Raw genomic sequence first — 69,556 nt, 5'->3', positions numbered from 1 at the left:
ATTAAGAAGATACGTAGTTCTAGATGAGCCATCTTTCTTCAATATTCATTGAAGAACACTATATGACTCCTATTGTCAGCAAGGCCAGGATATGGTTATATCTTCATATAATGTCCTGTTGAAATTCCATGAGCGAACAACAGCTGAGTTTGCTGTTGCTAAATAGTGTGATGTACCTATTGGCTGAGCTATTGTTTATAAAAATACCTGCAGCAACACTTGGAAAATAACAGGGACAGAAAATCTATGTTTTAAATGGTATATGGACTCTTTATTACAGCTGGTATCAGATCAGTTTTTTTGTGAAAACAAATTTACAGTTTTCACTTGGAAACTGTCATGGTATCCTACTGCAGCAGAGACTTTTGTTCCTTCCCACACAGCAAAACATATTTGTTTTTAAGCATGGCCCCAATTAAAGTTAAAGCAGAGTACAAGTTCCTGCAGTCTCTCAGGCTTTACTTTGATTCAGTACATCCATTCTATGGTAGTATCTTTTCACAAAGGCAACTGCAAATGAAGGATTAAAATAGTGGACCACTGCATCTAAAAGCATGTTTATTCAGTACAAAGTATCCCAAAACTTCCCATAAAATTGGACTACACCTTGCCTAAAAATCCTTGCGCATATACATAGGTGACTGCTTCCCTGCCTCTTGGACAGCCGAACTTACACAGGCACACCTGCCCATTATAGTATGAGATTAACTGAAAAACACAAAGTATTTTTTAACAAGTAAATATTTTTATTGCATTGGATTTCATTATGTTATCATTACATAAATCCACCTTTTAAAATAAATATATTTAAAGCAGAATAAGGAAAATTACTTATTCCACGTGAATTATGACAGTATGTCATACAGGTAAGACATAAAATATCTAAGCCTCTTCAGAACATTACTGCTCTTTTACATCTCATGTATAAATACCAAATAATTAATAACTCATTTAACTAAAAAAAAATCCTGTTAGAAACAAAAAATTGAAGCATACTAACCAACTATGCAACCCCACAATTTCATGCAAATTCCTAAAACTGTAAGTAGAGAATAGATGGAGACTTTGGGAGCAAGCTTTCTGTGATTTCATTGTACATTATCGTGTACAACAAGATCCTAGATATTATATGGTAAAGGTTAGTAAGTTATGGGGAGGGGAAAAAAAAGACTTAGCAAAGCATTCTGAGCCTAAGGCTTATTTGTGCACCTGAGGCAACAGATTTAGCATGATAGCACAGTACTATGCTTGCTTTAATCAGTTATTATTTTGTTGTAATCTTGAATACGGACTAAAATGCAAGTGCCAAACAGCACTCAGAATAACAACACTACCCATTCAAATCTCTATCAGACTATCTGAACAGAGATGTCGTTTACACAGTGGTCCTCAAAATGGACACATCTTTTTTTATATTAATGCTATTTATAAGAACTTGTTTGAAAAAAATATTAGGAGAGAAGGAGCTTGCACAAAGGTGAGAAGACTTCTCAAACAGTGAAAACTGCATCAAAATCCCAGAGAGGTGCCTAGCAAAGCATGTGCTTTCTTATCAAACTGATTCAATCATTTTAGCTGAGTCGATAAATACATACATAAAAATAGGCAATAATAAATACAAGAGGAGTGGAGAGAATTAAAGGGATTGAATGTAGAACTGCTGTCTACAAGTTCATCAAAGGCAGAGACTTCGCCTGTTATCTCCTTCCAGCATCCATTTCTCAGTATCTTCTTCCAAATACAGGTAGCTTCATTTAGAGTTGTTTCTTCTTTCCTCAGAGCTGCTTATGTGGACTGCAACAGACAGAATTCATATCACATTTAAGGCAAAATTAGAAAACCTTTCACTAAGGCTTTTTACATGCCCCAGATACCTGAGACCTTTTGCAAGCCCCACGGGAGATAGGTCATCTGCAAAAGATGATGATGATGATGATGGTAAAACTATGGCATTGGCTTTGTCTACTAGGCAGAGGCTGCATTGGCCCTTATGATGGCAGGTGGATTCACATTTGATCAGGCATTTGATGTGGATACCCTGCCTGGCCTTCTAGGGTTTCTCTTTCCAAAGAAGTCAGTTCTGGGGCCAATTTGTGGTGTAACTGAACAGAATTCTCCATAGGAATCACTAGCAGAACACGGCTTGTTAGTCTAGCACTGTTGATGCTGGTTTCAAATCCAGGCTACAGCTAAGCTTAACCTTCCAAAGTACTTGTGTTAGAGCTGGCTGCTGCATGGCATGAGTCCCCATCCCAGAGAGCAGTCGCGGCCGCGGCCCGCGGCACGTACCTGTTGAGGATCTTGGTGATGATGAGCTGGACCCAAGGCGCGGAGGGGTTCAGGCAGATCATCTGCCCCTGCTTCGTCGTGGCTCTGGGGGCGAGTGGAGAGGGTGAGTGAGGGGGCCGCAGAGGCGGGAGCAGGGCCGGGGTCGGGGCCGGGGTCAGGCACTTACATGACTTCTGGCACGGCGCAGTGCGGCCCCTCGGGGACGAGCTCCACGCGGGCCAGGCGCCGCGGCGGGATCACCTCGGTCACGGCATGCACGCAGCGGCAGCGCAGCTCCCCGGCCAGCGGCGCCCCTGCGGGGAGGCTCGGCCTGAGCGGGGGTCCCGGCGGCGGCCCCGCACCGCCCCCGCTGCCAGCGCGGGCCCCGGCCCGCCTCCCGCAGCCCCCCGGGTCCCGGCCCTCAGCACCCCCCGCCGCACCGCCCGGGCGCTGGGGGCGCCGCCGCCCCGCGGCCCCGGCCGGGACCAGCCCCGGACGCGTCGGCTCGGCTCGGGTGCCCGCGCTGTTACCCCGGCAGAGCGCAGCGCAGGCGGCCAGGAGGAGGAGGAGGGAGAGGTGCGGGCTCATGGCTGGCGCTGGCAGTGGAGGCGCTGCGGGAGCTGTGTGTGCAGCCTCGCTGTCTGCCGGGGCTTTTATCCCTCGGCCGGGAGCTGTCGGGCAGGAGAAATGTGATTCACACGTGTCACGTATCTTTCACTCCTCCCCGCACATCCTCGGGCGGCCACTGCTCGCCCTCTCTCTTTCCTATGCCCTAACAGGTAGGCACGGTGCGGCACTGCCCGACACGAGGCAGCCTCCAGTGGCCCACCTGGTGGTTCTTGCGGCAATGAACCCGCTCCCAGGGCAGCAACAGAATGAATGTCCCCACAATGTGTTGAGTGGGGATGTATGTGGGCACAGACATTCGGGGTGAGACAGCAAGATCAGGCTATGGGGTCAGTTTCTGTTCCCCAGCCACTGTCCCTACTCCAGTGCTTCTGGCTGGAGGTGTCTGGAGAGCCTATTCCACTTGCTAGGGAGCCCATCAATGTCAGTGACCCAGGGACAGAAACTTATACAGGAATGGACTGGTTTTTAGACACCAGATTTTGGGGATTAAAGGTTCTCTAGGTTCTCTTGAAGTTCTTAAGCTTGCAAGAGGCTAGTGGAGACTGGGATATAAAGTCACTTGTCTTGTGCATCTGAGGATATGTTCACATTTAATATTTGTGTTTGGAGTTTTCTGCCAAATGCACAATAATTTGATTATTGATTTAGTTCTTAGCTGAAAAATGAAGAGCCCTGAATGCTATGCAAAGGGATGAATGGTTGTAGGTGCTCCCAGTCATGCTCAAATGAAAGATGCCAAGGCTCAAATTTTGCTGGACGTTCCTGGCACAAGTATGAGGAGCAGGTGCTGTCCAAAGATGACACAGCAATCCCACCCCTTCTTCCTAGTCTTTAGAGTCTGGATGTCGCTTCATTTCCTCCAGCTCTTTGAATTGCTTCTGTCCTTTCTTGGGCTGTGTAGAGTGATTTAAAATTTTTCCTCTAAAATCTTATTGAAGACTTAATAGTTTAACATTTTTCTTTAATCTGAGCAGCAATAGACTCCTCATTTCCTTTAACTGGGGTGGGGGGAGATGACTCCATGGACTATTTTATTACTGGGGTATCTGGAAACTCACAAAACAATTCCCTATTTGCAAAATATTCCCAAGAAGAGAGAAGATGAGAATAGAGAACATTATAACTTTATACTCACGATTAGGCTGGCAGGTATTTTTGTGCATACTGACCAGTTTGTCTGCCTTGCAGTTAGTGAGCTGACTCTTTTCCTCTTGGAGCTTGATGTGAACTCACTGTTCTCCTGTGCCCAGCTTCACATTCCCGTTGGGGCAGAGCTGAACATCTAGCGTATTGCAAATGACCAGATTCAAGTACTGTGAGGATGCAGTTTTTCAGCTCAGCCTTCTGGTACAGCTCCTTTCCTTACATTATGGCCTGGCAATCTTGGTGGCTCTAGATCCATCAGATATGTAAGAAGAATAGTCTCTGTGTGAATTGTTTTCTGGCATTCTTTTTTTCTTCCTGTACTTGAGGTATTTGGCAGAGAAAAAATTAAACAAACATTTCCTGTCTTGTGACTGTTTATAAAATATGACATTATATACTGACTTTTGTTTATTTGGGGAAATCTTTCCTGTAGTGTCATTTTGTTTTTCTTTTTCAGCAATGTTCTATGCAAACAGGCTTTCTGGTTTGGAAAGCACCAGCTCAATAGCAGCCTAGTTCTAAACTCAATCCTTCTTCCGCTGAAATTCAAGGCAAAGCCCTCTTGGACTTCAGCAGCAGTAAGCCCATTGCATGAAGTCCTCATCACATTGACGTCAACGACAAGACTTAGATCAAGTCAACTTTACATCACTGACTTTGGATGCCATTTTAAGTAGACAAGAGCTGTAAGAACAATAGGAGCTCACCTACTTTTTACCCCTTTTTGGGGTGATTCATGGTGGTCAGCAGTAGCAGAGCTGCTAAGAAATCACTACAGATGGTACAGTGAGGGCCCATTTTTCTGTTAGAGAGTGGTCAAAGACTTGTGTCACATAGAAATCTGCATGGACAGAGCATATTCCATTAGGATAACTATGTCACTCTTAAGCAAATCTTTCAACAGGAATTTATATCCAGGAACAGGCCGAGCAAAGTAAAATATGTTGCAATATCAATTACTAGATTAGTTTGGCCACTAAATATGCAAATCGTAAAAGAGCAGTGACAAACTCCATCTACAGCAAGAATCTCCTCAGTGTGACTTCTGTCCTGTTAGTTTGAGATCATCAACTCCAGTAGTATGTTCTTAAATAACTTTTTCTTGCCTTCTCAAACGTCTGGAAAGCTAATTGCTAGTCTTTCTTGTTTCCAGTGGGAGATTTCATAAAAAAGAAACCAAACTGAGAGGGCCCTAAAAAAAATCAAGCTATCTTCAAGGAAAGTTACACTTCATGTGAACAGGGAATTTTTCCATCCCTTTATTAAAAATAACCATGTTCAAATTCTGGAGGACAGCTGTTAGTGGGATGTGGTTCTCAATCTGTTCAGGTCTCACAGAATTGAGTAGAAAATGTGCCCATGTTTTCCTCGGCCTGGTACCACCTGTCTGTGCCAGTTCAGATTTTCAAAGCAATTATTTTTTTTATTCTTCAGCTAGGAAAAGTTTCATTCACATACATTCGTCAGTGACTTTTCTTAATGTGAATTACAATCTGATTCAGTATCAATTCAGCACATAAGCTGTTCAAGGTACACTTTTTTAAGGGATATTTGAGCATTGAGTAGCTTGTAACAATGAAATAATTTCAGTGATGCATTGGGGAAGCAGCAGCTCACTGCAGAAAGAAGCCCTGGGATTGCTTCACCATGCCAAAAAGGAAATGTTCTTCAGTGACCAACCGTGGCTTGTTGACAAATATGTAACATCTGCAGTACTTACGAGGCTGAAGAAGCCTGTTTGCTCAGTCATTTTCCTGTGGTGTAATTAACCATTTCATTTGACGTTCACAAGAACATTTGTGATGGTCTAGAATGTCTTAATCCTCTGACATATCGAAGTCCTCAAAGCTGGCCTGAACTTTAGTCCAAGCTAGAGCTTTGGGAAAGTCTTGTGCAAATAGTTGCTATACGAACTGAATGCAAAGAAATGTGAGCTGTATTAAGGCTTGAAAAAATGGCTCATCTGCCCAGGAATATTGCTCAGGTGCTTCTCTTTCAGCTGTATTAGGCCAGCCCTCCCTGTCTGGCCCCACCAGGATATGCTCAAAGAAATATTACCATTAATGTGTTTTAGAAAAAAAAGGAGATGATGAAAAATCATTAGATGAGCATCATTCACTCTGTCTTCGTGCAGTTTGCAGTGGTGCTCAGAATATCATGAAATCATTCCTTTTTTTCCAGAACTAATAAAACAATCTTTAAAATAATCTTTCATGAAGGCTATGGCTGGGAGGCGGAAGAAATTATTAATATGTAATCCATACTGCCACTCTTACATAGACACTCTCAAAAAATTAAGAGGAAAATAAATACATAATCTGGGATCATCCTGAAGGAATGAACTTCTCAGAGCATTATGTCTGCGTCATTCTGGGCACTTAGCTGAATTTTTCTGCTGGGATTAGCCCAACCTCCTGGCCAGACTTTTCTGGATATGAGGAGATCCCACTCCCTTTTCTGATTGACCCAACTAGTTAGTAATACTTGGTCATTAGTTGCTGGTGAGGGATAGGGTAGACTGACAGGTCCATTGCCTGTTAGCACGATGAGAAGGTGTAGGTATGTTCCTCTCTTGCACTGGTGGCTCCTGGAAGTAGGGAAAAGAAAGGGAAGCAGATCAGATACTTTACTCATACCAGTAAGTATGAATCAGGGAAGCCCAAGGAGAAGGAGTAACTTTAAAAGCATTTATCTGTGAGGAGGTTAGTGTGTCAAGAGTTCTATCTGATGACACAAAGAGAACAAAAATGCGTGTTGTGACATAAGGAAAATGTGCAATCAGCACAGCTCATCCTGTCACTCTGCACAGATGACAGGATGTTTTCCTTCTAGGATATTGAAAGAAGACCTAGTAGTGCTAAGCTCTTCCTAGGCATTGTGGAAGTGTATACCTTCCCCTGCTCCCACTGGTGAATATTATTGCAACAAGCAATTAAGATGCTTTGAACAAACAAGTACCAGAACTAATGAAACATGGTTTTCTATGGACTTACGGTTTGTGATTGGATTCTCTGATATCTACCTAGATACGTATACCAACCAAAGAATGCGTTGGAAATTCATACAGTTAAAGCATCCATAACATCTCTGTCTCCCTGTGCTGTAGGTCCTCTAGTGTGTTGAGAGTTCAGTTTACGCTGCAGTCTTTTCCTTAGTGTGAGCACGATGGGAATCTCTACTGCTACTCATAGACTTTCAGAAAACTTCCAGAAAATCAGTATCTTTGATCCTAATACCTTGAAAATGCCCAACATGTTCAAAAGTTGTTGGGGGAACAGAGGAATGCAGAACCATCCAGGCAGTTCCATCACATAGTAAGCCTTATTTTCTAAGAAAACCAGACTGGAGGCTGCCAAACAGATGTCAAACTGGATTTCTGTAATGTTCCATTCCCAGGCAGTCATCCAAATACATTAGTCAGATTTGCAAAATAGATGTGCAGACAAAAAATCACTCTGTTGTCCAAAGCAGCTACAGACCTGTAGCAAGGATAGTGTGAAAAGGACATCTAGCCATCGAGGGGCTATTTATATGTATATGTGTACTGGAGAGATGGGAGTGGCGTGGAAATCCTGCTGACACCCCTAAAATGAGCTTCTTTCCTATGAACTTTCAGCTCTCCAGTCTTTCTTGGCCCATATAATTATGAGGAAAGGAGGAACGTGCCCTCCTTTCCTACAGCAGCACAAGAATTTGCTTGGCATGATGGCCTTGCAGCCAGATTTGTGCTAAGACAGTGCCTTGGTGTCCTGAACAGGGACAGGAGCCTCTGTCCTAAGCACTCTGCAAACATACAGCAAAGGGATCATTCTTGTCCAAAAAAGGTTTGCAAAGCTGAGTCACATCAAGCAGCTGCACGCAGTGCTGCATCTGTGTGAACTAGGAATGGCAATGTCAGGTGTTGCCCACAACAGGTACTGTAATACATGCGCACAGGTCAGATTGCACGTCTGCAGGGTAGGTTTGTTACTGGAACAATCAGGTGATTTGCGAAGCACATCCCGTAAGCACTTTAAATACCATGCTCCAACAGTTTCACTAATGACAACTTCCAGCCCTGGTCACATTTGTCATAGAGGCTGGGGATTTACTTTATGAAATAATCATACACATTAGCAGGACCAGTATCTGTCTGAGTCTGACTGAAAAATGAATTAGTGGCAAGCTAATCAGGGCTGAAATAGTATCTCCTCTGCTTTACCCACAGCCAACCCCCTCTTGCCTCTGGCTGTGCCTTCATGGAAGATGTGTTAAAAATATAGTGAAAATAGCATGTTGCTCATCTGCAGTAGGCAAAATACAGAAGTATGTTGGTAGACAGAAAGAAGAGACTCTTAGGTTTGAGATATCACAGATATCACAGATATCACAGATCTGAGATACCAGAGATATCACAGCTTCACACAAAAACAAATCTAACTCCATTATCAGTGATGAAGCTATGTTATCTGATCTGCATGCAATCCAGACTGCAATGTCCTGGCTTTCATCCCGAAACATCTCACAGACGCTGTTCTTGGCCTTGGTCTACAAGCAGTCTGCAAGAGACTTTGTAGCAGGGGGCTACAAAGCTAGTGTTGCTTCTCCAAGTAGCAGCATTAGCTTGCTTTAAATACAGCAAGGGGCTGTCAGGTGAAAATGTTTCCTAATAGCCTTGCCAAAGAAAAGATTTATGCTGTTTTGCCTTATGAAATGCTGCTTTTTCCTCATTTCAAGAGGATTCAGAAATTGACACAAAAATTTAAGTTCGTGTGCAGGAAAGAAATGCTCCATTGCTCCAAACAGTAGGGTCTCAAACTGTATTTTCCACTTCGAGATCACTGCAGTGAAATGTAAAGAGAGGAAAATGGAGCTCTGGTGCTTTTCACATCAACTTCTCAAATCATTTCATTTTACTGCAAATAGGACCAAACAAAACAGTTTCAGTCCTAGTGTTCAAATTCAGAACTCCCATCGGGGCGAATCAATAATCACAGTTGCAGTTTTAGAGTGGTGAAAGTATCTTGATGGGCACAGTTTATGCAAACCATTAACTAAGTTGACAAGATTTGCTGTTGCAAGATGTGTTAGTAAATGGAAACAGACACTAGGCATATTTTACTAAATATTTATTTACCTCCCCCCAAACTAAATATAATTAACAAAAAAGGAAACTCCGTTAATTAGAATATACATAGTAATAAACCATTACAGAAATCTTGCTTTTAATTTATTTACTTGCTTTAGTTATTCTGAATTTTGAATGTTACAGTAATATACCTAATATATAATTATACATACTGTATAACCCAGAGGGTTTCTTTGGCAGCTTGGAAAGATTACTGTGAGAAGTTTAATAAAAATTACGTGATCTAACCATGATAACATTTAATTACTAGCACTTAAAGTGGTTTAGATTTCCCCTTCTCATTAAATTTTGACTGGACAGAAATATGAAGAGCAGGGGAAGTTGTAAGCATACAATTCCAAAAATGAATATGGACTATTATAAATAAACATTCTTCAGCATAGCCTCATTTTCACTTACATATAAATCATGACATTATGCCATACAAAAAAAAGACATAAGATGTCTAAGGCTGCAAAGAGCAAAAAACACCAGCTCTCTCAAAATTCAAAACCTAGAGATAAACAGTGTTGCCTATACCAGGACGTCTTGCAGGAGAAGGGAATTTGATGTTGATGGTGAACTTGCACTGCTGGGTTAAACTTTGGCTTTGGCACAGCACACTGACTGCAGAGCTTTCCCGTGATAGCTGGGAAAGCTTTTTCCAGTCACATGTCTGTAAGATGTGCAGAACAAAACTAAGATATGTTTTGAGAGGCAGCAGTTTCCTCCTCTGTTCATAGCTGCTATGTAAAATAAATATTTACATGTGAATTAGACATTACCCCCTATATAAGGGGGTAGCATGGAAATGAATTTCCATGCTAATATTGAAGCTCCATCAGTGGTTCACTGATGCTGGAACCAAGGCAAAGATTTTCTACTGAGAGAATTAAGAATAATCCCAGTATCTTCCCTCCTGCACTTCTCTGTAAAAGCAAGTTAATACTTGCTAATTTAATATGACACATTAAATTGTGCTTTTAAGACAATCTCCAAACTAAAGATAGACCTTATATTGTACTTAAAACATTTAAATAAATACAATCTAATATTATTACATTAAATTAAGCTACTCAATAAATAGAGTGATCTCCAATACAGTGTCCTTCTGAGAAAAAATTCAGTGGTCCCTTAAGTCCCAGGGTCAGAAAGTCATTTTCCTTCCAGCAAGTTTCTGTTCCTCACCATTTGTTCTGCGTTCAGCTGAAAGCAAAAATCCAAAAGCACAGATATCACCATTTACTATCCCCAACTGCAGGCCTCCAACTTGCTTATAAGCAGAGGAGAAGGGGCCTTCGAGCAGGCTCCCCCGCCGCTGCCGAGAGCTGCTGCCGTGCGCGGGCTGCAGCGCGGGCCGGGCTGGCCGCGGCGGCGTCGGGCGCCCGCTCCCTCCCGGCGCGTCTCCCGGGGCAGCGCCCGCAGCGGAGTGCGGCCGCGGCCCGCGGCACGTACCTGTTGAGGATCTTGGTGATGATGAGCTGGACCCAAGGCGCGGAGGGGTTCAGGCAGATCATCTGCCCCTGCTTCGTCGTGGCTCTGGGGGCGAGTGGAGAGGGTGAGTGAGGGGGTCGCAGAGGCGGGAGCAGGGCCGGGGTCGGGGCCGGGGTCAGGCACTTACATGACTTCTGGCACGGCGCAGTGCGGCCCCTCGGGGACGAGCTCCACGCGGGCCAGGCGCCGCGGCGGGATCACCTCGGTCACGGCATGCACGCAGCGGCAGCGCAGCTCCCCGGCCAGCGGCGCCCCTGCGGGGAGGCTCGGCCTGAGCGGGGGTCCCGGCGGCGGCCCCGCACCGCCCCCGCTGCCAGCGCGGGCCCCGGCCCGCCTCCCGCAGCCCCCCGGGTCCCGGCCCTCAGCACCCCCCGCCGCACCGCCCGGGCGCTGGGGGCGCCGCCGCCCCGCGGCCCCGGCCGGGACCAGCCCCGGACGCGTCGGCTCGGCTCGGGTGCCCGCGCTGTTACCCCGGCAGAGCGCAGCGCAGGCGGCCAGGAGGAGGAGGAGGGAGAGGTGCGGGCTCATGGCTGGCGCTGGCAGTGGAGGCGCTGCGGGAGCTGTGTGTGCAGCCTCGCTGTCTGCCGGGGCTTTTATCCCTCGGCCGGGAGCTGTCGGGGGATTTCCCGTGCGCGGAGTGGGGCAGGGCGGGCACGGGGGGGGGGGCCTGGACTGCTGCCCTCCTTTGACTGCTGTTGGGCCAGATGGGTCTATGGGCGGCCGGGCTGGGCCAGAGGTCCCGTGGTACCGCTGGCCTCTTTCCACCTCTTGGGGCTCTACCCTTTACGAGCAGGGCAGGGAGCAGCTCCCTGTCCTTCTTGCTGCCCCGAGAGGCTCCTGGAAAAGCTGCCCTTTCTGGTGCAAGGGAGGGCAGTGGGGTACTACATGGCCCGAGGGTCCCTGGTATCTGCGTGGGACCTCCGGGATGCTCGCTCCATCTTCTGGAAGGGGGCGAGCCTGGATTGAACCTGCATTTCTTTCGTAGCTGTAATCACAGAGGCCTCTTGTTTAGTTTGGTTTCAGTTAGTCCTGGTGCAGGGTGCTAAGCAGAAAGATTATTTGAGCTCTGGAGCCTGCCTTGCTGGGTAACCCCATGATGCAACTGCTCACTCTCACCCAGTGGAGGTGGTTTCCTTTAGCATACCTCTCTGCATCTGTCTTTTGGAAAGTTGGAGTATGTTTTACCTGCAACTCAGAGTCTCGCAGATTTCCTTACCTAAACTCCATTCTTACAAGCCACACTGTACAGATAGGTCACTCTGTCTTCACGACAGTCAAACAATTTTGCTAGTTAAACGTTGCCAAAAAAACCACCAAAAATGTAGTTCTGTAGGAGCTTTTCAGTTAGACAGAAAGTTTCAGAGATACTTATTTACTCTTAGGTTTAATTCAGATAAGGTCAAAACATTTTGTTATGTTTAGCTTTGATACGAAATAAAATTTTGTAATTCTTTTTTTTTTTTCCAGTTGATCTTATCTCTCCTCCCTGAGTACCCGTTAAAATGAATGGAGTTCACCAAAATAAGTTGTTCCTAGGTCAATCTGCTGTGGTCTTTGTCCAAGTAGCTTGCACACTTTGTGTATCCCTAGAGCTTCTGAATCAGTACTGTTGTCCCAAATGTCACTTTAATTTATGAAATATTGATAGCTATTCAGGAATTGAGGGCAGGTTTAGCTCAGTTGGTTAGAGCATGGTGCTGCTTATGCCAAGGTCGTGGGTTCAATTCCTATACGGGGCTATGCTTAGGGTTGGGCTAGATGGTCTCCAGAGGTCCCTTTCAACCTTACCATTCTATGATTCTATGTAGAAGCCCTATTCTTAATTTGGATTTGCAAGTGCTTTCCTGGATTTTCATGCTCCCCAACTTTCTCATCCTATTTACTTAATAAATATTTGTTTGATATGGAATTTATATCTCAAACTGTAAGAGCTAATGAAAAATCAGATAAAGACAGATTTTGGGGAAGCTTTTGTGGTTTGTGAAGGAGAGATGAATTCATGAATTAAAATGACTTCAGCCCAAGTGCTACAGTTACTACTTTGAACTGGCTTGACTTGATCTTCAGGGGAAAATGAATATAGTTTCCTTACTAGAAGACTGTTGACACAGAGGTAGCTTCTTGTAACTAAGGCATTACTTTTTTAAGAGAAAACCAAGTAATCATTGTATTGTAAGGACAGCCACAGGGCAGAACAAGAGTTAACTGTAGGTAAAACTGTATTGGCAGGGATACCAACATGGAAAGCAAAGTAAAGTGATTTCTAAAACTACAGAGGATCACAGTACAGAAATCCCATTAGAAGATTTATTGTCTGAAAACAAAACAAAGCTTAGAACTCAAAGCAGATAAGAGGTAGTGGATGAATCAGTCCAAGTGAGAGCTTAATTAGGTGACAACCTGATGGTGCACAGAGGGTCTCATTCCTGAGCTTTATCCTCTTTACAGATCATATAGTACGTATGGCTTCTGGCCCAGACAGCCCCTCGGGAGATTATCAGTGCAGGAAGATTGTATGTCATAAGCGAATGGTGATTGCTCCATGTAATCAGGAAATGTGGAATGACTAACTTGCACTCCTCAACTGCAGTTTGCTAGTGTCATCCTTTCAAGCTGTTGGTGTTTAGCTTGGTTTTAAAATGAAATTAGGCGATCAGACTGTCTTTCTGCCTGCTCTGTCACTCCCCTCCCCACCAGTTCCCCTCCTCCAGTACAGTTTGTATCTTTTGGCCATCTTTAGAAAGGGCTGTGGGTCTGAAGGGTATGAAGTTCCCACAAGTTTGTGGAGAGTCAGTAGTGGACAGGGAGAGAGAACCAAACTAGCATTGCCACCAAGGGAAAGACTGCAGCACAAGCCGTATTTTCTGTCTACCTTGCCAGCTACCAATCCATGTTCCTGCCTGAAGGCCACTGCACAGCTTAGAGCTGGCCACCTCCTGTGCTGCCTCTTGTCCAGCTTACGATTCAAACATGAAAGAAATTGGGGAAATGTGAGGTGGCTTATATGACCATTGGGAGAAATGGAAATGTTACAAGAACAGAAGTTGTCAACATAAAGAAGACCTGTAGGTCTCTTGGAGAACATAAAGGTTTTGTGGGGGTCCAGAGGGTATTACAGTGGGGATATTAGGGGAAGCATTTATTTTTAAATCAGGGCCTCTTTCCTTCTGGTGAGTCATATAATGCCAGCTATATTTTTTGTTTGTTAAGAATGAATTAATTAGCTCAATTAATCTAGTTATTAATTTTAATTAAAATGAATATTCCACTGATGTAGTAGAGGTGCTGTTTCAGACTATTTTTGCATCTGAGTGACCCTTCTAAATGGTAATATGAGTAGTAGACCCTAGGAGGTAGAGTTGCATGTATTTTTTTTGAAACCAGTAGAGTGATGTTGGAAGAGGTTGGAGCCAGGGAATAGCAGGTGGCATGGTCTCTTTGAGCATGCTAAGGAAATTGCTAAGGAAAACAATAGGAAATACAGCCGTTAAGAGTGGGCAGTAGCCTACAGGTGCTCAGTCGTGATCACTGAGCAGAAAAGCTAGGAATCTTTCTTGGGATTCCTGGAGACCATAAGGATGGAGCTGCCATTCCCTTCAGGCTATAATACCACAAAGATGGTGCTGCGCTCCTAATGTGGCTGTCTCAAGGAAGTGCCACATTCTGTGCAGGAGAACACTAATGAACACAGATTTTAGTTGCTTAGGTGCATTGCTATGTTGATACACACACACAAACTTAACCTATGGGAATCAAATACCGTAGTCCACCCTCGTATACTTCTGTGTGCCTATTACTAGTTTTCTCCTAAATACAGCCCTTGCAAGCTCAACAGCAAAACTGAGCTTTGCACTGTAGTATTACCAGGAAGAGGGATCTGCTCAGGTGTAGCAAACTGAGGCAATAGGCAGTAAGGATGGTGCACAGAGAAGCCAGTGCAGGTCATTGAAGATAACATTGGAAGATAACAACTCAGAATAAATACAGAGAACTGATCTGTGGATTAAGCAACTGTCATTTGTATACAGTCATATTACATATTGTTCTTGGACAGTACACATGAGTAAGGACAGTTTACGTGATGGTGCTTGGTTTTATGCTCAGATGACTGTTCACAATGCTTGGACTGGCAGAGTAACTCCATAGTGGTTACTGCTGGGGAAATTCTAGAAATCCCTTGGGTCTGAAGTGTGAGGCTGTTTTGAACACAGAACAGCAATGCGTGAAACTCAGCAGTTGGCTATGCAGTAGAGGCATGTGCTGAAATTAGTAGTAATCAGGTCACAAACATGCTGAGATGAAGTAGGCAGTACAGAGCTTGATTCTATGAGTCGATACTCATGCAAGCGGGCCTGGCACACATGAAATGGAGACCTCTTGGACTCTCTCAGAAGCTGAGACCACTTGAATGAGCAAGGCTTTGTAACTGTGGACTTCCAGATCACCTCTGGCTGCCTTTCGTGAGAATGTGGGTGAGCACTCTTCAATCCAAATTGACCACAACAAACATACTGAGCTTTGGATGAGGGATGAGCTCTCTTTGATTCTTTTTCCATCCTGCTCCACTCACCACCTTTGACAGTCTTGCTTTTGAAAGTAAGGAAAAGACAAGGGAGCCGGAATTGTGTCAGTCAGAATTCAGAAGGCTGAATTCTTCCACATATGTTGCTGTATCTTTTTCATTAGGGATGTGTCTGTAATTTGTTGGCTGCAGGTGGCAGAGATGTGCCTGAGTTAAGTTAAGATTGGCTGTCTTTATTGCTATCTGTAACATAGCTGTGACAGAACTCACCAAAGAGTGTGTATTTGTCTAGTGTTAGGGAAAGATGAGCTGGTTTTGCTACCTAGGTTGTATAGCTGTAGCTCTGGTCCTACCACTCAAGTTACTGGCCTTAGCTCAGGTATTTTTGTAGGAGCTGCTGTCTGAAGATACTCTGAAATCCATCAGCATCCTTAGCATGGGCCTAACTGGAACATGGAAAGCTTTCCGAACTTACACAGGCCCTAAGAAAATGCATACAGAGTATTACTAGCCACATGACTTAATTGTCTTCCAGTTATCCAGTTGTTAATTCTTTAAGCACAGGAAGCGATTGCATTGCTTCATTGCACGCATTGGCTAGTCGCCTTTCCACAGCAGGTATTTGGTTTGGCATCTGTAGTGAGAGCATGCGTTCACTGGCAGCAGGCCAGAAAAGTTAAAAGACAATTAAACAAGACACAATGTTTTTTTCATTTCAACAAGTGAGGCCTTTTCCTGATTTTCCCAAGAAGAGTTTTAGGGGACATTTCACAGATACATATCTTAGGTCAGCTTTTTAATATTACCTAGAAACCCCTTGACATGGGCAATCTCCAAAGAAGCAGGGGTGTTTCCTAACAAGTCAGATGTTGCCTCCTCTACTGAACACTGTCTGTTCTAATTTTTAAGAGAGGGTAACAAAAATATCAAACCACCACTGCCTGCAAGTCTCTACAGTCAGAGAGCTTATGCTGACGATATCATCATTATTGAATTATAGTTATTTTCTGTACTAGTACTATGATGATATCCTCTATGAGTCCTCCTGCGGATCAGGCTCTGTGATGAGGTACAAACAAATAATAATCTTTGCTCACAGAGAGCCAATACTGTGGCTTCTCAGTCTTCCGGGGAGATTTCCTGGAGTTTGTAACCAAGCTTCAACACCATCCTACAATTTTCTATCTGTTTTGAATTTTTCAGATGTTTTATTTCCTTGAATTTGCTAATTTGAACTCATATTCCTTTGTAAATAATACCTGAACGTGTAAGAAACACAAATGTCCCATCATTCAACTTATGTAACAAAGGATCTTAGCTTCTGACATCTGCATTGACACAACTGTTGTATGCTCATGTTTCTGTAATACCTTTTGAGATATTAATGTTTGCATTCAAAAAGGAGGAGCTGTAGCAAACAATGGTCAGCTTTTTCTTACCTGTCTTCATGGATCTTCATTTATTTTCAAAAATCTGAAGTCCTTAGTTCTTTTCTTCTCAGCAGAGTTTGAGATTTTCCTTAACCTGTGCTCCATGGTGGAAATGAGAGCATGAACAAACACACTGTTAATAGCTGCAAAGGAATGTATTTGCATTACTCAAGCATTAACTTAACAAATATTAAGGGCTGGTTTTGTCATCAATTCTTTTGGCAATCATATCTCCATGTATTTCATTTTCTAGGGCCAATCTTACTTTTTTTAAGGTAGCTAATGGATGTTGGTGTTGGGATGACTGATTCTGTGAATTTATACCTTATGTATAAGGGCAAGAGGGGCTTCATTCTGAGGTTGGGAGCTGTTTGTTCAAGCTTATCCTACGCCCCACTGAGGTGGGAAGAACACTCAAACTTTTGGTCGTAGACTTGATCCTGAATAAAGGTTAGAATTTGATGACCTCACTTTGCTGTTCAACTGATAAGCCCCTGAGGTCATCACAACTCCTGAAAGGTGTTAAGAGCTCCTGTTGACTTTACCAGGCACTGAAAGTGGTCTGCATCTTCTGAACTTGCATACTGCCCTGCAGCTTTTTGCCTTTGGATCTGTAAAAACATCAAGAATAGCTCTTTATAAGAAAGATGACGAGGATTTTTTTTGAGATGGCTGTTAGATCCTGGTTGTCTGTCAAAAGCAAGCAGGTTTGTGAATGTTTGGAAAGGTCTTGATTCCATGGTTTACAATTCAGTTCTAATTCCAGTGAATGTGCAGCTGGTTGCTGTTGCTTATGTAAAGCTTGACCCAGGTGCACAACCCTGTATATCTGGTTCTAACATCTAACAGCAGGACTTGTTCTTTGCCAGTGGCCTGTAGAGGCATGATACAGCATAACTGAAAGTTGCTCCAATGGGGATATCTAAGCATGGGAGAAAAGAAGCAAAGCCAGTGGTAGCAACTTAGGCCCCTACACTGCCTTTGTGCTGACCCTTGCTAAGTAGGAATGTTTTGCGATGATGGATATGAACATGGAAGGGTCTGCAGGGAGCACAATCAAATGATTGATGTAAAGATTGGTTTTTCTTTTCAGTTTGTTGAAAATTTAAAACAATATTTTCAGTTCAAGCTGAGCAAGTCATGCATTGTGAAATGCCTGTTTCATCTTGGGATACTGTTGCCTAAGATAAAGTTTTGCTTCCCAAGCGGACCCCCTCAAGAAGCTGTAAAAACGAAGTCCTCCTCCTGTCCTTATACCTTAAGCCAGATAGCAAAGATTTCCCTGGAATGGGAAATGAACTGTTAAAAAAAAAAAAAAAAATCCTTGTTACATATTTACTTCCAAATCTGCAAGTAGTTTAAAGTAAAGCAAACATGAGTCTTTTAACAAACGAAATACTCAAACGAAAAACAAACCCACAAACCTGGGTTAAACCAGTTTCAATCCAATGAAGTTTTCAGGTTCAGTGGAGCAGAGCAATGTTTGAGGGATTGCTTTGGATAGTTGTGGTCTTTTGATTAAAGTGATAACATCAGTTGAGAAAGCAGTGACACGAGACGTGTGAGCATGTGAAAATGGCAAAATTCATTGGAATCCTCATGAAAACTTTGAAGTCTTCTCTTACGACACACACACACTGACCCTCCACGCTACTTTCATTGCTTGTGTTGCAATGAAGGGAAAATACAGAAACCATGCTTGACTCTTACACACTATAAGCTAATGAAGTAGCCAACTCAGGGAATAGTTTCTTAAAATAATTTGAGTGTTGCATACAGGTTTGTTCTTCAGCATATTTGGAATCTATTGCAAAATCATTCACATTTTTCCTGGCAACAAATAATGCCAGCTACTTAGTTCACAGGAAGGAAGAAGTGATGTTGATAAGTTTGCATAATTCTCAATAAATATGTAAAATAGCTTACCAAACAGCAAGAGGGAAGAGAATTCCTTTAGGACGGTTAGGGGAAGGAGTTTAATGAAGTTGTTGGAGGAAATGAATATGATCATCACTGAGGTTACTGTGAATGGTTATCTTCCCCATTACAATACTATCTTGCACTTTATTTGTTTTCAGGTTTAAAAATAAAATTTCCTAACATTTGCTTGACTTCAAATGTCTCCAATACAAAAAAAAGGTACAGGAGTAATGAATACTAAAAAATATGCTAACAAATGTGAGCACACCATATTCCCTCTCTTAAACAAAAGAGCTAGTGAGTGCCAATATCAGGAGTACACAGTGCAGACAGAAATAAGCTGCATGGGGTCTTTAGAAAACAGGCTGCTGAAAAAAGTAACTTCTGCTTTGCTTGAAATTCAGTGGTTTTTACCTTGGTTTTATTCTAAATTGTAAAAATTCCCAGAAAATTAAATCAATCAAGACATTGACTGAAAAGAATCATTTAGCTTTTCTCAAAATGCTGTGTTGCTGTAATATCAGAGTAGTTTAATTTAGATAAACAGTTTACCATTGGTATTTGAATGTATGTTTGAATTTGATAAAATCAGTGCATTCAAGTGACATTTTCCGGTTTGTTTGAATTCTCATTTTCCAGTGGACCACAGTTCCTTCGACATACTTTCCATCTAGAAGGCCGTATTCGTGCTAGACATCATTTGAAACAGGCTGTATCTCCATGCTTCTCGCTGAAAGCTCACTCTCAGACACCTTATTAATCCAGCATTACCCAATTGCTAACTTACTCTTTTATTAGCTACTTTAGAAATAGAACACATTTACACTTCTTCACAACCTTGCCTCCAAGTAGGAATTGTATTATAAGAATTTTTCAACAAAGACATTTTTCTGCAAGATTTGGCCTGCCAACAGGTGCAAACACATTTTTAGCTCCTTCCTGCATTTCTTACTTAACCAAGTGCCACACTAGCTTCAGTTTTAAGATTTGGATATGCAAAGAACACTGTTTTCTGTGATATTAGTCTTAATGAGGAATGAGTGAAGATAGAGTGTTCAGTATGAAGCACCTGCAACGTCTGTTTTCTTGGGCCTTGTTTTTGTAAAGACTGTTCAAAGTGAGTAGTACTCCTGTAAATCATTGCTCGTGGAATCAAAGTCCTTGCTCTCAAGAGTTGAAGTACCACACAGAGAAGGCCCAGAGGGGAAGAAGAAAGAAGCGGGAGACTTCAGAACTATACTCCAAGCCCTAACTAAAGGAAGTTAGTGCGCTGTTGCACACTATACCTCTCAGAAGAGGAGCCTAAGGAGATTGGGACTGCACCTGTCATAACTTTCTGGAAAAGGAGTTATCAGAAAGAGAAGAGTTGATATTTTGACAATAGAAATTCAGTGAGTCAGGCAATGTGCTTTTATTGGCATGATTACTGCTCTGCTTCTGGCAGTGTCTAGGTTAGTCACCCATGAACCAGCCTGTATTACTTTGTGTTTGTTTACTAGTTATTAATAATTAAACATGAAGCTTTCAGAGTGTCAGAATTCTTGACAAGTTGCTCACTGTTCATTGTTTATGTTGGGTGACTAAGTGCCTGTCTGATGAAGCTTCGACATTTACATGGACAACTGTCATTTTTGAAGTAGAGCAGTTGAGCTCCTTTAAATAAGAGCTAGTACTTAAAGAAAAACTGAGTAGGTTCATGGTCCAGAAGGTCTATAGGAAGTACAGTTCAAATTCCGTTCAGATCCTTATGGAGAAAATGCAATGTAAGGTCCTCTTAATGAAAGAGAATAGAGCCTGTGTGGATTGGGCTTGATTTTAAACATGTCCTTTCATTTCCAGTACAGTATGCTATCTACAGACTTCTCCCAGCCCCCATGTGGCACGGTGATGTGGAAATGCGGGTTTCAGTCTGGTGTCCTGATGGCAAATTTTGAAATGATTTTTTTTTCTGATTTGGAAGGAAGAAAGTGAAAGCATATAAGCTATATTCAGATTTTGTTTGCACCTATTTTATGCTGATGCCATAGTCATATGGTGGTAGGCAAAGTCCAAACACAAGCTGTCCTGATGCATAGATTATATTCTTACTGACTGATGTTCACCAAGGTCTTAAAAGCAATGGCATATGCTGGTCCCTCTTCCCATATTTTCATTGTGCAAAGGCAACTGGTTTGCTCTTCCCAGTGTGTATTGAGCTGTTCCGTTGGCTGATCAAAGTGTAGGTGCACTGACAAGAGATGTGTTTTATGAACTTTGTAGAATCCATCAACTTGCTGAAATACCTCTTATAGTTGTTTAGCCACCTAGGTCTCAAGACATGATGAAAAATTACTTTCCTAGAGCACCCGCTACTCTCACAGCGACATGACTTTTTGGAGGGTCAGTGCCAGAACATTTTGTGAAACCATTAGCACAGCATTGCGTTTGGGCAAGATAGCAGCACTGTCATGCTTGTGCTTAGGATTGTGAGTAATACTGAGATCATGGCATTGCAATTTGTAACTTCTAGGGAGGATGTCCTTCAGGATTTTGATGCAGGGAAGCATGATTTATTCTAACCTCATAAGCTTTTTTTTAATATGCAAATAGTAATGATAATTTGAATAACTTGAAGCTTCTGTTGGGTTCAATTATTCTGTGGAGGAAAACTTAGACTTGGAGTTTATATTCTGCCAATACTGTCCCTAACCATAGGCATTTGCACCTACATTTGATGTGGGAGATATTTGGAAACATGGGCAAGTCCAGGCAGGAGCAGTCACAGGCTCTTTTAGCCTGTAAAAATGCTGAGTAAACACACTGTTGACCATTAAAGTACCTCCCTTTTTCAGCCAGCCAGTGTTTTGCAGTTTTGCAGTAAAAGCAAGCCTAAAATAAATCTTGTGTAATAGGATGAGAAACCTACTGAGCTGCATCTCTGCATCTCATGTATGGAGACTTGGCCAATCCTGTATAGCTTCAGTTTTCCTTCTGGTAGTGGAAATCCTCTTCTCATTGATTGTTCTTTGGAGGTAAATTACCTTTCTTTGGAATGGTTTATGTTTCTTTGGATTCAATTTCAAGCTAAGAGCTGCAGGTTTCTCCCTGACTGTTTGCCTGTGCATCAGTTCAAGTTCAAAAGCACCAGTATGTACTAGAGCATTAGTAGGATCTAAGAAAACAGCACATAAAAATATTCTATGATGTTCTCTTCCAGTGAACTTCTCAAGTGTAGCAGATATCTTGCGCAAACCAGAAGCCTTCATGAATTGCCACTACTCTCGTTCTGTTGTGAAAACACTTTTTCTCTTAACCTTAGACCTGTTTTCTGTTTGTCACTATCTACAGCTAGGGCATGGCGGGAAGCCAGACTGAAATTGTCAGAACATCTCTCACCTGGGGTGATGAATAAGAATCAGATTATTAGGCTAGGGTGTCCCATTATCTTACATTTGTAGCATACTTAGTCTAGTCACTCATGTCTTTGTACGGGTGGTTGGATAACTCTACAAATTTCAGACTTTAGTACATAATTCCTATAATTTCTGTTTAGCTCCTGAGGTCTAAACTAGACTGTGGGAGTGATCTTGAAGCCTTGCTGCTTTGACCATTCAGTTTCGGATCTCCATGTTTCCAGAGATTAGAGAAGATTTTTTCTTTTTTCCCTATGGGCTGCTTCTTGCCAGCTTCTTGTCTTCTTTTCCACTCTTGATATTGGCTTGTGCTGCTCAGCCTCAAATTTTGTAACATTTTTTGATGGCCGTTTTTTTTATAATGACAGCCTTAATAAAGTCAACTGTTACATTATTGGGAACTTTCTTTATTTTTACAGAGCTGATGCATCAATATTTTTATTCACTCAGTGATCTTCTGATCCTGATTAGGATTCCCTTTTTCATCTAATGTCTTAAATGGAACTGTACTAATAAGGCATAGCAGTCAGCTCTATTTTTCCTCCAGTGACAACTGTGGCATCTTTCAGTGCATGTTTGAAGACCCTACTTCTGTATTAGTACAGTGCTTCTGTACTTCTGGTTCCATGATTTTTGGAGCATCATTGCCTCCTTTCACCGACTTCATTTTTCCCTATCAGAATCCAGTATAGTATCCCCAAATTTTTCCATTAATGGGGACATTCTTGAGGGAATCTGATACTGGATGTACCAGAGTGCGCTCAGCGATGGTTTTCAGCTTCGGACGCTTCTTTGTGCCCTGCTAGCTTTCGCATTGCTTTGGGCTGCTCAGACTGACTTCATGACAGCTCTAAATAACATGATGTCTTTTCTGGGAGCAAAATCTGCTGCCATACCCCAAAGGAGCTTTTCTTCTAGAAGCTTTCTCTTCAGAGAATCAAAACATGTTGGTCTATGCCAAATAACCCAGTTCCGCATCCTAGAGATGGACTTCCATTGTAGTGTCTCTGACCTTTTGTGTTCATGAACTCTTCATATCTCTGTGGCAACTTCGATCTGGTGGTATTTAGACTAAACAAAAATTTATTGTCCTCCATGATTTTGAGGGGAAGATAATTTTTTCCATCTCTTCCTTAATTTCTACACCACTGTAAACTGACAAATCTGCAGCTAGCCTTTACTCTCTGAACAAACGCTTTGTATTTACTATACCAAAAAAAAAAAAAAAAAAGAAAGAAATTCACTTCTAACCACAGATATTTTTCAATTTTCTTTGGAAAACATCCAGCCTCTGTCTGAGAACATCATAGCTTATTTTGAACGTTCTCCATCTCTTAGATTTCATAAAGTCCCACTTTCTCCTGATTTTATTTTAATTCCTTCTTTCCTTTTTTCCCTACATCCATTTGCAACCAGTTCCTTTACTTATTTCATCTTGCTCCCTAGGAATACCAGCTGACAGTGTATCTCTCTGAAAACTGGATCCTGCTTCTCACACCAGTGTCATCTTTTCTTACTATTGCCGATTAGTCAAAATTTGGGGGTCCAAAGTGCTTTTTCAGTCAGGAAAAAGATCTGGTGATGGAACTAGGTATTTTTCATGTAACTCCATGTGTTTTTTATAAAACATTTCTTTCTTCATGAACCAAGCAGCCACAGGTAGTTTTTCAGCTTTAAATCCATTTTAGCCACTGCCAAAAGCCCTTTCTTGGTGTTTATTTCTATTGTACTACTTCCATTTGCACTGGGCTCTTCTGTTTACAAGATTATTGGGTGTTTGCCTGCCTGCCTGTGTGCTTTACCCACCCATGTTTTGTGCATGCACTCCCCACCAATGTCCAGCCAGCCAGAAAGTCTTGATGCAAAAGTGAATTTTGAACTGGCTCTCATGGCTATAGTGCATGAAGCCTAGCACGTTACGGCAGTCTGTCCTCGCTCTGACATGGTGGAGTGGCCTGTTTTGTCCTATTGTGCAACTCAAAATATTGCCAAGTCTCTTACTGAGTCACAAAAGTATTGTACTGGCCTAAAGCAACTGCTTTTTGCAGTTTTAATGCTTGGATCTTATTCTAAACCACAAAATAGTTCTCTGAGGCCTGTCTTCCAGCTTTTCTTCCTGCAGATACTTTGTCACCATTTCTATATTCTGGTGTCCTGTGTTTGGATTACAAAACATTATGAGATTGTAATTATCCTATTACCTACATCATTACACCTCCAGTGCTGTATGATCTGGAGGAATTAGCGTTTTTCACACTGATCCTGGGAATGGGACCATTGATCTCCAGCTAGATTTGCCTCTGAAGCAAGACCAAGTAGTCTGCTTCCCCGCTGAGTGTGTTGCAGTTGGAGGAAAGGCCCAGCAACTTTAACTTCTTAGAAAATCTTCACAATTTCTCTTACTGCATAGTGGGTAGATCCTGAGGCACCTGTCTAGGCTGCAGGAAGCAGATGTATTTTTCCCAAATCTCTAAGATACTGTCAGCTTCCAGTGAACTCTGACTTGGAAAAGTTCAGCTATGCTGTTTATGACCAGCTGAGGTTTGGAAAACTGAGAGTGCTACTTAAACAAATCATGAATAGATACAAACAAATGTATCTGCCAATCCCTAATTAAAGTAAATCCTAAATAGCTTATAACATTTCAGAACAAGAGCTGTAACTGTAGCTAATGCCATTTTATATCTAACTCAGTGAACATGTTTTAGATGTTTCTATCTCAGAAGATACAAATTAGGTGGAGATGATATTTGACATGGGCTAGAAGTTTACTACTGTGTTGTAGAATACTAAAAACTGTCTTTGGCTCATATTTTCTCCTCTGGATACAAAACGTAGGTCAGTGCACTTGTGAGATCTTTAATAACCTCAGATATTCCACTTATATGTAAGTATACAAAATGTTTCCATTTATCTTTTTTTGATTTTTAGTAACCCTTGAGAGAGTCATCATATGCTGAAAGGTGTTTGTAACCTGTTTTCAGGTTTCTGTATCAAATAGATGGGCTGAATCTGAGCAATTTCTAAGAGTCAGATCTAAAAGCAGAATTTTCATAATGTGCCAGTGTTTAGGTGCCCAGTTGTCTTCATTCCCTGACACTGACAGTCCATGTGCTCATGATTCTGGTTTCCTGGGCTAAATGAGCAAGTTCTTTTTGTATATCCACCAAAAAGACCAGTCTCCCTTCTTAGTTCACTGTAGAACCTATAGTTAACCTATTGGGACCTGAAAATAGTAGCACCAGTTTTTGAGCCAAGTGACAGGCCTAATTCAGGGTTCAGGATAAATTCAGGAAACACGAGAAAGTCACGATGAAGTAAAGCTGAAGTAAACCAAATAGCTGCAGTGAATTGAGCGGACTCTTGGAGAGCACTGGTAAGAGGCCTCAATTGACCATGGTGCCACTTCCCTGGCTGAGGAGTACCAGATGATAACTCACTGTTTTTTTCCTCCAGTATTTTCCTTACTGTGGAGTAACAGTAAAGTGTCACAACATTATGCCGCAAAGTAGGAAAGTTCCGTGCAAGATCTTACAGGAGGGGAAGGTGATTTTATTTAAAAAACAAACAATTTCACTCATTCACACTCTAACGCCCACATATTTGCAAACACTAAGGTTCATGTCCAAGAGGTCTGTCTAGCATTCAGGATTTCTTCCAAGGACATGGACGACAAGGGGCACTGGCTATCGGGTCTTCATCATGTTTCTGTTTTCTTAGTTTGGCAATCATAAGCTGATTTTGAATGTGCCTTTTTGTACCCTTTTGGGGCTAATGGTGATTAGTCCTCTTGGTGCTTTCGCATGGATGCTCCTCTTCATTCTCCATTCATACCAATTTTTATGTTGGTTTCACAAGTCTCTACAGCATGAGGCACCTGGTGCTGTAAAGACGCATATGTTGAGGAAATCCTCGTGCACGTCTAGATCTCTTTGTAAATTATGGTGGGTTTTTTTGAGAACCAGAGTTCTCATGTATTGTTTCTGTAGTATGTATTCTGCTGTAGTATTCTGCTGTATGTGCCAGCAGTTACTAGTAAAGTGCATGGTAGAAATGGTACATGCAGACATAATGCAGTAGATTGGGGAGGGGAAAAAAAGAAAAAAAAAAGCTTAGCTTTTTATCTCTTATCCTTAGCAGAAGATAAAAATAATCAATACTAATATAAAAGACCTTGCTGCCTACTCAGTCACCTCTGTGAAATGGATTGAGTAATCTTAGTCCAATCTGCAGTGAACTGATATCTGTTACGTATCTGTGCCATTGGCACAGCAGGTATGAATAGGAATCTGGACCCAGTCTTAAGAAGCTTAAAGATGGAATAGTCCAAGAATGTACTTGTTGCAAGAAGGGAAGTACGTATTTGGACACTTGTTCTGTCTGGAAGCAAGACGTCTGTGGATTAAACAAATCAAGCAAGCCTTGCTCATAAGGCAAGATTCACTGTTTTAAAATGAATGTTCCAGAGGCGGAGATCGTCTGCTTCCTATCTGCTTGATTGGACCAGGTGTCTTGAAAGACTTTGTGTAGTGAATCAAAACTGGGCTGCTGGGCTTGTTCAGCCATCTATCATATCACTGTGACAGAGGTTCTCATCCTCAAAGTAGGGATATCTGATCCACTTGTCAGACTGCTCCTGAGGTTCTCAGTCTGACTTGTTACTGTGAGATGCTTCACTCTGGGTTTATGTTAATATGATGGCCTAGCAGTGATTCCTAATGCAGAAGGAACAAATCCTGTTTGTACGGTTGTGTAGATGGCTGCAGATGGTAGGAGCCTGAAGTAGGAGAAGCAGATATATCTACTTGTAGAAAAGAAGAATGAATGGCTATTACCAGGACTGTATCTCATGATACTTTTGCCCAACAAGATCCTGGGACTGCTTTATTTCCTCTGAGAGCATATGGCATAATACAAGATAGCTTAGAAGAAGCAGAACTGATCATGTACAGGGTTCTGGTTAAAGGATGCTGGTGCTTCTGTTCTGATGAGTATTTAAAGCTGTCAGATAAGCCTTCTTTCAGAAATTCATACGGAGAAGAGTCCATGTCATCCTTTATACATCTTTAGCAGTGTTATCTGTTATGTAGGTTATCAGTAAAGTGCGTAAGTCTCACAGTAATGTCATCAGTGAAAGGCAGATGAACTTCTCTGCCTGGTTCCAAAAACTTCTACAGAATGGAATAAATGTTATGTACCTAAGATGTTATTACGAGTTTGCTTACTCCAGATATTTATATACTGAATATTTTGTGTAATGCTATAGGATATGCCTTGATATCTGTCCTCAACAAGTTACTGTGAAAAAGTGTGAAACTGAAGACATGAAGAGGAAACTGCCACATTGTAACCAGGCTGCTGATTATCAGGCTGGTCAGTGGGAAATGTGAAACAGCTCAAATGTCAGTCTGAAAAGATTTTGCCATGGAAAAAGACAGTTCTTGCTGCAGTGAAAGGGACTTTAGAAGTATCCATAAATGGACTTTCTTGGGGTGGACCACACAATTCCTCTTGGAGTGTTGTCTTGTAGATGTAGATCAGCCCCACAGGCTACACAATCAGGAACTGACCATATGTGAGACTCTGGTTTGCACCATGTCCTCCACGTATCTAGTATGACAATTTGAGCAATCTAAATGAGTTTCAATAATTGTACTTCTCTTTCTTGCAATGGTCATGACTAATCATTACTCAAATGATAAGAGAGCATTTTTAAATAAACTATTTGAAAATGAGGAAGAGAGAAAGGAAGTGGCATGCTTTCCACAATACTTTTCCTGACATGGAATCACTGAAGTGTGGTGTTCAGTGAAGCTCTGTTTTGCCCTCCTAAAATGTGAGCTTCAGTGATTCCTCTGCAGTGACAAATGGGATTCTGAGACTTGTCCCTTAGTCTCCTCCTTCAATTCACTCTCAGTGAGACTACTCCATGAATGCCTATGCTGCAGAGGAAATGTATTTGGATGTAAGCTTGTATTTCTGATATTTTTAACTGAGATGAAAATAGGTAACTTTTTATAATGAAAAAAAAGAATGACTAAGAAGATAAGGCAGACAGAAGGAAAAAAGTTCAATAAAAATATGCAGTCATTTAATTTCAACACTAATGGTAGGATTGAAAAATAGTGGAGGATCTAAAAATGGCAGATGTCCTTCAGTCTAAGCAGCTGTCCTTGACATAAGAATAGCAGTTGCCTACACCTGAATGGAGAACAGTGCTGAAGGGGTCTCCAAGACCATTCTTGCTTAAGGGATGCAGAACCCATGCCCACCTTGGGCTGGTTAGTGGAGGACTCTAGGGCTTTAATGTCTCCACTGAGGGTTTCCTGCTGGTGAGAAATCACACAGGTGGATAGATTTGAAATTAAAAAGTGAAATTCTGGCAAGAAGTTTGGAATTCTGAGGTGATAATCTTGCATTTGTAGAAAATTTCAAAAATGGATTATTGGAAATGTGAAGAATGTGATGATTTTGATAGATAAGCTTTGTATGTTAATATAGACAGGCACTGCAGGTTTTCTGTAGCTTCACTGAAACAGTAATTTCTTTATATATCAGGCATTATTTCTGAGGAGGAAAATAAAACACTAAATTTAAAGCATCTGGGAAATAACTTCTGCATAAGAAGTCCTTTTGTTAACTTTAAATTGCTTTAATCTCATCAATCTCTTAGGAGGAAATCACATTTACACTTTGAATTAACATTTAAATTTGTGATGATAATGGATTGTACTTCCAGTTTAAACTTTTCCAGAAAGCAAACATGCTATTACTCACTTCTGTATGTAGATAATGAAAAAAATGACTAATAGAGATTTTAGGGAAACACACAGGTGACATACAAAACCACACAAAACATGTTCTCCACCTGAAATACCTGTAACCTGTTAGGATAAGTACATACCTGGGAAATGCTCAGGAAGGTATTTTATCATGCTTTGAGGTGGAAGAGTCTCTGGACAGATCAACTGCAAATCAGCAGTGCTTAGCTCTCTCAGTTTCTCAGTTTATTCAGTTACATCTTGGCCAAAGCAATAAGAAAGCAATAAATTATTAGTTGTAGCACACGCATTACGCAAACATCTCTGGGTGTTTCAGGAGCTCACTGAGGTCATAGGTGACACAGCTTCTCTACCATAAATGCAGCAGCAATGTTGAGCAGGATGCAGAGAGGATCAAAAATAAGGATTGTGAGGAAGTGACAGTGCTGAGGTGGCCACACAGAGTTCTGCTTTTGGATTTGTTGCTCAGTGTTGTAACTCAGCACTTCTCAGAAAAAGGGAAATATCCATAGGGAATAAGAAAATGACGCAGATACCCATGTCTCATGACTATCTAGGAGCCAGTCATTATTCAATGCTTACAAGACTTGTGAGCTCGGGTAGAAGCTTGGAAAAAAGCTTGAACTTTAAGCACTGACATATAAAGGAGAGAAGAGAAAGAAAACCTGACTGCTAATGAAGGCCAGATCTCCCAGGATATATTATTCTCTACTTCTGAAGCATAATGCCACAAGGTTGGCATTGTTTGCACCTCTGTCTGTTTGGTTTATGGGTAGATCTGCCTGAATGCTGCTGTGATTATGCCATGTTCTCCCATGCTCCTCTTGTGGTGTTACGCCTTTCCTTCTTATTGGAGAATATTTGCTGGAAAGAAGAGAAAGACTGAGCTAAGATTAGCTGCATCTTACTTCTGTGTCAGCCTTGAAAGAAAAAAGCAGACAGCTGTTGTGTTGATCTTCAGCTCCGTGAAGCTGTGAACCTCTGAGGATCTAATCATCCCTGAACAATGTCCTTAGGCAGTACACATGGATTGAAAAGGGCTTATGCACTTTCTCTAAAATGTTTTGAGCATTCAAAACACGAAGAAGGGAAGGAGGATGCTTTTAGGAACCAAAACTGTGAAAGTTTCTGAAAATGTCAGCTGCAAGTGTGCGAGTGAAGTACCAAACGCACAACAGCACAGACAAGCAGTGAGTGAAACAGTGCGGTTTACTGAGTAAAAGAGTATATATGCTCTGCTAATTATACTTAGGCTGTCTTCTGAATGATGGCTCAGTTTCCTTGAGTAAGTAAGAGACTGAACTTTTTTGGTTTCACCTGAAACAGGCTGGGGTTCAAATACCAAACAATTCTATATCCTTTATTTTATTTCCTATTCCACAGGAAACAGATTTGCCTTGCAATAGAATTTCTGTTTCTTCCAAAGCCAGATACTGTCATCTTACATGGGGGTGAAGGTCTTGGCTCTCACATGAAGCACTTCAGACCTTGGTTCCTGTTGATGATAAACTGGGCACATCCCATGTTCCATTTGTTGTTTTGTGACTGCTTTAAAATTTCTAGAAATATAAATCAGATTCTTTATGATTATTATTTTTACTTAGAAATAACTAGCGTGGAGTATTGAATGATCATCTGTTGTTTGTTATTTCACAGTAGTAACCAATTAATTGAAGTGCCAGGTTGAATAGCTCTATTATTTTAATACTGGAGTTCCCTCACTGGGTATCTGGGTGCATCTATGGATTTTCCCTAAGTTTTGAATGTCCTTGCTATTTCCTTTATGTGAGTGGAAGCACTTTGTTTTAGAGATACAATATGAAAGTTCAAGAGATTTATAACTTCAGACCCGATAAAGAGAAAAAACTATTCTTATTTCTAAACAACATGTCAGATGGAATCCACAACAAAAAAAGAGCAGTGAAAATGGTAAAACTCCCTGTCACTCAGCTGCTACCTGGCCCATATGGACTGCTTTTGTGAGATGCAGCTTGCTCCTGTCTCTTTTCCTGGCAGTTCTGAGAGCTGTTGAATAGTGAGAGGGATGAAGTATAGCTTTCTGATACCTCTTTTTACCTTTTCTTTTTTTGAGTGCCATCCCCAAATAAGTGGGGAATGAATTACTATATGTGAACTGCTTTTTAGCTTGTAGAAAACCCAGGTAGAATTTGTTCAGGGGAGTGCTACCAACTTGAAACTCAAGGTGTTAAAAGGCCTTTATTTGGATGTCATCTGTTTTTCATTGTTCACAGTGCCCATGTGATCTTTCTATGCAAACTCTGTTTTTAAAGTGTTCAGTTTTGTTTTGTTTTGTGTTATGTTGGTTTTTAATGGCTAAAAATAACTTCCACTATTAGTCAGATCTGTTAACTGATAGACTTGGGGTCTAATTTTGAAAAGTACTGTAATATGGAGAATGGAGCCAGGCAAGTGGAAAGGTCTTGAGTTGTTTCACCCATAGGCATGCTTATATAAACTACTCATTTAGCTGCAAGTCAGGATCAAGGAAAATAATTGAAATAATCACATCCTTAAATGTCTTATAGTGACCTCAACCTGTAGGCCCTAACTTCTTTTCGTTTTCCCAATATATCTATGCTATTAAATGTTTCTAGTATAGAGCTAATATGACTCTGTATGTGTCATATATTTTGTGATATTTTTGAGAATATCCACATAAAACATTTGTTTTATGGCACTAACATAATCACCAACACTCCTCTACATAGATAATACCAAGTGCTTTTTAAAGCGCATTTTGTCCTTGAGGACATACCATTTCAGATTCGGACAGTATCTGTAAATTTTAAGTCTTGGCAAATTAAGATTGCCATGTGCACCACCTTAGTATTGTCTTTATTATTATCTCTTATAAGACATTGTTTTAAGCTGATTTCCTGAGGGAATATACCTTTTGCATTCACCATTTGTCTCCCCGACTCCCTGTAGTTACTTTTTAATTATGTCATTTAATTAGGCAGAAAAGAAGGAGCTTGAAAAAGATACAGCTTGTAGGAAGTTCTTGGAAATAGGCAGCCAGATGTAAACAATTCTCTCAGGGAGTATTGTACTGTCAGGGAGTAAAAACTGCAGCACAAGCTCATTCTGAATTGGGCCCTCTAAAATCCGGAAGTGAGAGACCCTATGCCCTAATTACACAGAAAATGCTGTCAGAGCTCAAAGCTTAATGCAACTCTAAAGGAGATGAGGCTTCATTAATTATATAGTGGACTGAGGAGCTTACTTGTGAATGTTTATTTGATGTGTTTCCATAATTGCTGATGTTCCTTATGTGTGCTGGCAATGAGCAGTAAGGAACCATAGCAAACAGTTTCCTGGAACTCATTTAGAGGAAAATATATTTGTGTGTAATGTGCAGAAAATGTACAAAGCAGCATCTGGAAAGCTTTTTTTTCCCCTGTATTTTTTTTTCTTTTTTCCCCCACAGAAAGCCAGAAATGCAGCATGCAACTGACCTGGTAGGATGGCCCAGTCCAACCTCCACTTGAAGATTTTAGTCTCCCCAGTCCTTCCTTGATATATGTTTAGGAGTGATTCAGCAGCCTTCCTGGGTAACTTCCAATGTCTGAATTTTTCCTAACTTCCTTTTAGAAAGTTCTTAATGTCTGAGGAATATCTCCTTCATAGAAAGGTATGCTGTTTTTTCATTCTACCCTTGCAGTGGGCAACCAAACAACCTACCTCTGTCTTCTTTCTACAAACTTCCTACATATAAGAAGATATATTGTATTTCCCCTCCAGCTTCTCCTTTCTAAACTAGATTTAAAACTCAATTCTTTGATTATTTCTCCATAGATCATACTTCCTTAAAATTGTATCATTCGTGTTGTTCTCTTCTGAGCCTTCTCTGCTGTTTTAGTGCCCAGAATTAAAACTATGTTCCAGTGGATGCCTCATCAGTGCAGAAAGAACAAAGTATTTTTCACTGTACGTGAACTATTCTGCCTGTCATTTGCCAGTTAGCATCACCTTGTGGGTCACAGCTAAAACCTTCATGTCCTTTTCCACAAACTGCTATTCACCTCTTACGTCAAAGAGCATTAGGTGCCTAACACGGATCTGTGCTTGTAAAAACCCTGTTAGAATTGTCACTATGCACTGTGCATTGTGCTTCCAAGACTGTTTTGTCTGCTGTTACCATTTTCCAGTAGTGAAGCCAAAATGTATCCTCTTTACAGAATCACAGAATCAGTAAGGTTGGAAGGGACTGCTGGAGATCATCTAGTCCAACCTCCCTGCTCAGCAGGGTCACCTACAGCATGTTAGACAGGGTTGCATCCAGGCGGGCCTTGAAGATCTCCAGAGAAGGAGACTCCACCACCTCTCTGGGCAACCTGTTCTAGTGCTCCATCACTCTCACAGGGAAGAAATTCCCCCTCACCTTCAGGCAGAACTTCCTATGCTTCAGTTTCTGCCCATTGCCTCTTGTCCTGTCACACGGGACAACTGAAAAGAGTTTGTCCCCGTCCCCTTGACACCCTCCCTTCAGGTACTTATACACATTGATAAGATCCCCCCTCAGTCTTCTCTTCCCCAGGCTGAAGAGGCCCAGCTCTCGCAGCCGTTCCTCACAGGGCAGATGCTCCAGCCCTCTGATCATCTTCATAGCCCTACGCTGGACTCTCTCCAGTAGCCCCATGTCTCTCTTGTACTGGGGAGCCCAGAACTGGACACAGTACTCGAGATGAGGCCTTCCCAGGGCTGAGTAGAGGGGCAGGATCACCTCTCTCCACCTGCTGGCAACACTCTTCCTAATGCACCCCATGATACTGTTGGCCTTCCTGGCCACAAGGGCACATTGCTGGCTCATGGTCAACTTGTCATCCACCAGCACTCCCAGGTCTTTCTCTGCAGAGCTGCTCTCCAGCAGGTCAGCCACCAGCCTGTGCTGGTGCATTTATTCCTCCCTAGGTGCAGGACTCTGCACTTGTCCTTGTTGAACCTCATGAGGTTCCACTTTACCCAGTTCTCCAGCCTACCCAGGTCTCCCTGAATGGCAGCACAGCCCTCAGGTGTGTCAGCCTCTCCTCCTCGCTTGATATCATCAGCAAACATGCTGAGGAAGCCACTCTGTCCCTTCATCCAGGTCATTGATGAATAAGTTGAACAAGGTATGATGTCTTCTGGTCAATATATATAGTCTATAGTTTCAATCATGACTGTATGGCCATGGCTGTCTCACTCCTAAAGAAAAAAGACGAACCATGGAAACAACATTTTTTATCCTGGAATCCTGTGTCTAATCCTCCTCGTGAAGCTCTGATCTAATGAAATTTTGTGAACCAAAGATAAACATTACTAATTTACAGTTATTAATGCAAACTACTCTAAATGCACAGTTTATCTCTTCTTATTTCCAGAAAAGTTCAAGTAAAAAAAGACCAATTAAGAAAGTAAACATGTCCATATTTACTCTTTGTGTCATTTTGCTGTAGGAAAATCTAATGAGTTATTGCAAGTGATGATTGAATTAGAACAAGCATTTCTTAGGCACAGTATCTGCAGTACATTATAGTAGCTGAACAAAATAAGTATACAGATAAATAAATTGACCAGCCAGTCAAATTCTCACACAAAGAGAAATAACTTTGAATGCTTACAGAAATGAGATAATAAAAATAAAAATTAAAACAAGAGGGGAAAAATAGCATTCCAATTAAATTATGAACTTTTAAAGATATTAAAAACATTATTCTAAAACACAGTAAATAGTACCTGCAAATGACAGCATCAAAACTGCTGTTTCATGAATTTGGCTGATTTTTTTTCCATAGTCAGTATTGTGCAGCCTGGCCTCAGGGTGATTGAGACTCAGGATATTTTTGGTTCAGTGTACCTGGGCTACTTCAGAAAGGGAAATCTTTCCCAGTTTGCTGATTTAAGAACAATAAGACAAAGTTTAATATAAATACACCTGCCCTGCCAGTACATGGCACTGATAAACTTGTTAAATGGTTTCCAGTGTTTCCATCTGGCTTAGCAGCACCCTTTTTTCTAGTCTAATCCTTCCAGTTAAACTGAATGGCATATATTAAAGCCATTAAAACTTCTATTAAGATGTTGTTGAAAGGATACTTTAGTAGTAGGAAGTTAAGAGAATTTACACTGTTACAGAACATTTCCTACTGAATGAGATGAGGTTTTCTTCTCTTGACTTCAAGTAGTGTCTGAACATTTGTTTGAAACTAGTAAAGAAAGGTAAGAAAGAGGAGAGGCTAAAGAAGCTAATTCAAAAATCACACTTTCCTAACTATCCTGTACTTAAGCGTAATTTTACAACTCCCTGCTCAATTAGGAGAACCGTGGGAGTAGAATCCTTCTCTCATCACAGGTGCATGTGAGCAAGAGGAGAGATCAGTCTTTGAGAAGTTCATCTTAAGAAATGTCAGTTATCTGATTGTAGGTTTTGACTTTATGGTGTTATTTTCTCCTTTTTTTTCTAGCCTTAAATAGACAGACAAATTTGAGAAAGATTCTTGTTGCCTGAAATAATGAGGTGTATATGGAATTGTGCTGTTGGGCTATTTAATAGAAGTTTTAATAGAAAATGGATGACTCACTTTACCAAATGTGTTTTTCTGATGCACTGCGCCCCTGGTACAGTAATGTTTATGCACTTTTCCCTGCACTTCTTCAAAGCAGCACTGCAAAGAAGAGGAAATATGAAAGGCCAAATATCTATTTGGTGATTGTTTTTAGGCTGTCATTTTAAGCCTGCATAAACAGTTACTGCTGCTGGAATATCAGCTCTCACTCTTTTCTTTCCCTTAGCCATACAGCCAGCCATATCTGTATGTTCCCTGCTTCTTTTTGTAGCCATGGCACAGAACCTGACTGGGAAACTGATCTGACGACATGTCAGGTCATTAAAAATTTTTGAAAGACCAGTCAGGATCTCAGCAATGTATTATCCAAGAAATCCACCAAGAAATGAAATGAAAACAAACTTGTATGCTTTCCCCCTTCCTGAGTCTTTGAGTTTATTGGATGTTTCATGACTTTATAATTACTTCCATTTTGCGTTATTTTTTCTCATTGAACTGTAAGCAAAGGAATGCATTCTTCAGTCCCACTCAGGAAAACACAGTACTTACTTAACAGAATTTGTGAGAACAAGGGTGACAGTATCTGGCATTCGATCTTGTATGCTCAGGTGTCAAGGAGGTTCTCATTAGATTGAGGAGAATTTTAGTGCTAAGACAAGTTGGTATTTCATCAGAGCTATTCCATTCTTATTAAGGGAAACTAATACTTCTCTCCTGAGTCAGTATAAATCAGGAAATTTTGAGGAAGATTTGCCTATATAATGGCTCTAGATTTTTTTTTTGAATGTTTGAAAAGCTCACCAGTATATCTAATGAAGATTATAAAGTTTTACAGTGGTCATCCCTTAGGATATATAATCTCTGTTACAGGAAAATAGCAAGAGTTGAAGACTATGAAAATCTAGGTTCATATTGAAATATAATATTTAAAATGATAAGCATCCTTCCACTTATTGAAGTCTGCCTGCAGCTCTAAGAATTTCCTTCATCAGTGCAGCCCAAAGCTATTTTCTGCTAAATTAAGAGGAAATAGATTTTGCAAAGGCAGTTACATGACTTTATCACTTGGCAGTGCGTTCTGCTGTCAATCCATCACACAACCTGAATGGCCCTGCCAGAGATGACCTTGGAAATGCAGAGGCAGTGGCACCAGAGCTCACAGCCCACCCTTACCAGGCGTGTGAAAGAGAAATGGCATTGTGACTGTTAAGCAGAATATTTCAGCAGCTGCACCTGGTAAGGCATGTAGTTATTATAGTTATTCTCATATCCACAAACTTGACTGAACGATTACCTCTGTTCCTTGTTCTAAACTGCCTAAACATTTAAGAAATCTGAAGGTTTATTTTCAAGCACCTAGAACTAAAAGCAAAACATTAAGTAATTTTTCTACATTATATATCTATTTTTAAATCCATCCTCAACACTCTATGGTTCATTATGTCATATTAAATCTAGATTTATGCCTTTGCAAAAATGTATTTTTTATTGCTTTGAGGCATGTATATGGATGCTTCTTCCATTTTGTACAGTCTTGTTTCATGTAGAATTGTTGCAACAGATAAGAAATATGATGAAATAAACTGTGGTTCAGTTATCCAAAGTCAAAGAGGAAGAACAGACACACACTAAATACAGAAAGATCTTACTTAAGTTACAGAGAATGAGGATAGACAAATAAAAAATAGGGCACAGAAATAATTTTCTAATATGAATATACTGTTTCTTTAAATCTGTATCAAGTGTTTGTTCAGAGTAAGTCAGAGTTTCTGAATGAGTGTAACCTGATGAATCTGAAGATCATTTTTCAGTGTTTTTGTCATTGCCTATGCGTATAAACACACATTCATGTTTTCACAAGTAATTCACTGGTGCTTTGGAAAGCTACTCTGGTTATAGTCTTAAGGGTTTTGAAAAATTTGCTGACTTTTGGACACAACTGCTGAGATCAGGAGAAGAACAGCAGCAATGTCCTTCGTGATTAGATAAAAAATTTCAGTCTGTGGGGCTATCTCTTGATCTAGAGGATTATGGACATCTGAGAAGTGTAATTCATTGCACTCTTTAAATTCTGTGGTTATTTATGTAACAGAAAATTCCTAAATGTTGTAAAAGATAAAATTTTCATGTGAGTGATATCTCATCCTGGATTGCAGTGAACTTACTGTTTGCATTAGAAAACTTGCCAATGAAAGAAATGTAAAAAAAGTGAGATACACACTTTAGAATGATAGATATAGAACTTTGGAGATACATAATTTATAGAAAAAAATAATTCAAAATTTATCAGCAGTATAGTTTTGCATAGTGATTTCAGTAACATTTTCTTGGACAACATATTTTCATATTTCTACAATTTAATATTTTGAATTTTTAGTGTAATAACAATTGATAAGTTTTAAGACTCTGTGCTTTTTATGGGATGTGTGGTTTTAGCAGAAATGCTACAATTATGTTTCAAACCCAGTGTTGCAGATTTAACTATAAAGCTAATTTCTGGGGGTTTTTTTCTGCCTGTGTGAAAAAAGCAGCTACAATGACCCGCTTTGTTTGATTTAAGCACATTGTAAGGAAAGAGGGGCCCACCTAAACAAATCAAGAAATTAGGCCTCTCTTTTGTTATGACTGCTTCCCTTCCTGTGGTCAAGAGTCATTTCTTGTCAGCCTAGGAGATGATTTGTGTAAATATAAGCATCTTGACTGTCTCTGCAAATGGATTTTGGCTACTCTTTTCAAAGCTTCCTACAAATTTAGCTACATACTTCCAGGTTTTCCTGAAGAACCCTCTTTAGTTTTAAATCACATAAATTTAGGGTAGTTTAACTTAATGGAAAAATCCAAGCTGAAACATCAGTGGAGCTTATAATGTTAATTCCCATAGACACCCTGGAAAATTTCAGTTTGGATGGGTATATGGGAAGGGATACAGCACAGTTCTGTCATCAGCCAGGTTGGGATGGTGGCAGATGATGTTTTGTCTTATGTTCTTTGATCCCTTTTTGTGCTTGGAAGATACCACTTCTCTTTTGAGTGTGTGAAAGTCTGTCAAAAGGGAGAACAGAAATGATATTCTGGAGGATAGGCAAATGTGTGTCCCGTATGTGTCATACATTTCATCAAACAGTAGAGAAGGAAAGAACACACCACAAGAAGTCAATAAAAAAATCTTCTCAGAACTAAGGCTTGCTTTCCTATCATCTGCTACATTTATCTTTCTCTTAAGTCATACAGTATTTCCTGGAGGGAAATTCTGCCTGGCACCACCCAATTCCTGTAACTTATCAAGTATCCTGCGATAACACCACTACTGAAGAGAGATGCAATGAAGAAGAGAGTAGCCTAAGGGGCAGAGGCTTGAGCAGGATCTGAAAGGCCGAACATCCCGCAACTGTATTGCGGGGAGCATCCTCAAGTCAATCACACTTCTAGCATCCAAATACCTGTGCTTTTCCAAGTATATAATCCTAGCGCCTACCACACAGTACCTGCTTTCTCCACCCAAAAGGCTTAATGGCACAACTGGATTCGCTGCTGCTTTGAAATACAATACAAATCTGGTTAGTGCCATCAGGGCTATCTGAATGGTCTGTAATCGACCAAGGGATAGTTCAAAGGGCAGAGGTGCCAGCCCGCAAGCTTGGCTTTCTTCTTTCCTAAGCCTGGGAGCACAAGTCATTCATTCCAGTTCCTCTCTTCATTTTCACAGCTCTGCCTCAATCTCAATTTCATAGCAAAACAAAGGTTTTAAGAAAGAACAGATATGAAACCAAGAACCGTAAATACTTTTATTTCCCTAACTTTGTCTAAACTGCAGGCAGAGAGGAGGATGAAATCCGTGTCCCTGGATATGAGAGAAGACTGTATTCTAAGTGATAACCATATAAATAATAAATAATAAAGTAATAAATAGGAAAAAAAAAGGCAATAGGAATATTTCTGGAGTGGTTCTCTCAAGGTAAATAGAAGTGTGGAGTGTTTCAAGCTTTCACAATTTTATTGCCAGCTTATTTCTTAGCAGGCCTATCTGAAGGCATAATGATGATAAGAATCTTTTTTGATACCTTTCTGATTCTCTTGTCTGCTTTCAGTCTTAAAAATGTGACCTTGTTATGCTTATAAGCAATGTCACAACACAAATAAGCAATGAGTAGGATACAATTTATTAATTCACAGGCATAGGCTATTCACATATCAGAGGGATAGAAAGAAAGATCAATCAATAGTTAGCAAATAAAGCAGAGTCTACGTACCATCAAACAATCTGGGCTCTCAACCTCTAGGAGTTTCCTGGTCAGGCATCCCCTAACCAGGGTGGAGGCAACTTGCATCTATCTTTCCTGGAGTAAGTCCCCTTCCCTTACCTATAGATATACCTGACAGCGATGACCACAAGTCATACGACAAAGCTTTGTTCAGCCAGTGGAACTAAGATGTGGTTCGGATGAAACAAAGATGTGGTTCCAGGTGGTCAGTTCTTGGCAGACTGTCCTGTTCACAGGACAATGCAGCTGTCCAAGTTCTGCTCATGGGAAAATGCAGCTGTCCAAGTCCTATTAATAAAGCAAGTTGTATCAGCCCTCAGGTATCTGCTCAGATTAATAACAGTGACTGGAGGGCCGCCTGTGGAAGCGGGTGTATTTAATCAATATAAGAATGGGGTTCAGTGTAGCCTCACCTACAGACCTCAACGACTAAAAAACAGGAGGAAAAAGAGAACTGTCTCTGTGGTCAATTTGTTTAAAATCTCATGATTTCTGTGGAAGTGAGCAATATTAATTTTTTTAATAAAGAAGGCTAGTTTAGACAGTGAAGTTACTCATTTGATCCTTTTATGAGTTATGGAGCTATTGCTATTCCAGCAAATGGTTGCAAGAAAAAATCCAGAAAAGATCAACATCAGCAGCAGTAGTTTTCACTCAGTATGAGTGTTGCTTCAATATTTAAAAATTGGTTTTGAAATTCTAGCAAATTGTATTAGCTGAGTCAGAAAACACACTCTTTACCTCTCCTCATTCCACAGCCTTCTCTGGAAACTGAAGGCTCAGCACAGGGAAGATGATTAACTCAGTCTAAATATGCTCTCAGAACAAGCTACTTGTCTAATAAGTTTTTATTTCCACAAATTTTTAGGATGTATATCTATGAAAAACAGTGATCTCTAAAGGGAGAACATACAGATTTTTCCCATTTCCTTGCCTTCTAGTACAGAATAGGAGAAGCTGATAGGACTAGAGAAGCTAGTGTGACCTTTGAGGGGGAAAGTCTCACTTCTCATATCCGGTAGAGGATGATAATCAGTTAAAATAGAGGGAAATAACGGTATGAATAGATGATAATTTTTGATTGAGCTTGCCAACAATGGCGTCTTCTCCTGGTCAGCACATTCATGAACTATTTAGAAAATATGGTGCTAGTGACAACATTTGTTAAAGATGCAAAATTACTGAGCATAGGTATATCAAAGTCTGCCTGCAACTAGTGATTAAAGATGTCCCAGTACTGCCTGTTTCATGAAAGGGCAGGTGTAACTCACTATCAGTAAGCCTAATTACGTATAACCTAACTGTACATGCATAGGAAGATTCGTAATTTAGCCTTTGCCATTGAAGGAGTAGATGTAGGTGTCACTGTTTTGCAATTTTTAGAGAACTGTGTTCAATGGCAGTCAGAAAGGCAAGCAGAGTTTTGGGAACTATTCAGGAAGGAGTTATTAAAAAAATAGAAAATATGATTATGTTCATCTTGCATCCACTTCTTGAGTATTACTCACATATCCCGTTTTTAAAGAGATATAGTAGAACTAGAAAACATACAGAGAACAGTGACAGGAATGCTCAAAGGTATGCAAAGCATTTTTGCCATGAGTAATTAAACAGACAAGAATTCATCAGCCTGGAAAAGACATGAATGAAAGAAAATATGATGAGATTTATAAAATCATGAATGTTATGTGAAATAAGAACAGACAATGATTTTTCATAAGTCCTCATACTCAGTAGGAAGTGGGTCACTAAAAAAATCCCTGAAATCTTTGAATCATGTTCAAAACAAATAAATGGGCCTACTTCTCCAGCAAAGTGTGCTTACACATTGTCACAAGATACAGAAATTAATAGAAATCTGTGTGCTAACTTTCTAGCTAATATTAAAAATAAGTGTTCACAATGATTTTCAATAATAAACAACACAGACTTCTACTGTGGCAAAATTCTTATTTTTTTCACTTTCGCACACTAAGCCAAAGTGTCTATTTGCTGACTCAGAAATGTCTGTGGAATTTTTAGTCTGTATGATTTCAAAAGGATCCATTTCCTGTGGAGTCGGTCATAATATGCTATTATAAACAAGAATAAATACAAAGCTTGGAACAAGTCTGCAATATCAAGCCAGCACTATGCATCATTTTCCCGGGGTTTTCCCATGTTGTGTGATAACATAAGAAATGCAATCATTTCCAAAATGGGAATGCATAAAGCAGAAAGTAAAACAAGGTTAATGCATCAGTCACCTGATACATAACCAGGATGTTTGTATTAGTTGACATTCACCACAGAAAGAAAAATTGGGGCCAGCAAACCACTCTTTGTTTTTTCTGTATTCTTTTAAGGAAGAATTAAAAATATTTTCTAGGGATTTTCCAATATTTCTTTCAGTGTCTTCATATATTTTTTCAGCATTTGTGTATTAGAGAGCAATGTATTTTTGTTATTTTAAGAACAATATAATTGAAACTCAGTGGACCAAATTACAGTTCAAGGCTCAAAGAGCTCACAATACAAGAACAGAACTGCAGCAAGCAGCGGGGGGAGTTCAAAAATAAGGGAAATGACATGAGATTGTTGTTTTGATGCTGTTTTGTTGTTGTTACTGCCCTATTGCCCCCATGCTGAAAATATTGGTGAAAGGAGGAAGTGAAAGTGATTTGAAAGGAAGATGAAATGAGGGACCGGGAAATCAGCTGAGGACAGGAAGACAGTGCAGACACCTGTGTTACATTTATTACGAGGACGGCAGTAGAGCAATGAATGGGAGGTGAATACGAATGGCTGCCGCACCATGGAATGGCCTGTTAATAGGATTGTAGTAATACAATTTAGATACAGTATGAGGGGCCAAGAAGAAAAGCAGCTTATGTACAATTTGGAAGATGAGAGGATGAACAAGAATATATAGATATCTGTGGTGAAATCTGAAGGGTCTTTCTTTAATTATGGTGCAAATGTCCTGACTGTTCCTCAGGTTCTGGTCCATTTTCTGATAAATTATACACACATATGCACATATAAACACTTAAATTGTTTTTTTTTTTTTTTCATATGGCTGCTGCATGACCTGGTATTTGGATGCTTGTGTTGCATACTGTCCAGGTCAACAGTTCAAGTGAGTGAACACCTCAAACTGAGGCAAAACTAATATGGGTTGGGGACAGGACTGAAACCAGTCTTACTGGATAGTGATCTTGGGAAGAAGCAAGCTGAAGACAGCTCTCGTATTTTATGACCATGGAGTTACCTGGAAGATATTGTTTTGCTGTTTTAAAAATATTTAAATCATAGGCAAGTTGAAATAAAAGTGTGCATGCATCAGGTAAATAGGTAACAACTACTTTAGAACTGCTGGCTGTGATGCAACAGGCTTCCCTCTGTATCTCCTGAGCGTTTGTCTTCTGCTGCACAGCTTGGTCCAGCTAAGATGTGCTACTGTTTTATCAAGCAACTATTTATTTGTTAAGACCCTTTCAGCCAAACAGACTGAGCCATCTGGCAAATCCCCCAAATTTGAGACCCTTTCCTCTCCCAAAAGAAGAAGTAGGTCTGTTGCTACTATGGCATTCTGCCCTTGATTATGAAGTGGGCAAACAGAGATGGACAGTGGGTCAGAAAAGAACAGCATTTGCTCTGCACAGATGTTAACCATGACACCAGCTCAGCTGTGCTGCAGTGACATCAGGAGGACTGTTCCTTCCATAATTTTCTGCTTCCTGCCGTTAACTTCAGCAAGTGACAATGAAGAAGAGAGAAAAACATAAACAATTTGTTTTCAAATCAACTAAACTTGACCTAATTATTCACAAGTGCTGGATTTGCCAGAATACAGAATTTACAAAATGTCCTGTAGTGGAATGGCACATAGGCCACTGCCGTGGTCCATCTAACCCACCAATCTGTGGCCAGCAGGGACAGTAGTCAACCATACAACCTTTGCCTTTGAACTCCCTTTTACCTACAGTACCACGGTGTAGCAGGTACTGGCAACGAGAGAAGTATGTCACTGGATATTCCTTTGCATAACTGATCCTATTTACCTTCTGCCAGCTGGTCACTGTGTTGTCTGTTTTACACTAACCTGCATGTTTCATCAGGTGCCTCATAGCTTTCATACTGAGGATTGATGAATTGCAGTTCTGTGTTCACTTTATCCATTGCCATCTTGATTTTTTAAATCTTGCTCAGATTCCCTGCAGCCTTCTCCTCAGTAAAGTAAAAGGACCTTTCTTCTCTCACCTCCTTGTCCAAACTGAGAGTCTTTTATAGTCTCTCCTTTAAGGCATCTGTTCCATCCCTTTCATCATTACCATTGCCCTCTCCTGCAGCTGCCTGCTTCTTGAGATACAGAGATCAGGACTGCACAGATCGCTCAAGATATGGGCACACCAAATTTTTGTATAAAGCAGCAAACCAATACCCTCTCTTTCTTATTTTCAGTTCCCTTCCTGATGATGTTTTGTTTGGCTGTTGCTACACTTTGAGCTGAAAATTCTCTGGAATTTTTAAAGATGGTTGGTTTGCACTAGTGTCTCATATACAGTGCTAGGACTCTTCATGGGAAGGTACATTATGCCCATGGGGGCTGTAATCCCAACATCCCAAGTGGGACAGAAGATGGGAGTGAAAATAGTTTGAAGTATCAGCAGTTAATCTGCCAGAATCCTTCCTTGGTATTACCATACAGGATAAGTGCTTCTCTTCCAAAGGGGCTAAGCATCAGCCACTGTGTGCAAGAGGGAGGAATACCCTGGCCTTTAAAAAAGGAAGGCATACTGTACTCAGGACTTTCAGGAAACAGAATAGGAAGCAGTTGTTACGCTAGGGCTAATACTTGATATTTGGTACCAAAAGTACAGACCACAAATTCCCATCTTGACAGTCAGATAGTGGCCTTTTGGGTATAGTGAAGACTTAGAACGCTGGGGCTGGTCTGGAAACTTGCAGTGTTTAGGCATCTGAGGATAAAACCCTCTTCTGTTTAGGAAACTTAAATAAGTAGCCTTGCCCTACAGCCCAACAGAGAGAAAGGCAAAGGACTGGGAATAGTCTGGAGGTAGGAGAGTGAGTGTTTTACCCTATACTCTGTCCAGAACTCAGAGTTCGCAATTGCATTCAGTGATGTCAGGTTACCATAACAGGGTGAGTTATTAACTCCATGTGCTACAAATCAGCATTTCAGCTGCAGGAATTGGGCTTAGATTGCAAACAAGAGATTAGAAAACAAAGCAAACTGTTTCCAAATAAAGCAAAAATACACCCAAAACAGCAAATAGATAACAGAGATTTTATGTAAAAAATTTATTAGTATATTGATAGGAATAACGACATTCTCACAAGCAAATTCTGGGTGGGTATGTGAGCTTCAATTTTTTCCATTAGCAGAATAACTAACTAGACATACAACTAACTACTTATACAGAGCAATGGGACTGTGAAATATTGTACATACTTAAGAAATTTTACATACTTAAGAAATTAGGAACGGAAAAAAAATCCAGTAGAAATGAAATAAGTTATCAGCTTTTTTCTTTCTTGTATAGAAATTATTAAATAAATGTCATGGTAAATCACAATAAATAAGTACCAAAAACACTGTCTTACAGATTCTGTAGGCTATATCTAAAGTCATAAAGTCACAGTCAACAGCCTAAACACAGGCTGATTGTGATTGAGGAAACTGTTGTTGACACAACATACGAGTGCGCTCCGGGGGAGCAGGAGGATTTTCAATTTGCTGATGTAGTAGCAAAGCAGTTAGGCTTAATGTAAATAAGCTGTCCTGCAAGTGCATTGCCCTTAATCAGTTGTGTTTGGCTGAAGTGGCTTCCAAAAGATCTTCATTTCCTTTAGCAAACCACTTTTCTTATCTAATGTCTTCATTTTCATGAAACAGCATGTCCCACACACAACACTGAACATTCTGAGAGACTTCCTTAAATAGATGCAGTTAAATAAATAAATAAATAAATAAGTAAATATAACGATCCGCAGTTTGCTTAATAACAGTGAGGCAGGAGGTGGTAGGTGATACACTGCCTGAGAGCTGACTGATGCTTTCCCCAAGATGTTTCTCTCTATGGAAGAGTGGGAGCAGCTCTGAGATTCTTCTGTCTTGACTTTTCTTAGAGTGGTGTATCAGTATTGGATTGAGCCCTGTTAAGAGTTGAGGGAAGAAGATAATTTAGAAGGTTCACAGAACAATTATCATTGCTTAGCATTACATGAACAGTTAAGGATGAGTGGTCTGTTTCAAACCCTATTTGCTATTTTGAGGCACAAAGAAAATAAAGACAATGTTTCAGAAGTAATTCCTGAAATTCCAGGGTTTGCATGCCTGGGCGTCTAGGTAGGAAACTTCCGTGGCCTGAGTTTCTCTATTTGTTCACATCAAGAGCTTCATTAACTTGGAAATAAGAATTATTAACGCATGGTACTGCAAGCAAGAGGAAGGTGAATTTTTTTTAAAGACTCATTTTTCAATGGGAACCAAACACTTCTGTGGGCATTTGCCTCCAGATGGAGATAACTGGTACTTGTATCTTTACTAGTGGCATATTCCTGTGGGACCAGCTCTAGAATAAGGACCTCACAGCAGAGCCAGAAAAAGAGCCTAATCCTATAATTAAACAACAAGCCTCCCTGTTCTTTAAATTCGAGTAAGAGAAAATAGAAGCTATTGCTAAGAAATCCTATAAGTTGGCTTTTGGGGGGAGGTTTACCACTCAGCTGCCCTAACTGAGAGTGAATGGGACTTACTTGGCCAAAATTGCCTTTACAATCAGCTGAACCCAGGGAGCAGTGGGCTCCAAACACACTTCTCTGCCGTCCTTCAGAGTAGCACTGCAAAATAAAGAAAAAAGGAAAATTCAGACACCTACTACACAGATCTGTTTTATTCTCATAATGCAATACTGCATTTTTAGATGTACTGACTTAGTATAAATTCACCTCACTCAGCTCTAGATCAGAACCTGGCATAATATTTTATATGTTCCGTAGCTGAGAAAGTAAAATCAGACAGAAGTTTGTGAGTCTGTCTGCCTGCATTTGAATCACTGATGGATTCCCAAAAATGTTTCTCCATATATATAGATAGAAAATCTTTTTTTCTTTTGGTTATATTAGTAAAGAGTTTTTAAAGAAAGGTTGAAACCTCTGTACAAAAAAGGAGCTTGATAGCATAAATATTTTAGTCTCTGTTCCGTGCACTTCAAGACCAGATTGGTCTCAGCATTTCTCTAAATCCATTCATAGGGATTTTTCTTTCTGAGATTGGTACAAAACTGTTTTAGTGAGAGTTTTGCCTGCAGGATTTAAACTAAATTGTTACTTTGTCTATTAAAAACTGAGCAGTCTTTGTACTTCATATTCTACCACCTTAGAATAACTATTCAATATGTCCCATGATAGATAAATAATGATCAGTTCAAGGATATGAAAAATGATAAGAACTATGAAAAACATAATGTAGTACTTATATTTTGTCTTTTATAAGAGTAAGCAGCTCTGGCTAAATCACGTCCACCTGCTTGCTATCTTACTCCTCATGAAACATGAAGTCCCTGCAGCAGCATAGCACAGAGTATAGTTAAAGAACAGACAGACTCTTGCAAGGATGCTTACATGACTTCCACGTTCTTGCAGTGAGGTCCACTTTGCGTCAGCTTTACATCTTGGATGGATTTAGGGTGGATGAACTTCGAATGAGTGGTTATGCACTGGCACCGGAGCTCATTTCCCATCCTTGCCAGGGCCCTACCTTTGAGAAGAAAAGGAATATTGTAGTTTGAGAAGCATTCTTATCATCAGTTTATCTGACATAAAGCATGACAGCTCTATTTGACATCGTTCGAGATTAAAACATTGCAGTCTAAATCCTCACAGTATAACAATCAGTTGCTTATTTTTTAAAAGGAGCCAGTGTACATTTAAAAATAAATTCACATGTCTCTAAAATGAAGCCGGATATTTTATGGTTCCTTCTCCTGACCATACTCAACAGTTAGTTGAATCATTCAATATCTGAACTGGCAAACAGGCAATTATAAAGAAGATAGAGTCTTTTATTGTTTCATTAATTTGAGGTGTGTCTATGCTTATATGTTCATATTGTTTACTCTCCATTCCCAGTTGTATATTACTTGCTTGAGGCAATATAGTCATCAATTAACAAATATGAGATCATAAACTAGAAGATACTATCCTTTGTATAGGAAGGTAGGGAAATATTCTAACACTTTTGAGAAGCAGATGCTGCCAAACATCTGCCAAACATGTATAAAGTGAAATATAGTAACATTGCAGATTTGAAGTAGCTTCCTTAAAATTTTTTCCACAAGATGTCAGTAACTCTTCAGTACCAGGGCTACTACGTGGTAAATTTCTGACTAAAGAGAAGTTGCTGAAAGTATTTCAGAATAAAGTAAAGCTGAAACAAGCATAAAAGTATCTCTCTGCAGACATGCATCCCAGTAGATGCCTAGAAAATACTACAGCCATGTGGGTCTTGGGAAGGATTTACTTACCTTGAGACGTAGCTGCTGAGATCAGGAGAAGAGCCAGGACAGCCACAAGTTTGCCGTTCATGATGAGACAAGAGTTTTCTCCTTTGTTATTTAGCTTTGATTCTTTGGAGCAGTGAGCTCTCTTGTCTCAGAGGATTGCTGATGCCTGAACTGGGTAATCCATGTTGCTTATATACTGTTTTATGCCCAAGATATCTGCACTGCTAGCATGTGGATTGCGTTAGAGGAATTTCCCATATGCAGTAAAAATGAGTCACATGACTGTTGTGAAACTTCTTCTTAGATGACTTAGGAATTATTTATCCTGCAAATGAACTAATTTATTATTTTATTAAAATATGTCAATAATATATGTGCTATTGAACTTCTGTAAACTTCTATAAGTTTTATGAGGTTTATAATGCATACTCTTATTTGGCAATAAAACTTAATGATGTTTTTGGTTACATTTATCTTATATATTTTTTTTTCTTCAGGGTAATATGTGATTTTCATGGGAATGCCAGATCTGTGTTTGAGATACTTGATTTCTTATCTCTGTTTATGGTGATTGCTTCTACATGTAAGATTTTAAGTGTGAAAATCAGGCACTTTTGCTGAAGCCAGCCAAAACTTTTCATTTTTCACTGGAGTCAGGATTTTACCTCAGCATTATTTTGATACTACTGATTTTAATTTTTTGTTCTTTTCTTTTTGTCTGTTGAAGTAGCATCTTATGAAGTAAATTAATCTCTAAGCTGTCACGTTCAGCAAAGAAATTGAGGCTGCAGTGTTCAAAGCTTCCTGGGGGATGTAGATACTTAATTACAAGCAGCTTTGAAAGTCATTTCTGCATTTTTCGTGCCACACATTTTGAGGAATGAAAAATAGAAGATTTGTATGCAAGTAAAATGCTATGACCTACTCAAAGCAGCTGCTTTTGTTTGCTTTATAATAATTAAATAATTTTAAATAATGTTTTTCTGTAATCTTTTTCAGTTACAATAATCCTAGTTTTTTTACAAAGGGAGATAACATTAAATATTATAGTATTTTCTGTTAGGAGCCTTGCTGCATGAATGCTGAATGTTTATCTTTCAAGGGAAAAAAATCAAGGGAAAACTGAGGATCAAATGCTGATCTGTTCCTTAAACAAAGATTTGTTTTTTAATCCATCTGGAGTGCATGTGATTAAGAGAAGCCATTCTGTTTCAGCACTGTTAAATGGCTATCCTTTTGACCGTGATGACCTTTGCTGCTTGTCATCTCCAGCTTCAAAGATTAATGTTTCTGTGATCTGTGGCTGTATAGAGGTACTTCTCCCAAACTCTGAGGTCTCAAAGGAGCACTGAAACACAACTTATCTTTAGTCTGTAAAGTATTATAATTTACTCTGCACCGTTTGTCATGAGTTTACCTGATAAAAGAGACTTTGTAGTGAAAATTCATGTCTCCCATCACCGTATCAGTTGGTCCAAGAAAAGATATATTATTAAGCTTGTTTCTTCTACCGCTTACTCAGTGTCAAGAGTTAACAACAGATACCAGTTCTGACTCAAAATGGTGCTTCTCCTTAGGTCTATGTTGTATAGAAATTAATTAAAAATACCTTTAATTCTTTGATGTCATGAGAAAGGAGAGGATTTTACCAGATATTTATTGTTTATATTTCCTTTAAATTAGCAGTGTGATTTCACTGTTGTCAGATTGTAGATGTTGAACTTTTAATCAGCTTATTTTGAATGTGTTTTTTGCTAGTTCTTCTATTTTAGGATTGCTCTATCTTTTGCTCTGTGTCTTTATATAGGTATGAACATGCAGAGATATAGTAATTAAAGTTTGATTAGAGATCCCGCTTTGTTATTTGCAGCTTTATTTTCTAATTTTGCTGTGTGCTGAAATGTCATTAATATCTTAGGCAAAAAAAGAAAAATCCCCCTCAAATCCCCAAGTAAAATCAATGACTCCTTACTCTCCTTTCCATTAGACTATGCTACTTCCTGAATGTGGCAGTAACAGAACTGCAGAAATCCCCAAGGTCAAAAGTGAAGCCAAGAGCCTGCTCCACCTATGTGATTAACCCTGCCCTTGAGCTAAGAGTAAGTATCACTTTAAGAGAGCTGTATATTTGTAATGAAAGAAAAATTCAGTATATCTTCTGAGAGTTAGAGTTTCTTCTTTATCTGTACTTTTTCTCCAGTATGACACAGTTTCACTGGGACAATGTGAATGAGATGTAATAGAAATGGTAGTAGATAAAAAGGTTGAGACACGAGTACAAGCCCAAAGGACCAGGCACTCTGGAACTCTGTTCCTGGGAGTGAACAAGCTTTTCCCAAGTTCTCCCTGCATCCCTTCAACATGTACACTTTGCCCAATATCTCATCCCAACCCCTGCCTGTGGGAACTGCAAATCTATTATCTGATTTTGGCACTGTGTGTTTTCCCGTCAGCCATGAAAGATGATTTATGCAAATGGAATTGCGGCTCCTTCTGTAGGATAGCATCAGTGACGGAGCTGATACTGGCACAAGCAGAGACCTTCCATGCTCACCCCTGTTAAAATCATTCCTGTGTAACGAGCAAAACAAAAGTTATGCAATAATCCAGCTACTGAAATACTGCTGAAGAAATGGAAGTAAATAGTTCCCTTGCCTGTGTTTTACTCTTAAAGCAGGGGATAGAATGTGTTCTCCGTGCTGCAGGGTGGAAGTTTTTCTTTCCTGTTCTTCAATGACTCATTGCCTTGTCTAATTAACACAAAAGTCAAAGGGAATCATTTGTGTTCTTGGCTGTGATCATTTAAAGTCTTTTCAGGTGGCAGGGATGACCAAAAACAAGTAAAACAGTGAGGAGGGTCATGTGTTCTCTGGTGACCAGGACCACCAGGAGGAATGTAGGAGAGCTGAGTCCAGTCTTTTCTTGGTGTAGGTTACTCCTCTTCCAAATGAATTCTCTAACAACAGAGCTTGCAAGGTCAGTCTATGTAATAAAAATAAGAATCCCTTTTTTTCTGACAGATTTGAACCTCTTGGATGAAAAGCTGTGCACACAAGAAGACCCTAAAGACCTGGAAGCCAAAGCTTTCACTGGAATGTGAGTTCAGCCTTCACAAAGTGAACTCTATCAATATCTCTTCTGTGTCCTTTCTACCAACTGAATCATTTTTTTTCCCCAAGATAAAAATTGCACTCTGTCTTTTCAAGTCACTTCCTCTTTCCTGCAAAATGCTTGGCATTCTCCAGTGATTCTGTTTGACTCATGGAGTGTGGAAGGGGCAAATAGTGGCAGGTTGGGAAAGATTCACTACTTCTATTCAAAAGCAAAGCGGGACGTGTTGTTAGGCAGGCTTTTGTGGAAGTTTCTGATGATGCAATAGGTAGAGAGCAGAATGTCTCCTAAACACGTTTTTGTCTTTGTGTCTTTGACTTGCTGTGTGAGGAAGTGGTAGCATAGAAAGAACAAGCACTCAAGCCAGTCTGGGTTTTTTTCAAACATAAATGCCTAAATATAGGTGCTTACGTACTCTTAGTCTGATTATGTACCCTTAGACTGATGACTGCAAGTGCTAGACTTCCCTAAATCCCTCTGGAATCACAGAATAGAGCTGCTTCTTAATTTGTTTGCCTTTTCATTTTTAGGTCTATAAATACAGTATTGCAAGCATATATTTATACAACCGACAATATATTTTTCTATGCTAATTATATCAGCTCTACCTGAAAACAGTCATTCTTTGTTGTGGTTTTGAGTTAAACAAAAAAATCATTGTAGGCTAAATTAAATGTTTCATTTGATCTAATTTGATATGAATAGTCACTTACAATATCAGTATTAATTATATATCAGTATTAGTAAGTAAATAAGATACTAATATTAGTAGACAATGCTCGCAAATATTAATAGACACTGATTTTAACAAATTTGTTTGATATACCTGATATTAGCAGACATTCTAAGTCCCAGCAGAGATTTTGTAGGGACCAGCAACTACAGTTTTAATTGCCATATGAAAGCTGCATTCATTTCTTTAGTTGCATTTCCTCTTCTTGTGTTTGGCAGGAAACATTTTCTTCCCACCCAACAGACAGTGGGAGTAAGATACAGAAATAAGGGGAGGAAACACATGATAAATTTAAAGAAGTTTGACTTGAGAATGTCTGATTAAATTAGAAGAAAGTGGTTTGTAGACCAAATATATGTCAGGTATTTATCTCTTGCTCTTAGAATATCCCTGATTCCTATCTTGCTGTTGCTTAAACAACAACCAATATAGCTTTGTAGAAGTTACTCTGAATACTTCCCAGCAATGGATGCATAGCAGGTCCCTTCAGGCTGAAACTCTCCACAGGAAATGGCAGAGGGTTAGGTGTGCTGGGCTTTGTAATGTTCTAGCTGCACTACCTTCAGTTCTTCAGCTTCATGTCTGTGAGCTGCCATCAGAGCAGCAATGGTAATGTAAGGATAGCCTAAACCAGGTAGTACTCACTAGGAAGTGTCTGTGGAGACACGGTCCATATATTCATGGATCTAATCTGCACACTGAAGTGACCTGTGTTAAATATGTGACACAGATCAGAGAGTAATGGGAGCAGATGGCTCTTTTGTGCGAACAGCTCTATATGTCGGGGCTGTTTTTTAAACAGAGTATGCGCAGAGATGGAGAGTTGATCTGTAGCACTCAGTAGAAAGTAGTTAGATTGCCTGCCTAGGAAAGAAATGCAAAAATGTCCTGGATAAAAATACAGAGTAGTATTATAAATGAGATCTGGTTTGCACAGAGGCTATTATATACAAATTTACTAATGCATTGAAACTCGAGTGCCTGGATGGATGAAATCTTGCTGTTCAGCAAAACTTGCAAGGTGAAAGTCAGCAAGAGGGAACAATCAGTGTGTCTGCTTACAAATTCAGATCTGAATTCAAGTTTACTCCAGTTCGGGGTTCCAGTGGGGGTCAGTGTCTACTAAAAACTAGACAGTTGTGAGAATTTTTTACATGTCTTTTTGCAGTCTAATGCTCTGTCTAGCCTGTAGCTATCCCCCAAACCTCAAACCCAACTCTGCCATCCTGGAGCTGAGAAGATGGAACTCCACAAGGCAGTCATGATATTTTTGCCTATGGTCCTCCATTGCTCTAATCACATGGCTCAGATCTGGTGATTGCTGGTAGAATCTTCACTGCAGCACTATCATCAGAAACTAGATTTGAATTGCAAGGGAAAAACTAGGTGTAGCAAACAGATAAGAGAAAATATCTTTAACACCATTTTTTAATTTAGAAAGAATTTAACCATAAATTCTATGGAAATTAAAGCATTAAACCAATGTTTAGTCTCCTAAACAGTCTCCTAGGCCCATGAGCATTGACATTTTCCATGCTAGCTACCATGATAGCTAAATCATTTTGCAAAACAGTAAAAACTTGATCTATTATAGCATCAAGTAGAACTAACATGAGAGAAAACAATATACATAAAATCAAAGTAAATAAAATGTGTTCTCTTCTTCATAAATACTACATTCAAATCTCTCTCTCTATATATATACACATAGAGAGACATACTCTTCCTTATGTCTACCTATCTATATATAGAAACTATATCACAATAAGTATCACTGCAAAAATAACACGTCATTTAGTATCACTAATTTTAGCGGCTTACTTCTGGAAGCTATTATTTTACAGTCATTCGCCTGCCCTGAGGCTGCCAGTGACTTAAGAACTGCTGATGAGACATAACAAAGCACCTCATTGGCGGTAAGTTATTTGCCAGTTTTCTGACAGCAGTAAAGAGTCTATGCTTATTTGCTTGCAGCCATACTGCAAGTGCATCGCACTCAAATGCTTTTCAGCTAAAATCACTTCCAAATGTTCTTCTTTTCCTTCAGTCAATCACATTTTACTTAGTGTTTTCCATGTCAGTGAATGGCATGTCCCACAGACATTTAAATCTCCTCTTAAAAGATTATTTTAAAGATACGTTGTCAAAAATATATTTTCTTTATGCACATAGAAAATAGAAAAAGCCAGCTTTGATCTTCAGGTATCAGGAGTGGCTGTTGAAGGATCACTGCCATTTTCTGAAACATGGTTCTTTCATGAAGAAATGGGTGTGAATTCACTCTGTTGTGCTCACCCACTTCCCTGGCATCCCACTTCCAAACAGAGGAGTTCTGAGTGTGCCCACCTACTTCTGTATGGAGCCACTCCATGCATTGGGACATCCTTGTTGTCCTTCTCTAAATCTTTCCCAACTCTACTCTGTCTTCTACAAGATGGTAGAGCAGAGCTGCACACAGTGTTCTTGATGTGGGTGAAACACGCAGATATACAGTGACATAAGGAAGTTCTGTGGTTTATTCTTTATTCATGTCCTAGTAATTCCTACCATTATGGGTTTTTTTGTTGTTGCTGTTTTGATTTCGAGCTTTGAGGGTTTTTGGACTGCTGAGTCCTGACCTGAAATTCCTATAGTACTACCTACCATAATCCCGAGATCTTTCTTCTGTGTGCTAATAGTCAGCCTAGAAAGCCTCATTTTTATATAAATCTAGGATTTCTTTCCCTATGTGAATTCATCTTCTGCAGTAAATTTCATCTGTTCTATTACCCTCTCAATGAGTCTCATAAAGCCATTCTGCAGTTTTTCGTAGCTGACCCTATTCTTTACTATCTTTTGTTTAATATCATCAAGTTTCAGTTAATGTGGAACTCCATGGTTTCCCTTTACCATCAAAAAATTACATTTATTTTTCCTATTTCTTATATATTAATCTGTTATTTATCCATTGCAAGACTTCCTTCTTAGTCCTGCTGTGTAGTTATCTCAGAAGTGTTTGGTGAGGGTTGTGAAAGGATTTTAGAAAGCCAATTCAGCTATACCCATTGGATCTTCCACATCCACAAGCTTGTTGTCGGCTTCAGAGAAGTGCAACAAGTGCATGAAAGAAGACTTCTCTTTAATAAAGCTGCATAGATGCTTCCTCAGTATATGATATTTATTTATGTTGACTGATTTTATTATTTATAGTTCTACTTTAAGTATGGCCATTTAGTTACAACTTAATTTCTTCTCATTGATTATGATCCTTATAACTCTAATTAACACATCAGATAAGTTTGAGCTGCTTGAACTATCTTGGATATGGTTTTGGAAACAGACACAGCAAAGGAAGTAGATGGAATTAGGAACAGTCTCAGAGTTAGTAATGTAGCAGGAGGAAATCTATTGCCTGGCTTTTTTATCAGGAAGTTTTTCTTTCTTTTGTTCCATGAAAAACTCCAGGGTATTTTTCCTTGACTTCTGTTAGATTTGTGACTCAGTATTGTTACTGGCCCTGTAAAGGAGGTTACCAAAGTGAATGGTAAAGAAACTTACTAATGGAACCATTACTATTAGCAGGAACTACAAGAAGATCAACACTTACTTAGGAATTTGTGCTCACTTGTGCGAGGCTATTAATGACCTATTTTTACTCTATCGTCCAACTGACATACATAAAAGTCAAAAAAATCCTGTGTTTACAGCTTTACTCCAATGGAATGGACATACGTCTATGTCCAGCTTAAGGACAGTTGAGTCCCCATTTATACCAGTGAAAGATAATTAACTTAGAAATGCCAGCTTAGCTCTATATTATATATGGAGAGAGAAAATGAGTCTTTGGGAGCTTGATTTCTAGAAGTGTCAAACACTTACAGATCCTGCTGTGTTCCTAACAGATGGGTGTGTGCATGCTACATTGGTCTTCTGGGTGGCTTAACTCACAGGGACTGTATTAGAGCCAGGAAATGATTTTAATCCCGTGGTTGATTCTCAGTCGTTTAACAGTATTGATTAAGAGAGAACTGTTGGAAAGAATTACTAATGCCTGCAGAGGGAGAACATTTTTTTCATGCCAAGCAAGATATTCCATGGTTGGCCTTTTTAAATAGCTTTGCCTGAAACTGGCCTAACAAAGAATACGCAACTTGGCCAAAAAAGCCATTACAGTCAGCCAGACCCACGGAACAGTGTGTTCCAGGCACATTTGTCTGCCCTCTTTCTGAGTAGCTCTGCAAAGAAAGAAACAAAGAAGGTCAAGGTAAGTGGATCCCTCCCACTCTCCTAACAATTTTTATATATCTTAGATATTTGGCAATAAAATAAGCAAAGGAACCAATCCAAACTATTGTTTATTTCAGTTGTGTGTATTTTCTACCTAGTAGTTATGTGAGCACTGGGGGAAAAATAGTTTCATGTGAATCTGTGTCCTATAGTTTGATTACAAACTACAAATGGATTTTTTTCTATTCTTGGGCATTTATAATTTTTTTTTCTTCAGTGTAAACTGTGTAAAATAATGTAAGAGCTTATAACGCAACTTCTTCTGATCAATCTAGGGGAATTATTAAACAGTTTCTCTCTTCTCTCTGACCATAGTTTAGCAAATCTTTTAGGAACTTTATTATATTGGAGACATCTTTCTTTTTATCAAACCTGCCTGAAATTACTGATTGCTGGTGCGGTAGAAGTGGACAACGTGCACAATTCTGCACAGAGGGTTTGATCACACAAGTATTGTTTACTTATGAAACCATAGTGAATACAAAAAAAAAAAAAAACCCATGAAAGCTCCCTTCTTCCTTTTATGTATGTGCATTCTTTCAAGCAATTTGAATATTTCCTACTATGATTTTATATGTATGCAAGCTTACAATGTTTTTTAATTTGTACCCACATGGATTTTACAGTTCCAGTTTAAGTCCCACACCAGCACATTTTCTCTCAAGAAAATGCTCAGTGTGGAATTTTGACTTGCAGCATTTCAAAACTTCTCCATGTATAGATGAAATTAATGGAAATTATTTGAATTCATTTTAATCGAGTCAGCATTGTATCTTTGATTGTTTATTGTACAAGTTATTAATTATTCCCCAGATACGTGTAGAGGGAACTAATTCTGTCCTCTGGCATTGGTCATAATTGAGATATTAGCATAGAGAGACTTTTAAAATTGTGTCTGGAGACAGCTTGTAACATTTTCAGGAAACTAGCTTGTTCCTTCAGATAAAAGACTAATTTTGAATTTAGCATCTATTGAGGCATCACAGGGAATATATAATTCTATCCAAACTATATAAGTGACAAAGGTACGACATACAAAGGCATTTTCTTCTGGTGAAAGAAAAGTGGTATTTTGCAGAAGTACTCACATGGTTTCTACATTTTTGCAGTGAGATCCACTTCTATTTAGTTTAACATTCTGAATGGTTTTGGGAGAGATGAACTTGGAATGAGTGTTTCCATGAGTGCATGGGAAGTCATTTCCCTGTGTCTTTGCCAAGCCCTTATCTGTGAAAGAAAAATGCAGTTATGGCTGGTTAAATGGATCTTATCAATTTTTTGAACCTATGATGCAAAGAACATTACTTTCTGTCAATCCTGTTTTTACTAATTGTAGACAATATGATTTTCTGAAGACTTTTAGATAAAAAGAATTACCCGAATCTGCACAGCAACAGAAGTTTAATTTTCAGAGCTGCCGATATGCAGATGCATTTAAAATTAAATTTACATCTCCTGTTTAAGCGATAATATGTACATAGTGCACGAGTGCATGGCCAGATTCTGCACCTAAATTAAATCACTTTAAAATCTAGATTAACATCATCAGTGATGTCCACATATTCTTTATTAGTTTCTGCCATGATCATCTGTTATATTGTTTATTCCCTCCTCCAAACTGCCTAATTCTTGCTTTTCAGAAGTGCTGTCCTTGGCCTACCTACCAAGAATAAAAGCACTAGTAGGAAAAAGTTGCCATTCAGAAAGGAAGAGATACAGGGACACATTTATAAAAAAAAATCCTATTTTGAATCGAATGTTTCTTAAAATCTATGTCTAGGCATACATTAAATACTGCTTTCCTGACAGATGTGAATTTTCCTCACAGAAATTGCCACAGTATCCAAACACATTCTAATACAAACACTGCTTTTTACTTATGAATGACAAAGTTTATTTAAAATTCAGATCACCTGCAAAAAGTAGACATCAACATAGTGTAAGTCCACTTGAATTTGTTGTTATTCATTAGTCATGAGAGCTTTAAGAAATCATTTTCTTACTTTCTAATGCAGCCATTCAAGACCAGAGAAAGAACAAAGTGATTACAACAAATTTGCTGTCCATTATTGTGCATAAGTTTTTTTCTCGACTCTTCTGCTCTGGTCCTGTTTCATATCTAGCTTTATATCAGAAAGCTCCCAGCCTCCTCCCAGCCTAAATACTAAACAAGTACACTCGAACATATTGTGTGGATTTTCTACAAAGAAGTTTCCTAATATGTGAGACTATTGCATAGCAAATCAAAATCTTTGTGTAGTCCATTCAGTAAGTTTTGGAATTCCATAACTTAACTTTGCTGCTATATTTTCTCAAATATTTCTTTATATTCTTTTGTATCATTATTCATGACATTACTCAACTTATTTGTGGAATATGTTAGTTTTAACCAGTATTGCTAAGCTTGCACTTTGAATTCAGTACAGCACAACTTGATCCTCCAAAGCCCAAAATAGAAACTTTATTTTTTCTCCGAATTCAACAGAAACTCCTGTTGAATTCTTTGCATTTAAATGCTTTGAGCAAAAACTTTGACCCAATGGAAGTTAATGATATGTTTCATCTTAGTATTGTGGACCGTATTTTGATATGCCTCTGATAAAGCAGTTTATCCAGTGTCTTGTGAAGGCAAAGCTTCATTGGTTCATATTATTCAGTTGACTGACTTTTATTTTGATGATCCTGCAAGAATAAACAACAGAGTGAGGAAAGGGCTGTTTCCAGGCCAGGCCTGATAAACAGTTTGTTAGGAACTTTGCTGCCTTGAAGGAACACCAGTCAGTTGCTGTATCACTTAGTTTCTTAACAAGATTACTGCCATCAGATTAAAACAACTTGAGGAATGTGCTATAGCTTGACAATGTAACCTTTTTCTTTGTCTCATTCAGTTATTGTTTCATGTCCCTTCAGGTAGTAGTGTTCAGTTACAGAAATAATGATTAGCAAGAGAAAAGCATTCTTGATGGAATTATTCTTCAAAACCCTTAGAATTAATGAGGCACAGTTATATTCAAAGCTGTCCAAGAAGTAATTGTGTCAAAAGCTGGTTTGTACCATTTGCCCAGAGCTTTGAGCAATAAGTGTTGCAGAGTTATCGAGACAAGAAGAGAGGGAATGTCTTTGCTATTCAAAGAGATTTTTTTATACAGTTATAAAGCAAACCTTCAGAGTTCACTGTCCTTCCAGTCTCTTTCTTTAGCCCTTTCTTCTGATTTCCCATGACATTTTCATTCACAGCTCTCTATCTTTGTGATAGCATGACTTCATAAATTGATTCTGCAGATTTTTACTATATATGATTGTTGCTATGGTTCCTTTGCAATACGGGAATTTGTGCTAGAACAGCATACCGATAGTCTTACTACATAGACTTCTTTTGAGATGAAGGTAGAAGTTTTCTGTTTTACAAACAAGCTGCTATTTTGAAGGGATGTGAGGGAAGGATATACAAACTATGCACTTAAACTTGTGGATATCCCTTCTAAGACTTAAGTTTTCATAAAGGTGATGGCACTGATCTGCCATTCACAGAAATCTGCAAAGTCTGGAGGACAGAATATTTTAAATGGTAAGTTACAGCTCAAAAGTATCTCACTTGATATAATGGCAGGTGATTTCAAACACTGAGATGGTATTGCACATCCATCCCATTGGTAATGCACAGTCATTTTTACCCTGATAATGCAGTAGTGGGACATCTATATACCATCTGTACCTTTTGAAGACTGCACATTTAAATGCTTAGCAGTAGCCCAGCATAAAATTTGGGTGGACACAGGCTGTAGCAATAAGTAGAGGAAAAAAGTAAGCTGAATTTAGTGAGAAGGAAGATGGCTGGGCAAAAATACTGTGCATGCACTAGATTTTGTCATCTAGTACAGGTACAGTTCTATTACCCATAACCAGATACTGGCTTGAATTTGGCTGCATATGTTTCATGATTATTGCTTTTATATTGCTTAGAGGCAGGAGGTAGTTAAAGCCAACTGGTTGACTTCTAAGTGTCTCAACTTAAAAATATTTTGCCTGGTGAATTACTCATTTCATAGATTCCAAGTTCAACTTTGAAAAGAAAGAAGTGGCAAAAAAAGAGGCAACACAGTTCAGCCCACATTTGACAAAGGCATTCATCAAGCCAGAACATTTGCAGTGCTTCTCTTTGTGCTGGGTGTCTGAGAGCACTGAAACATATTTTTGGAAGCATGAAGATTGTTAGTATGTTCATAAGAAATGTAACCTGTAAGTATATGTAGAACAGAAATACAATATTTAATTATTTCTAGCCAATCAGTGAATCATTTTGCTGTGGTGAGTGAAAACCTATGGAGAAAAGAAGAGTCATGATTCAGCTGCTGTGCAGGCAGATGTCCTGGCTGGGGCCCTGGCAGCACAGCCATTGCAGGCATTTTGGACAGAAGTGTTTGTGACAAGAGCCCTTGGCCCTGATTCAGCTCCCAGTAACATGTCTGGGATGCCCCTGTATGCACTTACTGTATACGTCTACGTAACACTGAAATCGGTGCCAATCCTAGAAGATACACACATGCTGTTATGGGTATGCATATAAAGTGGGTCTGTCTGTGGTTCTTTCCCACTTCTTCCTGGTATTTCTGACATGTTTGCCTCTGAATTAGATTTCTGGATAAAGTCAGCTTGTAAAAATCAATCAGAAACCAGCAAATCCTCCTGTTTTAAGACAAATCCAAACAACTCCTGACCCCCTGAGAAATTTGCTGCTTTCATTTCAATTGTTTCTTTGCATCACTGTGTCACAGACACGTGGCTGTAGAATCTGAACTCTATTTCTTAAAATTTCTCCTGGTGTGATCATTCCCCTCTGGAATTAGGGAGGATGTTTAGTGACATCCTTAATGTCTGCCAGGTATCCTTGAATACTTGAGTTAATGAAAAAGCTTGTTTAGTGCCAAATTCTCGGGTAGAGTTCTGTCTGAGCACTACCACTGCTATAACCTAGGAATTTCTGTGGCTAACCGTTATTTATTCATTACTACTTTGTGAATTTTATTGGTATTCAAGATTATTACCAGTGACAGTTCAAAAGCCCAGACCACTGAAGACACTGAATCTGGCAGAAAAAGAGGAAGCAGGTCAATGACTTTACTTTATATTTCTTCCTATTGAAAATCATCTGTATTCATTGGATGCAAGGAGTTGCTAAGGTAATGAGTTGTCCCCACAACTCAGCTGCTACTTGTTCTTCTAAGACCCATTCAAGAGATACAAAATGAGAAAAAAATTCATCCTCTAATTCTTTATTTAAATAAGGAAATGAATAACATACAATATGGAAATAAAAACGAGCATCTTAGACACATGAACATCAATCTTTTCCAAAAATAATAAATAAATAAATAAATAAATAAATAAAGCAACTACATTCTTATACAAAAGTATAATTTAAGTAATTAATATCGAAGAAACAATTTTAAATATCTGATAGAATCCAAATAAATAAATAAACTTGTGGGTTTTTTTAAACAAAATACAGCATCAAAATATGCATTCAAACCTTCCCAATGCTAATTCATAATATCTTGAAAATGGTGGCACAAAAACTAATGCCTCGTGAATTTTGGCTTTCTAATTCAAAGAGCCACCATCTTCTGGTCAATAGTCCATGCTCTGAATGATGCTGCCTAACTGTGCATACTAGGAGAGAAGTCATTCTCTCTCACCAAGTCACCGGTCTGTTGCTAATCTATTAGCAAAAAAAGGAGAGTGTCAGAGCGCACTGCACTAATACAGCCATGTTTAGCAGAAATGGCTTCAAAATCACCCCTCTGTCCTTTAATAAGTCATTTTTTTCGTCTACATTTAAGTGATTTCTCTTTCACACAATAAGAGCTCTTAAAAAGACTTGAAGAACTGCTTTCAAGTAAGTATGCAAACAGGGAATGAATACCATCCAGATGCTGTTAAAAGTGTGAATGTAGGAGGTAAGATGAGGTCTGTTGCTAGAAGCTTGATTGCTATGTCTCCCATTTTGCCTTCATGGAGGAGTTAGGACATTTTTCTTCTTTGCCTTAGGACACTGTCTCAGTGTTGCCATTTGCCCTGCAAAGAAAGAGACAATCAAAACTTGCCCTTTGAGCTGCTATCACCCCCTGGAATCAGGTGAAACCAGCAGCTAAAGGTTTGTGCTTCTGTGTCCAATCCCCTTAAAAGCTGTTACTGAACCCAAGGGAAGCTGGTACATACTCATCTTCCCTCAAGTATTCAGTAACTCAGTAGGCTTCTGTGGTTTAATACCTCACTTAATTACTGTTGAGGCTGATTTCTCCCTCACTCATCTAAATGCTATTAATTTAGAAAGAATTGTTCTTGTTTCAAACCACTGCAAGCAAGAGTAAAACCAGTCAGTTAATGCCTGAACTTCCAAAGAACTGAGCACCTAAGCTGCATGTTTTCAATATGCTTCTGCCTTACCAAATACGTAGCTAACATTTACAGGGGGCCTGTTGACAGTAAGAGATTGAACATAATGGTGTGATTAGAGCTCAGTTTTTGAACAATTTGTGCTGTGCGTGTTTGCTCCCTTTTCTGAAGTATTGTTTTTTTTCAACAAGCAGTTCTTACTGAGAACAAGAGACTCACTTGTCCAAAATTGCCTTAATGATCAGCTTCACCCATGGAGCAGTGGGTTCCAAACACACTTCTCTGCCGTCTTTCAGAGTAGCTCTGCACCAGAGAAAAAAGGAATGCAAAAGATTAACTTGGTGAATTCCAAAGCAATTCTCCTTTTCTCTTAAATGTTATTGCAGTTTTCTCAGTTTATGCCAGGATAGCAGGTGTACACTGACATGTTCTCTTTTACTTTAAGCTGTGTCAGCTGAAACTGTAGCCTAATGTGTGGTTTCTTAAATCATTTCATGTCTTCTTGTGTCTGTTCGAATGCATTAGATTGCTTGTAGGATTCTCTACGGTTTCAAATTTGCCCGAATCCTCATGTAGTTTTGTTTGTATTCATAATGGATTTTAACTGAGGGATAAATCTTTCCATTTTCACTCAGAAATCATGCTGGCTCTCCTATAGGAATTTTGTCACAGAAAGGCTTCAGGAATTGTGACTGACTGGATTTTATGATTTGCAGGCTAGTGGAATTTTCTTCAATGACTGGGGTAGAAGTGTGTTCATTTTTGGCCTAGTTCATTAAAATTCGGGTTTATTCACTTCATCAGCACAGCACAGTGTGTTTAATTCTCCTCTCTTATGCTGGAGGAACTCAGAATTTTAGAAAGTTTAAGGTTTAAGTTGACATACTACATTGAGTATTGAAAATATAAATGTGGAGATAGAAATCTGAGTTTCCAGGCCTACTAGCTTGTAACATCTCTCAGAGAACAACCACATCATCAATAACGTAAAAGCTGTTTCCTCCTCGTTAAGAAAGAGAATATTGCATTTCCTGATTGTAGGAAGAGAATATTGCAGAAGTACTTACATGACTTCAACGTTCTGGCAGTGTGGTCCACTTGGGATGAGGTTCACATTTTGAATGAACTTGGGATGGATGAATTTGGAATGGGTACTTATGCACTGGCATCGAAGTTCAATCCCTGAACGAGCCAAGGCCTTACCTGTAAAACAGGAATAGAAATAACAAAAAAAAAAAAAAAAAAAAAAAAAAGGTGGATATGTAGGCTATCTCACCATTGGCACAGGAAGCACAGCATGTTCTTTTTCTTACAGTATTAGTAGTCATAATTCTCTTTTTTAGGAGTCTGAGTACTTGAAAAAATTGTCTTCACTTATTCTTTTAGGCTACCTAAAACCAGTACCTATTCAAAAATGACTGTTACAGCAGCTAGTGGTTCAGAGAAATGCAAAAATGCTAACTACCGAATGCCAGCAGTTGTAGAACTACGTTTTATTATGTCCAGTCTTTACTGCGTCAGATTATGTATGGACTTACATCCTTTCACCTGAAAATAAGATCTGACTCCCAATTCTTTTATTTTTTAAGGCACAAAATTATTTACTGTATTTTTAAGAAAGCACAATATAGCTCCCTGTCAGCATTCACAGTAGCAATGAGTCATGAAAGTTTTAGGAAGGACTTCTTTACCTTTCGTTCCAACCACAGAGATTAGGAGAAGAGTTAGGACAGCAGCAACAACCTTGCCCTTCATGATGGTGCAAGAATTTTTCTCACTTGCGTCTTCTGGCTCTGGTTATACGGAGAGGTGAGCTCCTGTAGCCCGGAGTGTGGGGTGATGGCTGTGCTCTGGAACCTACCTTGCTTATATGCTAGCTTGGCCTCCTGACTGTGCTCCAGCATTGCATGTGGGTAGTGCCAGTGGAAACTCCTGAACGTGTAAGATGCTATCATAAAATGAGTCATGCTCAAGTGGGTAAACCCCTCTCCCTAGATGACCTTTGAAATTGCTTTTCATTAACAGAGAATTCTTTATTAATTAAAGAAATATAAAAACATTAAGTATAATATTGCCCTGCAGTTAGCTTCATGGAATGTATAGATTTTTATAATACTCATTTTCTTGAGTACTGTGATTATTGTGATATTATTCATTATTTTCCTCTGTACCTTCATACTTTTTTCTATTATTATTATGTTATGTTTTATGACTTTCCAGTTCTAGTGGAAGGCATATGACCTGTGACATTCTGTCTCTCTAAAGAGAGAAAAAGTTTTTTTCTCTTTTTTTTCAAGAACTAGTAGAACTATGTACTAATATTGTTTTGTGGAACTGATAAATACTAGAAGTGCTAGATGTCTAGGAATGTGTAAGAAAAGGTCAAGTGTAAATGATACTTAGCTCTAGTATTCTCACTCTCTAAGCCTAGTTTCATTTGATACCCCCTAGTTCTTTTATGGGAAAAGAGAGTGAGCAATCAGTCCTTATCTCTCATCTCTAGCCCCTTCATAATTTTATAGATCTCTATCACATTTCCCGCAGATCACCTGTTTTTACAAAATGTCATCCTGTTGCCTGGTAGGAGCATGGTTTGGCTTGTTCATTCTTACCTCTGGACTTGCTTTTCCAGCAAAATATTACCGCGAACACCAAACATTTTACAGAAATGTAAATGAGTCTATCAATGGAAATGCATACATACAGAAAAGAAAATGGAAGTATGAATTTCCATTGCCTCTGGCATGTAGAACAGTCTTTAAAAAATGAACAAAAGAAAATGTTCTTTCCCTTTAATTTCAGAGGTATAATGATTGCTTCTGGACTATAGATGCAACAAAGGTGATATTGTGTTCTTCATGTAAAACTTGCTGCCTGTTGTAAGGAAACTTTATTTCTACCTTCTTGATCCAGACACGTAAGTTTGTAGCTATTGTATCTTGATACTACTCAAATACAAAGAGAGGGCTTATATATCTTACTTATCTATGATATAATGATTATAGTATAACAAATCTTGATACAGTAGTATATGGAGCAGTGAGAGCAGTTGAGCAGAGAGAGTGCTGGAGCCAGTGTTTTGATGTGTGATTTAAAAATCAAAAGCAAGAGGTAGTTGAATACTTCTGTGGAACATTTAGCTTTCAGAAAACCTACAATCAGGAAATGCAAAATTCCTTTCATGGTTACAGAGAGAAGTCAGAGAAGATGAACTGTGAATGAAAAGAGCATATGTATTCTTGTTAAACACTTGTAACTTGAGGAAAAGAAAGGAACTGTTGTTTGGATTCATTTCCAGTTTTGGAAAAGTGAGGCAGGTAACAAAAGCTGCTGAATTTTAATATATACAGGCTCTTACTGAAAGGAGCAGTTTATAAGCCATAATATGAGTATCATAAACTATATCTGGCAGCCTCCAGTTGAATAAACAATTTCTTTGTCCTAAGTGTCATAAATATGGCTTTTGAAAAGCTTGAACTCTCTTGGCATAAGAGCGCATTAACACCTACCGAGTTTTATCACTTGTTGGTGATAAGATTTCTGAGAAATGATGGACTTACCAGTAACATATAACACATAGGAATCCAGACCAGAGACTAATATAATATCCTGCATCCATCTTGGTTGACAGTACAGTGTGGTATAGAAGTCCCTGTCTGAGTCACTTGGTAAACTGGCATATGATAAATTAGTTTGAACCGATCAGTAATTCCTACTGCAAGCATAAAATTAGCTAATTCACTAATTAAGGCTTCTTCAATAGTTTTATTGTGGCATAGCAGAGGGCAGCAGAGGGTGTGAGATTTCACCGTGAAAAAAATGCAGCTTTTCAGATCCTTTTCTGTATGCTGCTCTTGCACGTAAACCTGGAGCTCTCCGTATCTGTATACTCCTGTGACTGCTGGGGTATTTCTTCCCTGGGGACCCCTTTCACTCCTTTATCATCTCCCTCAATGATCGCTCACTGGTGTCTTTAGAAATTCTGCCTCTGTGCCTATGATTTTAGATTCAAACATTTATATGTCATTTAGAAATAGCTGCATAGCTGAGTCAGTGAAAATGACAACTTTTTTTGTTTGTTTGTTTTTTAACAAGAAGGCTCAGCAAGAAAGGGTAGTTCTGCTTGAGCTTTAGGTTTTCTTCTGACAAATCCCTCCTCTTATTTTCTCACACTTTTGTGACCCTATATGCAAAATGTATGTATCCTTGTGACCTGCAAAGGAGAAAATGTCTCAGCTTCTTTGTTTCTTTGTCTGACAGTCTGGATTTTTAGTTTCATATGTGTTTTCTCTTGACTGTGAGATAGCCTCTACTGTGAACCATACCTAAGACAACTTGACTGACTTGAGATGGCCAAACAGAGCATTTATCTCATAGTTACAAATACCAGAAATATACACTTAATTATTTCTTAATCTAAAAGCAACAGAAAAGTCAAAATTTCAAGTTTGAAAACTGTAACATTAAATAATTTTTGTGTGAAAGAAATGGGATAAACTGCTGTAAATTGACATGCTAGATACATGTTTGACATGTTCAATGTCTGTTTAGTACCTGATTTTCCTGATGTACTTCAGGAGTGTTTGGATCAACCTTCTACATGTGTGCCCAATTAATTAGTTTTCTTTTGTTAGTTGTTGTTTAATTAATATGGGATTCTGAAAGCCTAACTCATTCTGATGAACCCTTCTTAGGAAAAGCTCATTGAAATTCCTATAGTTTCCTGTTCTCCTCTTCCTGAAGCTTTTTATACTTGACATTCAAAATCATTAACTGGAGTGGAAATTGCATTCGTCTCTAAAAGTGCTGGAGGTAGATAGATAGAATGTGTATTTCCTCAAGTCGTCCTTTATTTGGGCAGGCGTTACAAAGGTCAGGGTGGAAGTGACTTAACAGTTGTTCATGAAGTTGCACAAAGTGTTTGAGAACAGGAACAGAGGCAGAACTCTGCCGTCCCACTGTACTCTTTCGCATGCGGCAGGAGGTAATGATCCCTCCTCCTGTGTTTTCTGTATGGCCCTGTGATTCTTGCTGCAGAGGAATAGATGTTCAATAGCTAGGCTGGTGAATGTCTTTTTCTACCTACACTGGTGAAGAAGTGTCTGCTTTGGAGGCAGGAGAAGTGCCCCTGAGTTCTCTCAGAAGAAGACCTGGAATGTGGATCTTCCCCTTGCACAAGCAAATGTTCCCACAACAGACAATTATATAATACCTCTGAAACCAACACTATCACTTCCTGCTGTGCATAAAATCATCTCTCTCTTCTGCGTTTTTTGTTAGTCAGCTTAAGTTCCCCTTGTTCATGTTGTTGGTTGTTCTAGATCTCAGTCTAATGCATATAATACTCCCCATTCCCTGTATAGGACTTTTTTTCCCACCCTTTTAGCTGGACACCTAAAACTTATTGATGACGAGATTGAGCGTTGCTTCAGCAGTCTCTGTGCCTCAATCAGAATATTTATTGCTGACTCAGAACTTTATTCATAGTCTTCAGCAATCTAAAGGAGTCCAAAATTACACTCCTTACTGAGCCCTATGGCCTATTCACAATACAATCAAATTTCATTTACATATCAGTTTTGATGGAAAATATCTGCCTTCGTATATTCCTGGGATTTCCCTGTGTATGTAGTAATTGCATAGGAAATGAGATCATTTCCATAAAGGGAAGTAGTATTAAGAAAAAAACGTGGACAGGATGCTGCCTGAAGTGTGATCAGGATATTCATGCTAATCAACATGCAGCTACTTTTTCAGAGAAGAGTGACCGTTGTGGTTTAATTGCATTAGCTGCATTGTTAAGAAAAAAATTTACAGTAAGATTACTCAGGGACTTTCCAGTATTTCAGGCAGTATTATCATATGTTGTCTTGCAAGATATTTGTATTAAATAATGCTTTTTATTAATCATCTTAAGTAACAGAAAACCAATTACAATATATGGCCCAAAGAGCTTCTCAAACAAATATTTTATTTAGCTGGACAAAGCAAAGACTTCCAGGAATTACTGAATCACAGAATGACTGAGTTGGAAGGAACCTTGAGATCATCCAATCCAAAGCCCCACTCAAGTAGGGTTATCTAGAGCACGTTGCCCAGGATTGTGTCCAGATGACTTTGGAATATCTCCAAGGATGGAGACTCCACAGCCTCTCTGGGCATCTGGTTCTTAATCGCCTCCACAGTTTTTCCTCATATTCAGACAGAACTTCCTGTGTTTCAGTTTGTGCCTGTTGCCTCTCATCCTGTCACTGAGCACCACTGAGAAGAGTTTGCCTCTGTCTTCTGTACACCCTCCCTTCAGATATTTATACACACTGATAAGCTCACTGCTGAGCTTTCTCTTCTCCAGACTAAAAAATCCCAGCTGTAGTGAGAACACCTGCTAGTGAGAATGTCTGACAAGGAGTCGGTGACTGGTAGAATATGTGGTAGCAGGCCCAGTGTGGAACTACCCACTGACCAAATTCCCAGGCCAAGCATTCACGCACGCATTGGCGTGGGAATTTGGCCCATTTTGTCAGCAACATCTGGCTGCTTCCCAGGTTAAGCATTTAAGCTGCTCAAGGTTATCACAGCTGAGATAAGGAAATAGTACTAGTAGATTTAAGGGGCCTTATGAACAATCAGTCGATTCCTGCTGGGGCGTCTGACCTGTGCATCCAACCTGTGCCTCCATGAGTCTCCCATCGGCAACCCCTCCTCATGGTTCCCAGGTCTCCCTGTGCAGTTTGGAGTGTAAGTCCTTATTAAACCCATCCTGTTTAACCCCTTATTAACCTTTTGTGTCTCTCTCAGCCAGCATCCAACCCTCTCTTGCCTGCCTGGAGGTCACACCAGCAGTTTCAGTCTTTCCTCATAAGTAAGTCAGATGCTCCACTCCCTTAATCATTTTAGCAGCCCTTCACTGGACTTGCTGCAGTAGGCTCATTTCTATCTTGTACTGTGAACTCAGGACTGAGCAGAAACAGTTGTTGAGTCTAAGGAAAGAGACCAGAGAATATTTAGGAGTAGTGCGCTC

The 69,556-nt window shown here is 39.6% G+C and overlaps 3 protein-coding genes and 1 long non-coding RNA gene across 5 annotated transcripts; 1 reads left to right on the top strand and 3 right to left on the bottom strand.

Annotated features, from left to right (window-relative positions):
* Nucleotides 1-9,137: 9,137 nt before the first annotated feature.
* Nucleotides 9,138-11,201, bottom strand: LOC134139635 (growth-regulated alpha protein-like). The gene is made up of 4 exons (XM_062574266.1): nt 11,116-11,201; nt 10,773-10,899; nt 10,607-10,690; nt 9,138-10,357 (listed from the first exon to the last, which is right to left on the bottom strand). The coding sequence occupies exons 1-4, from the start codon at nt 11,171-11,173 to the stop codon at nt 10,354-10,356; spliced, it is 273 nt and encodes a 90-aa protein (XP_062430250.1). The 5' UTR covers nt 11,174-11,201; the 3' UTR covers nt 9,138-10,353.
* LOC134139636 (uncharacterized) lies at nt 10,617-53,773 on the top strand. Its single transcript, XR_009958223.1, has 4 exons — nt 10,617-10,709; nt 50,017-50,128; nt 51,050-51,125; nt 53,718-53,773. It is a non-coding gene; the product is annotated as an uncharacterized LOC134139636 (long non-coding RNA).
* LOC134139634 (interleukin-8) lies at nt 44,805-48,185 on the bottom strand. 2 transcript variants are annotated; one of them, XM_062574264.1, is made up of 4 exons: nt 48,051-48,185; nt 47,149-47,284; nt 46,282-46,365; nt 44,805-45,678 (listed from the first exon to the last, which is right to left on the bottom strand). In XM_062574264.1, exons 1-4 carry the CDS (start codon nt 48,109-48,111, stop codon nt 45,648-45,650), a joined length of 312 nt encoding a protein of 103 aa, XP_062430248.1. In that variant the 5' UTR covers nt 48,112-48,185; the 3' UTR covers nt 44,805-45,647. The 2 variants fall into 2 exon arrangements, with proteins under 2 accessions (XP_062430248.1, XP_062430249.1); XM_062574265.1 differs by lacking the exon at nt 44,805-45,678 and having other exon boundaries at nt 46,278-46,365.
* Nucleotides 53,774-61,839: 8,066 nt separating the features above from the next.
* On the bottom strand, nt 61,840-64,290 carry LOC134140109 (interleukin-8-like). The gene is made up of 4 exons (XM_062574972.1): nt 64,227-64,290; nt 63,603-63,738; nt 62,755-62,838; nt 61,840-61,858 (listed from the first exon to the last, which is right to left on the bottom strand). The coding sequence occupies exons 1-4, from the start codon at nt 64,288-64,290 to the stop codon at nt 61,840-61,842; spliced, it is 303 nt and encodes a 100-aa protein (XP_062430956.1).
* Between the last annotated feature and the right edge of the window lie 5,266 nt (nt 64,291-69,556).

Source organism: Rhea pennata, chromosome 4 (assembly GCF_028389875.1).
Source record: "Rhea pennata isolate bPtePen1 chromosome 4, bPtePen1.pri, whole genome shotgun sequence".
Lineage (NCBI taxonomy): Eukaryota > Metazoa > Chordata > Aves > Rheiformes > Rheidae > Rhea > Rhea pennata.
This window is presented reverse-complemented; position numbering and strand designations above follow the sequence as displayed.

Coding starts and splice junctions, on each gene's coding strand:
- LOC134139635 (XM_062574266.1), bottom strand. CDS start 11,173: ATGAGCCCGCACCTCTCCCTCCTCCTCCTCCTGGCCGCCTGCGCTGCG. Junction 10,900..11,115: donor CTGCGCTGCGCTCTGCCGGG/GTAACAGCGCGG, acceptor GCCTCCCCGCAG/GGGCGCCGCTGGCCGGGGAG. Junction 10,691..10,772: donor TGCGCCGTGCCAGAAGTCAT/GTAAGTGCCTGA, acceptor ACTCGCCCCCAG/AGCCACGACGAAGCAGGGGC.
- LOC134139634 (XM_062574264.1), bottom strand. CDS start 48,111: ATGAACGGCAAACTTGTGGCTGTCCTGGCTCTTCTCCTGATCTCAGCA. Junction 46,366..47,148: donor TGCAAGAACGTGGAAGTCAT/GTAAGCATCCTT, acceptor TTTATTTTGCAG/TGCTACTCTGAAGGACGGCA. Junction 45,679..46,281: donor GTAAAGGCAATTTTGGCCAA/GTAAGTCCCATT, acceptor AACTCTTAACAG/GGCTCAATCCAATACTGATA.
- LOC134140109 (XM_062574972.1), bottom strand. CDS start 64,290: ATGAAGGGCAAGGTTGTTGCTGCTGTCCTAACTCTTCTCCTAATCTCT. Junction 63,739..64,226: donor CTCTGTGGTTGGAACGAAAG/GTAAAGAAGTCC, acceptor CCTGTTTTACAG/GTAAGGCCTTGGCTCGTTCA. Junction 62,839..63,602: donor TGCCAGAACGTTGAAGTCAT/GTAAGTACTTCT, acceptor TCTCTGGTGCAG/AGCTACTCTGAAAGACGGCA.